The 72,089-nt window shown below is 55.6% G+C and overlaps 1 protein-coding gene across 1 annotated transcript; it reads right to left on the reverse strand.

Moving 5' to 3' along the window:
- Nucleotides 1–31,023: 31,023 nt before the first annotated feature.
- On the reverse strand, nt 31,024–39,386 carry LOC138756655 (uncharacterized). Its single transcript, XM_069923041.1, has 9 exons — nt 39,316–39,386; nt 37,811–38,094; nt 37,092–37,239; nt 36,016–36,299; nt 34,733–34,954; nt 33,977–34,098; nt 33,055–33,282; nt 31,610–31,749; nt 31,024–31,186 (listed from the first exon to the last, which is right to left on the reverse strand). The coding sequence occupies exons 1-9, from the start codon at nt 39,384–39,386 to the stop codon at nt 31,024–31,026; spliced, it is 1,662 nt and encodes a 553-aa protein (XP_069779142.1).
- Between the last annotated feature and the right edge of the window lie 32,703 nt (nt 39,387–72,089).

Here is a 72,089-nt window from a genome sequence, read left to right on the forward strand (position 1 = left end):
AACTTGGAGGGAGACCTGAGAATCGGGACATGGAGTATAGGAGCTTGGAGGGAGCCCTGAGAATCGATACACGGAGTATAGGAGCTTGGAGGGAGCCCTGAGAATCGGGACAAGGAGTATATGAGCTTGGAGGGAGCCCTGAGAACGGGACACGGGGTATATGAGCTTGGAGGGAGCCCTGAGAATCGGGACATGGAGTATATGAGCTTGGAGGGAGCCCTGAGAATCGATACACGGAGTATAGGAGCTTGGAGGGAGCCCTGAGAATCGGAACACGGGGTATATGAGCTTGGAGGGAGCCCTGAGAATGAGGACACGGGGTATATGAGCTTGGAGGGAGCCCTGAGAATAGGGACACGGAGTATAGGAGCTTGGAGGGAGCCCTGAGAATCGGGACACTGGTTATATGAGATTGGAGGGAGCCCTGAGGATCGGAACATGGAGTATCTGAGCTTGGAGGTAGCCCTGAGAATCGGGACACAGGCTATATGAGCTTGGAGGGAGCCCTGAGAATCGGGACACGGAGTATAGGAGCTTGGAGGGAGCCCTGAGAATCGGGACATGGAGTATATGAGCTTGGAGGGAGCCATGAGAATCGGGACATGGAGTATATGAGCTTGGAGGGAGCCCTCAGAATCGGGACACGGAGTAAAGGAGCTTGGAGGGAGCCCTGAGAATCGGGACACGGGGTATATGACCTTGGAGGGAGCCCTGAGAACGGGACACGGAGTTTAGGAGCTTGGAGGGAGCCGTGAAAATCGGGACATGGAGTATATGAGCTTGGAGGGAGCCCTGAGGATCGGAACATGGAGTATATGAGCTTGGAGGGAGCCCTGACAATCGGGACATGGAGTATATGAGCTTGGAGGGAGCCCTGAGAACGGGACCCGGGGTATATGAGCTTGGAGGGAACCCTGAGAATCGGGACATGAAGTATATGAGCTTGGAGGGAGCCCTGAGAATCGATACACGGAGTATAGGAGCTGGGAGGGAGCCCTGAGAATCGGGACACGGGGTATATGAGCCTGGAGGGAGCCCTGAGAATGTGGATACGGGGTATATGAGCTTGGAGGGAGCCCTGAGAATCGGGAACGGAGTATAGGAGGTTGGAGGGAGCCCTGAGAATCGGGATACGGGGTATATGAGCTTGGAGGGAGCCCTGAGAATCGGGACACGTTTTATAGGAGCTTGGAGGGAGACCTGAGAATCGGGACATGGAGTATATGAGCTTGGAGGGAGCCCAGAGAAAAGGACACGGGGTTTATGCGCTTGGAGGGAGCCCTGAGAATCGGGACATGGAGTATATGAGCTTGGAGGGAGCCCTGGGAATCGGGACACGGGGTATATTAGCTTGGAGGGAGCCCTGAGAATCGGGACACGGAGTATAGGAGTTTGGAGGAGCCCTGAGAACGGGACACGGAGTATAGGAGTTTGGAGGGAGCACTGAGTATCGGGACACGGGGTATATTAGATTGGAGGGAGCCCTGAGAATCGGGACACGGAGTATACGAGCTTGGAGGGAGCCCTGAGAATCGGGACATGGAGTAGATGAGCTTTGAGGCAGCCCTGAGAACGGGACACGGGGTATATGAGCTTGGAGGGAGCACTGAGAATCGGGACATGGAGTATATGAGCTTGGAGGGAGCCCTGAGAATCGGGACGCGGGGTATATTAGCTTGGAGGAAGCCCTGAGAATCGGGACACGGAGTATAGGAGCTTGGAGGGAGCCCTGAGAATCGATACACGGAGTATAGGAGCTTGGAGGGAGCCCTGAGAATCGGGACACGGGGTATATGAGCTTGGAGGGAGCCCTGAGAACGGGACACGGGGTATATGAGCTTGGAGGGAGCCCTGAGAATCGGGACACGGAGTATAGGAGCTTGGAGGGAGCCCTGAGAATCGGGACACGGGGTATATGAGCTCGGAGGGAGCCCTGAGAATCGGGGCACGGAGAATAGGAACTTGGAGGGAGACCTGAGAATCGGGACATGGAGTATATGAGCTTGGAGGGAGCCCTGAGAACGGGACATGGGGTTTATCTGCTTGGAGGGAGCCCTGAAAATCGGGACTTGGAGTATATGAGCTTGGAGGGAGCCCTGAGAATCGGGACACGGGGTATATTAGCTTGGAGGGAGCCCTGAGAATCGGGACACGGAGTATAGGAGTTTGGAGGAGCCCTGAGAACGGGACACGGAGTATAGGAGCTTGGAGGGAGCAATGAGAATCGGGACACGGGGTATATTAGATTGGAGGGAGCCCTGAGAATCGGGACATGGAGTATACGAGCTTGGAGGGAGCCCTGAGAATCGGGACATGGAGTATATGAGCTTGGAGGGAGCCCTGAGAACGGGACACGGGGTATATGAGCTTGGAGGGAGCCCTGAGAATCGGGACATGGAGTATATGAGCTTGGAGGGAGCCCTGAGAATCGGGACACGGAGTATAGGAGCTTGGAGGGAGCGCTGAGAATCTGGACATGGAGTATATGAGCTTGGAGGGAGCCCTGAGAACGGGACACGGGGTATATGAGCTTGGAGGGAGCCGTGAGAATCGGGACATTAGCTTGGAGGGAGCCCTGAGAATCGATACACGGAGTATAGAAGCTTGGAGGGAGCCCTGAGAATCGATACACGGAGTATAGGAGCTTGGAGGGAGCCCTGAGAATCGGGACACGGGGTATATGAGCTTGGAGGGAGCCCTGTATGAGCTTGGAGGGAGCCCTGAGAATCGGGACACTGGGTATATTAGCTTGGAGGGAGCCCTGAGAATCGGGACACGGATTATAGGAGTTTGGAGGAGCCCTGAGAACGGGACACGGAGTATAGGAGCTTGGAGGGAGCACTGAGAATCGGGACATGGAGTATATGAGCTTGGAGGGAGCCCTGAGAATCGGGACGCGGGGTATATTAGCTTGGAGGAAGCACTAGGAATCGGGACACGGAGTATAGGAGCTTGGAGGGAGCCCTGAGAACGGGACACTGGGTATATGAGCTTGGAGGGAGCCCTGAGAATCGGGACATGGAGTATATGAGCTTGGAGTGAGTCCTGAGAATCGGGACACGGGGTATATTAGCTTGGAGAGAGCCCTGAGAATCGATACACGGAGTATAGGAGCTTGGAGGGAGCCCTGAGAATCGGGACATGGAGTATATGAGCTTGGAGGGAGCCCTGAGAATCGGGACATGGAGTATATGAGCTTGGAGGGAGCCCTGAAAACGGGACACGGGGTATATGAGCTTGGAGGGAGCCCTGAGAATCGGGACATGGAGATTATGAGCTTGGAGGGAGCCCTGAGAATCGGGACACGGGGTATATTAGCTTGGAGGGAGCCCTGAGAATCGGGACACGGAGTATAGGAGCTTGGAGGGAGCCCTGAGAATCGGGACACGGAGTATAGGAGCTTGGAGGGAGCGCTGAGTATCGGGACATGGAGTATATGAGCTTGGAGGGAGCCCTGAGAACGGGACACGGGGTATATGAGCTTGGAGGGAGCCGTGAGAATCGGGACATGAGCTTGGAGGGAGCCCTGAGAATCGATACACGGAGTATAGAAGCTTGGAGGGAGCCCTGAGAATCGATACACGGAGTATAGGAGCTTAGAGGGAGCCCTGAGAATCGGGACACGGGGTATATGAGCTTGGAGGGAGCCCTGTATGAGCTTGGAGGGAGCCCTGAGAATCGGGACACGGAGTATAGGAGCTTGGAGGGAGCCCTGAGAATCGGGACACGGGGTATATGAGCTCGGAGGGAGCCCTGAGAATCGGGACACGGAGTATAGGAACTTGGAGGGAGACCTGAGAATCGGGACATGGAGTATAGGAGCTTGGAGAGAGCCCTGAGAATCGATACACGGAGTATAGGAGCTTGGAGGGAGCCCTGAGAATCGGGACAAGGAGTATATGAGCTTGGAGGGAGCCCTGAGAACGGGACACGGGGTATATGAGCTTGGAGGGAGCCCTGAGAATCGGGACATGGAGTATATGAGCTTGGAGGGAGCCCTGAGAATCGATACACGGAGTATAGGAGCTTGGAGGGAGCCCTGAGAATCGGAACACGGGGTATATGAGCTTGGAGGGAGCCCTGAGAATGAGGACACGGGGTATATGAGCTTGGAGGGAGCCCTGAGAATAGGGACACGGAGTATAGGAGCTTGGAGGGAGCCCTGAGAATCGGGACACGGAGTATAGGAGCTTGGAGGGAGCCCTGAGAATCGCGACACGGAATATATGAGCTTGGAGGGAGCCCTGAGAACGGGACACGGGGTATATGAGCTTGGAGGGAGCCCTGAGAATCGGGACATGGAGTATATGAGCTTGGAGTGAGTCCTGAGAATCGGGACACGGGGTATATTAGCTTGGAGAGAGCCCTGAGAATCGATACACGGAGTATAGGAGCTTGGAGGGAGCCCTGAGAATCGGGACATGGAGTATATGAGCTTGGAGGGAGCCCTGAGAATCGGGACATGGAGTATATGAGCTTGGAGGGAGCCCTGAAAACGGGACACGGGGTATATGAGCTTGGAGGGAGCCCTGAGAATCGGGACATGGAGATTATGAGCTTGGAGGGAGCCCTGAGAATCGGGACACGGGGTATATTAGCTTGGAGGGAGCCCTGAGAATCGGGACACGGAGTATAGGAGCTTGGAGGGAGCCCTGAGAATCGGGACACGGAGTATAGGAGCTTGGAGGGAGCGCTGAGAATCGGGACATGGAGTATATGAGCTTGGAGGGAGCCCTGAGAACGGGACACGGGGTATATGAGCTTGGAGGGAGCCGTGAGAATCGGGACATGAGCTTGGAGGGAGCCCTGAGAATCGATACACGGAGTATAGAAGCTTGGAGGGAGCCCTGAGAATCGATACACTGAGTATAGGAGCTTGGAGGGAGCCCTGAGAATCGGGACACGGGGTATATGAGCTTGGAGGGAGCCCTGTATGAGCTTGGAGGGAGCCCTGAGAATCGGGACACGGGGTATATTAGCTTGGAGGGAGCCCTGAGAATCGGGACACGGAGTATAGGAGTTTGGAGGAGCCCTGAGAACGGGACACGGAGTATAGGAGCTTGGAGGGAGCACTGAGAATCGGGACACGGGGTATATTAGATTGGAGGGAGCCCTGAGAATCGGGACACGGAGTATACGAGCTTGGAGGCTGCCCTGAGAACGGGACACGGGGTATATGAGCTTGGAGGGAGCCCTGAGAATCGGACATGGAGTATATGAGCTTGGAGGGAGCCCTGAGAATCGGGACGCGGGGTATATTAGCTTGGAGGAAGCACTAGGAATCGGGACACGGAGTATAGGAGCTTGGAGGGAGCCCTGAGAATCGGGACACGGAGTATAGGAGCTTGGAGGGAGCCCTGAGAATCGCGACACGGAATATATGAGCTTGGAGGGAGCCCTGATAACGGGACACGGGGTATATGAGCTTGGAGGGAGCCCTGAGAATCGGGACATGGAGTATATGAGCTTGGAGTGAGTCCTGAGAATCGGGACACGGGGTATATTAGCTTGGAGAGAGCCCTGAGAATCGATACACGGAGTATAGGAGCTTGGAGGGAGCCCTGAGAATCGGGACATGGAGTATATGAGCTTGGAGGGAGCCCTGAGAATCGGGACATGGAGTATATGAGCTTGGAGGGAGCCCTGAAAACGGGACACGGGGTATATGAGCTTGGAGGGAGCCCTGAGAATCGGGACATGGAGATTATGAGCTTGGAGGGAGCCCTGAGAATCGGGACACGGGGTATATTAGCTTGGAGGGAGCCCTGAGAATCGGGACACGGAGTATAGGAGCTTGGAGGGAGCCCTGAGAATCGGGACACGGAGTATAGGAGCTTGGAGGGAGCGCTGAGAATCGGGACATGGAGTATATGAGCTTGGAGGGAGCCCTGAGAACGGGACACGGGGTATATGAGCCTGGAGGGAGCCGTGAGAATCGGGACATGAGCTTGGAGGGAGCCCTGAGAATCGATACACGGAGTATAGAAGCTTGGAGGGAGCCCTGAGAATCGATACACGGAGTATAGGAGCTTGGAGGGAGCCCTGAGAATCGGGACACGGGGTATATGAGCTTGGAGGGAGCCCTGTATGAGCTTGGAGGGAGCCCTGAGAATCGGGACACGGAGTATAGGAGCTTGGAGGGAGCCCTGAGAATCGGGACACGGGGTATATGAGCTCGGAGGGAGCCCTGAGAATCGGGACACGGAGTATAGGAACTTGGAGGGAGACCTGAGAATCGGGACATGGAGTATAGGAGCTTGGAGGGAGCCCTGAGAATTGATACACGGAGTATAGGAGCTTGGAGGGAGCCCTGAGAATCGGGACAAGGAGTATATGAGCTTGGAGGGAGCCCTGAGAACGGGACACGGGGTATATGAGCTTGGAGGGAGCCCTGAGAATCGGGACATGGAGTATATGAGCTTGGAGGGAGCCCTGAGAATCGATACACGGAGTATAGGAGCTTGGAGGGAGCCCTGAGAATCGGAACACGGGGTATATGAGCTTGGAGGGAGCCCTGAGAATGAGGACACGGGGTATATGAGCTTGGAGGGAGCCCTGAGAATAGGGACACGGAGTATAGGAGCTTGGAGGGAGCCCTGAGAATCGGGACACTGGTTATATGAGATTGGAGGGAGCCCTGAGGATCGGAACATGGAGTATATGAGCTTGGAGGTAGCCCTGAGAATCGGGACACAGGCTATATGAGCTTGGAGGGAGCCCTGAGAATCGGGACACGGAGTATAGGAGCTTGGAGGGAGCCCTGAGAATCGGGACATGGAGTATATGAGCTTGGAGGGAGCCATGAGAATCGGGACATGGAGTATATGAGCTTGGAGGGAGCCCTCAGAATCGGGACACGGAGTAAAGGAGCTTGGAGGGAGCCCTGAGAATCGGGACACGGGGTATATGACCTTGGAGGGAGCCCTGAGAACGGGACACGGAGTTTAGGAGCTTGGAGGGAGCCGTGAAAATCGGGACATGGAGTATATGAGCTTGGAGGGAGCCCTGAGGATCGGAACATGGAGTATATGAGCTTGGAGGGAGCCCTGACAATCGGGACATGGAGTATATGAGCTTGGAGGGAGCCCTGAGAACGGGACCCGGGGTATATGAGCTTGGAGGGAACCCTGAGAATCGGGACATGAAGTATATGAGCTTGGAGGGAGCCCTGAGAATCGATACACGGAGTATAGGAGCTGGGAGGGAGCCCTGAGAATCGGGACACGGGGTATATGAGCCTGGAGGGAGCCCTGAGAATGTGGATACGGGGTATATGAGCTTGGAGGGAGCCCTGAGAATCGGGAACGGAGTATAGGAGGTTGGAGGGAGCCCTGAGAATCGGGATACGGGGTATATGAGCTTGGAGGGAGCCCTGAGAATCGGGACACGTTTTATAGGAGCTTGGAGGGAGACCTGAGAATCGGGACATGGAGTATATGAGCTTGGAGGGAGCCCAGAGAAAAGGACACGGGGTTTATGCGCTTGGAGGGAGCCCTGAGAATCGGGACATGGAGTATATGAGCTTGGAGGGAGCCCTGAGAATCGGGACACGGGGTATATTAGCTTGGAGGGAGCCCTGAGAATCGGGACACGGAGTATAGGAGTTTGGAGGAGCCCTGAGAACGGGACACGGAGTATAGGAGTTTGGAGGGAGCACTGAGTATCGGGACACGGGGTATATTAGATTGGAGGGAGCCCTGAGAATCGGGACACGGAGTATACGAGCTTGGAGGGAGCCCTGTGAATCGGGACATGGAGTAGATGAGCTTGGAGGCAGCCCTGAGAACGGGACACGGGGTATATGAGCTTGGAGGGAGCACTGAGAATCGGGACATGGAGTATATGAGCTTGGAGGGAGCCCTGAGAATCGGGACGCGGGGTATATTAGCTTGGAGGAAGCCCTGAGAATCGGGACACGGAGTATAGGATCTTGGAGGGAGCCCTGAGAATCGATACACGGAGTATAGGAGCTTGGAGGGAGCCCTGAGAATCGGGACACGGGGTATATGAGCTTGGAGGGAGCCCTGAGAATGGGGACACGGGGTATATGAGCTTGGAGGGAGCCCTGAGAATCGGGACACGGAGTATAGGAGCTTGGAGGGAGCCCTGAGAATCGGGACACGGGGTATATGAGCTCGGAGGGAGCCCTGAGAATCGGGGCACGGAGAATAGGAACTTGGAGGGAGACCTGAGAATCGGGACATGGAGTATATGAGCTTGGAGGGAGCCCTGAGAACGGGACATGGGGTTTATCTGCTTGGAGGGAGCCCTGAAAATCGGGACTTGGAGTATATGAGCTTGGAGGGAGCCCTGAGAATCGGGACACGGGGTATATTAGCTTGGAGGGAGCCCTGAGAATCGGGACACGGAGTATAGGAGTTTGGAGGAGCTCTGAGAACGGGACACGGAGTATAGGAGCTTGGAGGGAGCAATGAGAATCGGGACACGGGGTATATTAGATTGGAGGGAGCCCTGAGAATCGGGACATGGAGTATACGAGCTTGGAGGGAGCCCTGAGAATCGGGACATGGAGTATATGAGCTTGGAGGGAGCCCTGAGAACGGGACACGGGGTATATGAGCTTGGAGGGAGCCCTGAGAATCGGGACATGGAGTATATGAGCTTGGAGGGAGCCCTGAGAATCGGGACGCGTGGTATATTAGCTTGGAGGAAGACCTGAGAATCGGGACACGGAGTATAGGAGCTCGGAGGGAGCCCTGAGAATCGGGACACGGAGTATAGGACCTTGGAGGGAGCCCTGATAATCGCGACATGGAGTATATGAGCTTGGAGGGAGCCCTGAGAACGGGACACGGGGTATATGAGCTTGGAGGGAGCCCTGATAATCGGGACACGGAGTATAGGAGCTTGGAGGGAGCCCTGAGAATCGGGACATGGAGTATATGAGCTTGGAGGGAGCCCTGAGAATCGGGACATGGAGTACATGAGCTTGGAGGGAGCCCTCTGAATCGGGACACGGAGTAAAGGAGCTTGGAGGGAGCCCTGAAAAGCGAGTCACGGGGTATATGACCTTGGAGGGAGCCCTGAGAACTGGACACGGAGTATAGGAGCTTGGAGGGAGAGGTGAGAATCGGGACATGGAGTACATGAGCTTTGAGGGAGCCCTGAGGATCGGAACATGGAGTATATGAGCTTGGAGGCAGCCCTGAGAACGGGACACGGGGTATATGAGCTTGGAGGGAGCCCTGAGAATCGGGACATGGAGTATATGAGCTTGGAGGGAGCCCTGAGAATCGGGACGCGGGGTATATTAGCTTGGAGGAAGCCCTGAGAATCGGGACACGGAGTATAGGAGCTTGGAGGGAGCCCTGAGAATCGGGACATGGAGTATACGAGCTTGGAGGGAGCCCTGAGAATCGGGACATGGAGTATATGAGCTTGGAGGGAGCCCTGAGAACGGGACACGGGGTATATGAGCTTGGAGGGAGCCCTGAGAATCGGGACATGGAGTATATGAGCTTGGAGGGAGCCCTGAGAACGGGACATGGGGTTTATGTGCTTGGAGGGAGCCCTGAAAATCGGGACTTGGAGTATATGAGCTTGGAGGGAGCCCTGAGAATCGGGACACGGGGTATATTAGCTTGGAGGGAGCCCTGAGAATCGGGACACGGAGTATAGGAGTTTGGAGGAGCCCTGAGAACGGGACACGGAGTATAGGAGCTTGGAGGGAGCAATGAGAATCGGGACACGGGGTATATTAGATTGCAGGGAGCCCTGAGAATCGGGACATGGAGTATACGGGCTTGGAGGGAGCCCTGAGAATCGGGACATGGAGTATATAAGCTTGGAGGGAGCCCTGAGAATCGGGACGCGTGGTATATTAGCTTGGAGGAAGACCTGAGAATCGGGACACGGAGTATAGGAGCTTGGAGGGAGCCCTGAGAATCGGGACACGGAGTATAGGAGCTTGGAGGGAGCCCTGATAATCGCGACATGGAGTATATGAGCTTGGAGGGAGCCCTGAGAACGGGACACGGGGTATATGAGCTTGGTGGGAGCCCTGAGAATCGGGACACGGGGTATATTAGCTTGGAGGGAGCCCTGAGAATCGATACACGGAGCATAGGAGCTTGGAGGGAGCCCTGAGAATAGGGACACGGGGTATATGAGCTTGGAGGGAGTCCTGAGAATCGGGACACGGAGTATATGAGTTTGGAGGGAGCCCTGAGAATCGGGACACGGAGTATAGGAGCTTGGAGGGAGCACTGAGAATCGGGACACGGGGTATATGAGCTTGGAGGGAGCCCTGAGAATCGGGACAAGGAGTATATGAGCCTTGAGGGAGCCCTGATAATCGGGACACGGTGTATATGAGCTTGGAGTGAGCCCTGAGAATCGGGACACGGAGTATAGGAGCTTGGAGGGAGCCCTGAGAATCGGGACACGGGGTATATGAGCTTGGAGGGAGGCCTGAGAACGGGACACGGTGTATATTAGCTTGGATGGAGCCCTGAGAACGGGACACGGAGTATATGAGCGTGGAGGGAGCCCTGAGAATCGGGACATGGAGTATATGAGCTTGGAGGGAGCCCTAAGATTCGGGACACGGGGTATATGACCTTGGAGGGAGCCCTGAGAACGGGACACGGAGTGTAGGAGCTTGGAGGGAGCCGTGAGAATCGGGACATGGAGTATATGAGCTTGGAGCGAGCCCTGAGAATCGGGACATGGAGTATATTAGCTTGGAGGGAGCCCTGAGAACGGGACACGGGGTATATGAGCTTGGAGGGAACCCTGAGAATCGGGACATGGAGTATATGAGCTTGGAGGGAGCCCTGAGAATCGATACACGGAGTATAGGAGCTTGGAGGGAGCCCTGAGAATCGGAACACGGGGTATATGAGCATGGAGGGAGCCCTGAGAATGGGGACACGGGGTATATGAGCTTGGAGGGAGCCCTGAGAATCGGGACACGGAGTATAGGAGCTTGGAGGGAGCCCTGAGAATCGGGACACTGGGTATATGAGATTGGAGGGAGCCCTGAGGATCGGAACATGGAGTATATGAGCTTGGAAGGAGCCGTGAGAATCGGAACACAGGGTATATGTGCTTGCAGGGAGCCCTGAGAATCGGGACACGGAGTATAGGATCTTGGAGGGAGCCCTGAGAATCGGGACATGGAGTATATGAGCTTGGAGGGAGCCCTGAGAATCGGGACATGGAGTATATGAGCTTGGAGGGAGCTCTCAGAATCGGGACACGGAGTAAAGGAGCTTGGAGGGAGCCCTCAGAATCGGGACACGGGGTATATGACCTTGGAGGGAGCCCTGAGAACGGGACACGGAGTATAGGAGCTTGGAGGGAGCCGTGAGAATCGGGACATGGAGTATATGAGCTTGGAGGGAGCCCTGAGTATCGGAACATCGAGTATATGAGCTTGGAGGGAGCCCTGAGAATCGGGACATGGAGTATATGAGCTTGGAGGGAGCCCTGAGAACGGGACACGGGGTATATGAGCTTGGAGGGAACCCTGAGAATCGGGACATGGAGTATATGAGCTTGGAGGGAGCCCTGAGAATCGATACACGGAGTATAGGAGCTTGGAGGGAGCCCTGAGAATCGGGACACGGGGTATATGAGCTTGGAGGGAGCCCTGAGAATGGGTACACGGGGTATATGAGCTTGGAGGGAGCCCTGAGAATCGGGACACGGAGTATAGGAGATTGGAGGGAGCCCTGAGAATCGGGACACGGGGTATATGAGCTTGGAGGGAGCCCTGAGAATCGGGACACGTAGTATAGGAGCTTGGAGGGAGACCTGAGAATCGGGACATGGAGTATATGAGCTTGGAGGGAGCCCTGAGAACGGGACACGGGGTTTATGAGCTTGGAGGGAGCCCTGAGAATCGGGACATGGAGTATATGAGCTTGGAGGGAGCCCTGAGAATCGGGACACGGGGTATATTAGCTTGGAGTGAGCCCTGAGAATCGGGACACGGAGTATAGGAGTTTGGAGGAGCCCTGAGAACGGGACACGGAGTATAGGAGCTTGGAGGGAGCACTGAGAATCGGGACACGGGGTATATTAGATTGGAGGGAGCCCTGAGAATCGGGACACGGAGTATACGAGCTTGGAGGCTGCCCTGAGAACGGGACACGGGGTATATGAGCTTGGAGGGAGCCCTGAGAATCGGGACATGGAGTATATGAGCTTGGAGGGAGCCCTGAGAATCGGGACGCGGGGTATATTAGCTTGGAGGGAGCCCTGAGAATCGCGACACGGAATATATGAGCTTGGAGGGAGCCCTGAGAACGGGACACGGGGTATATGAGCTTGGAGAGAGCCCTGAGAATCGATACACGGAGTATAGGAGCTTGGAGGGAGCCCTGAGAATCGGGACATGGAGTATATGAGCTTGGAGGGAGCCCTGAGAATCGGGACATGGAGTATATGAGCTTGGAGGGAGCCCTGAGAACGGGACACGGGGTATATGAGCTTGGAGAGAGCCCTGAGAATCGATACACGGAGTATAGGAGCTTGGAGGGAGCCCTGAGAATCGGGACATGGAGTATATGAGCTTGGAGGGAGCCCTGAGAATCGGGACATGGAGTATATGAGCTTGGAGGGAGCCCTGAAAACGGGACACGGGGTATATGAGCTTGGAGGGAGCCCTGAGAATCGGGACATGGAGATTATGAGCTTGGAGGGAGCCCTGAGAATCGGGACACGGGGTATATTAGCTTGGAGGGAGCCCTGAGAATCGGGACACGGAGTATAGGAGCTTGGAGGGAGCCCTGAGAATCGGGACACGGAGTATAGGAGCTTGGAGGGAGCGCTGAGAATCGGGACATGGAGTATATGAGCTTGGAGGGAGCCCTGAGAACGGGACACGGGGTATATGAGCTTGGAGGGAGCCGTGAGAATCGGGACATGAGCTTGGAGGGAGCCCTGAGAATCGATACACGGAGTATAGAAGCTTGGAGGGAGCCCTGAGAATCGATACACGGAGTATAGGAGCTTGGAGGGAGCCCTGAGAATCGGGACACGGGGTATATGAGCTTGGAGGGAGCCCTGAGAATGGGGACACGGGGTATATGAGCTTGGAGGGAGCCCTGAGAATCGGGACACGGGGTATATGAGCTCGGAGGGAGCCCTGAGAATCGGGACACGGAGTATAGGAACTTGGAGGGAGACCTGAGAATCCGGACATGGAGTATATGAGCTTGGAGGGAGCCCTGAGAACGGGACATGGGGTTTATGAGCTTGGAGGGAGCCCTGAGAATCGGGACAAGGAGTATATGAGCTTGGAGGGAGCCCTGAGAATCGGGACACGGGGTATATGAGCTTGGAGGGAGCCCTGTATGAGCTTGGAGGGAGCCCTGAGAATCGGGACACGGGGTATATTAGCTTGGAGGGAGCCCTGAGAATCGGGACACGGAGTATAGGAGTTTGGAGGAGCCCTGAGAACGGGACACGGAGTATAGGAGCTTGGAGGGAGCACTGAGAATCGGGACACGGGGTATATTAGATTGGAGGGAGCCCTGAGAATCGGGACACGGAGTATACGAGCTTGGAGGCTGCCCTGAGAACGGGACACGGGGTATATGAGCTTGGAGGGAGCCCTGAGAATCGGACATGGAGTATATGAGCTTGGAGGGAGCCCTGAGAATCGGGACGCGGGGTATATTAGCTTGGAGGAAGCACTAGGAATCGGGACACGGAGTATAGGAGCTTGGAGGGAGCCCTGAGAATCGGGACACGGAGTATAGGAGCTTGGAGGGAGCCCTGAGAATCGCGACACGGAATATATGAGCTTGGAGGGAGCCCTGAGAACGGGACACGGGGTATATGAGCTTGGAGGGAGCCCTGAGAATCGGGACATGGAGTATATGAGCTTGGAGTGAGTCCTGAGAATCGGGACACGGGGTATATTAGCTTGGAGAGAGCCCTGAGAATCGATACACGGAGTATAGGAGCTTGGAGGGAGCCCTGAGAATCGGGACATGGAGTATATGAGCTTGGAGGGAGCCCTGAGAATCGGGACATGGAGTATATGAGCTTGGAGGGAGCCCTGAAAACGGGACACGGGGTATATGAGCTTGGAGGGAGCCCTGAGAATCGGGACATGGAGATTATGAGCTTGGAGGGAGCCCTGAGAATCGGGACACGGGGTATATTAGCTTGGAGGGAGCCCTGAGAATCGGGACACGGAGTATAGGAGCTTGGAGGGAGCCCTGAGAATCGGGACACGGAGTATAGGAGCTTGGAGGGAGCGCTGAGAATCGGGACATGGAGTATATGAGCTTGGAGGGAGCCCTGAGAACGGGACACGGGGTATATGAGCCTGGAGGGAGCCGTGAGAATCGGGACATGAGCTTGGAGGGAGCCCTGAGAATCGATACACGGAGTATAGAAGCTTGGAGGGAGCCCTGAGAATCGATACACGGAGTATAGGAGCTTGGAGGGAGCCCTGAGAATCGGGACACGGGGTATATGAGCTTGGAGGGAGCCCTGTATGAGCTTGGAGGGAGCCCTGAGAATCGGGACACGGAGTATAGGAGCTTGGAGGGAGCCCTGAGAATCGGGACACGGGGTATATGAGCTCGGAGGGAGCCCTGAGAATCGGGACACGGAGTATAGGAACTTGGAGGGAGACCTGAGAATCGGGACATGGAGTATAGGAGCTTGGAGGGAGCCCTGAGAATCGATACACGGAGTATAGGAGCTTGGAGGGAGCCCTGAGAATCGGGACAAGGAGTATATGAGCTTGGAGGGAGCCCTGAGAACGGGACACGGGGTATATGAGCTTGGAGGGAGCCCTGAGAATCGGGACATGGAGTATATGAGCTTGGAGGGAGCCCTGAGAATCGATACACGGAGTATAGGAGCTTGGAGGGAGCCCTGAGAATCGGAACACGGGGTATATGAGCTTGGAGGGAGCCCTGAGAATGAGGACACGGGGTATATGAGCTTGGAGGGAGCCCTGAGAATAGGGACACGGAGTATAGGAGCTTGGAGGGAGCCCTGAGAATCGGGACACTGGTTATATGAGATTGGAGGGAGCCCTGAGGATCGGAACATGGAGTATATGAGCTTGGAGGTAGCCCTGAGAATCGGGACACAGGCTATATGAGCTTGGAGGGAGCCCTGAGAATCGGGACACGGAGTATAGGAGCTTGGAGGGAGCCCTGAGAATCGGGACATGGAGTATATGAGCTTGGAGGGAGCCATGAGAATCGGGACATGGAGTATATGAGCTTGGAGGGAGCCCTCAGAATCGGGACACGGAGTAAAGGAGCTTGGAGGGAGCCCTGAGAATCGGGACACGGGGTATATGACCTTGGAGGGAGCCCTGAGAACGGGACACGGAGTTTAGGAGCTTGGAGGGAGCCGTGAAAATCGGGACATGGAGTATATGAGCTTGGAGGGAGCCCTGAGGATCGGAACATGGAGTATATGAGCTTGGAGGGAGCCCTGACAATCGGGACATGGAGTATATGAGCTTGGAGGGAGCCCTGAGAACGGGACCCGGGGTATATGAGCTTGGAGGGAACCCTGAGAATCGGGACATGGAGTATATGAGCTTGGAGGGAGACCTCAGAATCGGGACACGGAGTAAAGGAGATTGGAGGGAGCCCTCAGAATCGGGACACGGGGTATATGACCTTGGAGGGAGCCCTGAGAACGGGACACGGAGTATAGGAGCTTGGAGGGAGCCGTGAGAATCGGGACATGGAGTATATGAGCTTGGAGGGAGCCCTGAGGATCGGAACATGGAGTATATGAGCTTGGAGGGAGCCCTGAGAATCGGGACATGGAGTATATGAGCTTGGAGGGAGCCCTGAGAACGGGACACGGGGTATATGAGCTTGGAGGGAACCCTGAGAATCGGGACATGGAGTATATGAGCTTGGAGGGAGCCCTGAGAATCGATACACGGAGTATAGGAGCTTGGAGGGAGCCCTAAGAATCGGGACACGGGGTATATGAGCTTGGAGGGAGCCCTGAGAATGGGGACACGGGGTATATGAGCTTGGAGGGAGCCCTGAGAATCGGGACACGGAGTATAGGAGATTGGAGGGAGTCCTGAGAATCGGGACACGGGGTATATGAGCTTGGAGGGAGCCCTGAGAATCGGGACCACGTAGTATAGGAGCTTGGAGGGAGACCTGAGAATCGGGACATGGAGTATATGAGCTTGGAGGGAGCCCTGAGAACGGGACACGGGGTTTATGAGCTTGGAGGGAGCCCTGAGAATCGGGACATGGAGTATATGAGCTTGGAGGGAGCCCTGAGAATCGGGACACGGGGTATATTAGCTTGGAGGGAGCCCTGAGAATCGGGACACGGAGTATAGGAGTTTGGAGGAGCCCAGAGAACGGGACACGGAGTATAGGAGCTTGGAGGGAGCACTGAGAATCGGGACACGGGGTATATTAGATTGGAGGGAGCCCTGAGAATCGGGACACGGAGTATACGAGCTTGGAATCTGCCCTGAGAACGGGACACGGGGTATATGAGCTTGGAGGGAGCCCTGGGAATCGGGACATGGAGTATATGAGCTTCGAGGGAGCCCTGAGAATCGGGACGCGGGGTATATTAGCTTGGAGGAAGCACTAGGAATCGGGACACGGAGTATAGGAGCTTGGAGGGAGCCCTGAGAATCGGGACACGGAGTATAGGAGCTTGGAGGGTGCCCTGAGAATCGCGACACGGAATATATGAGCTTCGAGGGAGCCCTGAGAACGGGACACGGGGTATATGAGCTTGGAGGGAGCCCTGAGAATCGGGACATGGAGTATATGAGCTTGGAGTGAGTCCTGAGAATCGGGACACGGGGTATATTAGCTTGGAGAGAGCCCTGAGAATCGGGACATGGAGTATATGAGCTTGGAGGGAGCCCTGAGAATCGGGACATGGAGTATATGAGCTTGGAGGGAGCCCTGAAAACGGGACACGGGGTATATGAGCTTGGAGGGAGCCCTGAGAATCGGGACATGGAGATTATGAGCTTGGAGGGAGCCCTGAGAATCGGGACACGGGGTATATTAGCTTGGAGGGAGCCCTGAGAATCGGGACACGGAGTATAGGAGCTTGGAGGGAGCCCTGAGAATCGGGACACGGAGTATAGGAGCTTGGAGGGAGCGCTGAGAATCTGGACATGGAGTATATGAGCTTGGAGGGAGCCCTGAGAACGGGACACGGGGTATATGAGCTTGGAGGGAGCCGTGAGAATCGGGACATGAGCTTGGAGGGAGCCCTGAGAATCGATACACGGAGTATAGAAGCTTGGAGGGAGCCCTGAGAATCGATACACGGAGTATAGGAGCTTGGAGGGAGCCCTGAGAATCGGGACACGGGGTATATGAGCTTGGAGGGAGCCCTGTATGAGCTTGGAGGGAGCCCTGAGAATCGGGACACTGGGTATATTAGCTTGGAGGGAGCCCTGAGAATCGGGACACGGATTATAGGAGTTTGGAGGAGCCCTGAGAACGGGACACGGAGTATAGGAGCTTGGAGGGAGCACTGAGAATCGGGACATGGAGTATATGAGCTTGGAGGGAGCCCTGAGAATCGGGACGCGGGGTATATTAGCTTGGAGGAAGCACTAGGAATCGGGACACGGAGTATAGGAGCTTGGAGGGAGCCCTGAGAACGGGACACTGGGTATATGAGCTTGGAGGGAGCCCTGAGAATCGGGACATGGAGTATATGAGCTTGGAGTGAGTCCTGAGAATCGGGACACGGGGTATATTAGCTTGGAGAGAGCCCTGAGAATCGATACACGGAGTATAGGAGCTTGGAGGGAGCCCTGAGAATCGGGACATGGAGTATATGAGCTTGGAGGGAGCCCTGAGAATCGGGACATGGAGTATATGAGCTTGGAGGGAGCCCTGAAAACGGGACACGGGGTATATGAGCTTGGAGGGAGCCCTGAGAATCGGGACATGGAGATTATGAGCTTGGAGGGAGCCCTGAGAATCGGGACACGGGGTATATTAGCTTGGAGGGAGCCCTGAGAATCGGGACACGGAGTATAGGAGCTTGGAGGGAGCCCTGAGAATCGGGACACGGAGTATAGGAGCTTGGAGGGAGCGCTGAGTATCGGGACATGGAGTATATGAGCTTGGAGGGAGCCCTGAGAACGGGACACGGGGTATATGAGCTTGGAGGGAGCCGTGAGAATCGGGACATGAGCTTGGAGGGAGCCCTGAGAATCGATACACGGAGTATAGAAGCTTGGAGGGAGCCCTGAGAATCGATACACGGAGTATAGGAGCTTAGAGGGAGCCCTGAGAATCGGGACACGGGGTATATGAGCTTGGAGGGAGCCCTGTATGAGCTTGGAGGGAGCCCTGAGAATCGGGACACGGAGTATAGGAGCTTGGAGGGAGCCCTGAGAATCGGGACACGGGGTATATGAGCTCGGAGGGAGCCCTGAGAATCGGGACACGGAGTATAGGAACTTGGAGGGAGACCTGAGAATCGGGACATGGAGTATAGGAGCTTGGAGAGAGCCCTGAGAATCGATACACGGAGTATAGGAGCTTGGAGGGAGCCCTGAGAATCGGGACAAGGAGTATATGAGCTTGGAGGGAGCCCTGAGAACGGGACACGGGGTATATGAGCTTGGAGGGAGCCCTGAGAATCGGGACATGGAGTATATGAGCTTGGAGGGAGCCCTGAGAATCGATACACGGAGTATAGGAGCTTGGAGGGAGCCCTGAGAATCGGAACACGGGGTATATGAGCTTGGAGGGAGCCCTGAGAATGAGGACACGGGGTATATGAGCTTGGAGGGAGCCCTGAGAATAGGGACACGGAGTATAGGAGCTTGGAGGGAGCCCTGAGAATCGGGACACGGAGTATAGGAGCTTGGAGGGAGCCCTGAGAATCGCGACACGGAATATATGAGCTTGGAGGGAGCCCTGAGAACGGGACACGGGGTATATGAGCTTGGAGGGAGCCCTGAGAATCGGGACATGGAGTATATGAGCTTGGAGTGAGTCCTGAGAATCGGGACACGGGGTATATTAGCTTGGAGAGAGCCCTGAGAATCGATACACGGAGTATAGGAGCTTGGAGGGAGCCCTGAGAATCGGGACATGGAGTATATGAGCTTGGAGGGAGCCCTGAGAATCGGGACATGGAGTATATGAGCTTGGAGGGAGCCCTGAAAACGGGACACGGGGTATATGAGCTTGGAGGGAGCCCTGAGAATCGGGACATGGAGATTATGAGCTTGGAGGGAGCCCTGAGAATCGGGACACGGGGTATATTAGCTTGGAGGGAGCCCTGAGAATCGGGACACGGAGTATAGGAGCTTGGAGGGAGCCCTGAGAATCGGGACACGGAGTATAGGAGCTTGGAGGGAGCGCTGAGAATCGGGACATGGAGTATATGAGCTTGGAGGGAGCCCTGAGAACGGGACACGGGGTATATGAGCTTGGAGGGAGCCGTGAGAATCGGGACATGAGCTTGGAGGGAGCCCTGAGAATCGATACACGGAGTATAGAAGCTTGGAGGGAGCCCTGAGAATCGATACACTGAGTATAGGAGCTTGGAGGGAGCCCTGAGAATCGGGACACGGGGTATATGAGCTTGGAGGGAGCCCTGTATGAGCTTGGAGGGAGCCCTGAGAATCGGGACACGGGGTATATTAGCTTGGAGGGAGCCCTGAGAATCGGGACACGGAGTATAGGAGTTTGGAGGAGCCCTGAGAACGGGACACGGAGTATAGGAGCTTGGAGGGAGCACTGAGAATCGGGACACGGGGTATATTAGATTGGAGGGAGCCCTGAGAATCGGGACACGGAGTATACGAGCTTGGAGGCTGCCCTGAGAACGGGACACGGGGTATATGAGCTTGGAGGGAGCCCTGAGAATCGGGACATGGAGTATATGAGCTTGGAGGGAGCCCTGAGAATCGGGACGCGGGGTATATTAGCTTGGAGGAAGCACTAGGAATCGGGACACGGAGTATAGGAGCTTGGAGGGAGCCCTTAGAATCGGGACACGGAGTATAGGAGCTTGGAGGGAGCCCTGAGAATCGCGACACGGAATATATGAGCTTGGAGGGAGCCCTGAGAACGGGACACGGGGTATATGAGCTTGGAGGGAGCCCTGAGAATCGGGACATGGAGTATATGAGCTTGGAGTGAGTCCTGAGAATCGGGACACGGGGTATATTAGCTTGGAGAGAGCCCTGAGAATCGATACACGGAGTATAGGAGCTTGGAGGGAGCCCTGAGAATCGGGACATGGAGTATATGAGCTTGGAGGGAGCCCTGAGAATCGGGACATGGAGTATATGAGCTTGGAGGGAGCCCTGAAAACGGGACACGGGGTATATGAGCTTGGAGGGAGCCCTGAGAATCGGGACATGGAGATTATGAGCTTGGAGGGAGCCCTGAGAATCGGGACACGGGGTATATTAGCTTGGAGGGAGCCCTGAGAATCGGGACACGGAGTATAGGAGCTTGGAGGGAGCCCTGAGAATCGGGACACGGAGTATAGGAGCTTGGAGGGAGCGCTGAGAATCGGGACATGGAGTATATGAGCTTGGAGGGAGCCCTGAGAACGGGACACGGGGTATATGAGCCTGGAGGGAGCCGTGAGAATCGGGACATGAGCTTGGAGGGAGCCCTGAGAATCGATACACGGAGTATAGAAGCTTGGAGGGAGCCCTGAGAATCGATACACGGAGTATAGGAGCTTGGAGGGAGCCCTGAGAATCGGGACACGGGGTATATGAGCTTGGAGGGAGCCCTGTATGAGCTTGGAGGGAGCCCTGAGAATCGGGACACGGAGTATAGGAGCTTGGAGGGAGCCCTGAGAATCGGGACACGGGGTATATGAGCTCGGAGGGAGCCCTGAGAATCGGGACACGGAGTATAGGAACTTGGAGGGAGACCTGAGAATCGGGACATGGAGTATAGGAGCTTGGAGGGAGCCCTGAGAATCGATACACGGAGTATAGGAGCTTGGAGGGAGCCCTGAGAATCGGGACAAGGAGTATATGAGCTTGGAGGGAGCCCTGAGAACGGGACACGGGGTATATGAGCTTGGAGGGAGCCCTGAGAATCGGGACATGGAGTATATGAGCTTGGAGGGAGCCCTGAGAATCGATACACGGAGTATAGGAGCTTGGAGGGAGCCCTGAGAATCGGAACACGGGGTATATGAGCTTGGAGGGAGCCCTGAGAATGAGGACACGGGGTATATGAGCTTGGAGGGAGCCCTGAGAATAGGGACACGGAGTATAGGAGCTTGGAGGGAGCCCTGAGAATCGGGACACTGGTTATATGAGATTGGAGGGAGCCCTGAGGATCGGAACATGGAGTATCTGAGCTTGGAGGTAGCCCTGAGAATCGGGACACAGGCTATATGAGCTTGGAGGGAGCCCTGAGAATCGGGACACGGAGTATAGGAGCTTGGAGGGAGCCCTGAGAATCGGGACATGGAGTATATGAGCTTGGAGGGAGCCATGAGAATCGGGACATGGAGTATATGAGCTTGGAGGGAGCCCTCAGAATCGGGACACGGAGTAAAGGAGCTTGGAGGGAGCCCTGAGAATCGGGACACGGGGTATATGACCTTGGAGGGAGCCCTGAGAACGGGACACGGAGTTTAGGAGCTTGGAGGGAGCCGTGAAAATCGGGACATGGAGTATATGAGCTTGGAGGGAGCCCTGAGGATCGGAACATGGAGTATATGAGCTTGGAGGGAGCCCTGACAATCGGGACATGGAGTATATGAGCTTGGAGGGAGCCCTGAGAACGGGACCCGGGGTATATGAGCTTGGAGGGAACCCTGAGAATCGGGACATGAAGTATATGAGCTTGGAGGGAGCCCTGAGAATCGATACACGGAGTATAGGAGCTGGGAGGGAGCCCTGAGAATCGGGACACGGGGTATATGAGCCTGGAGGGAGCCCTGAGAATGTGGATACGGGGTATATGAGCTTGGAGGGAGCCCTGAGAATCGGGAACGGAGTATAGGAGGTTGGAGGGAGCCCTGAGAATCGGGATACGGGGTATATGAGCTTGGAGGGAGCCCTGAGAATCGGGACACGTTTTATAGGAGCTTGGAGGGAGACCTGAGAATCGGGACATGGAGTATATGAGCTTGGAGGGAGCCCAGAGAAAAGGACACGGGGTTTATGCGCTTGGAGGGAGCCCTGAGAATCGGGACATGGAGTATATGAGCTTGGAGGGAGCCCTGAGAATCGGGACACGGGGTATATTAGCTTGGAGGGAGCCCTGAGAATCGGGACACGGAGTATAGGAGTTTGGAGGAGCCCTGAGAACGGGACACGGAGTATAGGAGTTTGGAGGGAGCACTGAGTATCGGGACACGGGGTATATTAGATTGGAGGGAGCCCTGAGAATCGGGACACGGAGTATACGAGCTTGGAGGGAGCCCTGAGAATCGGGACATGGAGTAGATGAGCTTTGAGGCAGCCCTGAGAACGGGACACGGGGTATATGAGCTTGGAGGGAGCACTGAGAATCGGGACATGGAGTATATGAGCTTGGAGGGAGCCCTGAGAATCGGGACGCGGGGTATATTAGCTTGGAGGAAGCCCTGAGAATCGGGACACGGAGTATAGGAGCTTGGAGGGAGCCCTGAGAATCGATACACGGAGTATAGGAGCTTGGAGGGAGCCCTGAGAATCGGGACACGGGGTATATGAGCTTGGAGGGAGCCCTGAGAACGGGACACGGGGTATATGAGCTTGGAGGGAGCCCTGAGAATCGGGACACGGAGTATAGGAGCTTGGAGGGAGCCCTGAGAATCGGGACACGGGGTATATGAGCTCGGAGGGAGCCCTGAGAATCGGGGCACGGAGAATAGGAACTTGGAGGGAGACCTGAGAATCGGGACATGGAGTATATGAGCTTGGAGGGAGCCCTGAGAACGGGACATGGGGTTTATCTGCTTGGAGGGAGCCCTGAAAATCGGGACTTGGAGTATATGAGCTTGGAGGGAGCCCTGAGAATCGGGACACGGGGTATATTAGCTTGGAGGGAGCCCTGAGAATCGGGACACGGAGTATAGGAGTTTGGAGGAGCCCTGAGAACGGGACACGGAGTATAGGAGCTTGGAGGGAGCAATGAGAATCGGGACACGGGGTATATTAGATTGGAGGGAGCCCTGAGAATCGGGACATGGAGTATACGAGCTTGGAGGGAGCCCTGAGAATCGGGACATGGAGTATATGAGCTTGGAGGGAGCCCTGAGAACGGGACACGGGGTATATGAGCTTGGAGGGAGCCCTGAGAATCGGGACATGGAGTATATGAGCTTGGAGGGAGCCCTGAGAATCGGGACACGGAGTATAGGAGCTTGGAGGGAGCGCTGAGAATCTGGACATGGAGTATATGAGCTTGGAGGGAGCCCTGAGAACGGGACACGGGGTATATGAGCTTGGAGGGAGCCGTGAGAATCGGGACATTAGCTTGGAGGGAGCCCTGAGAATCGATACACGGAGTATAGAAGCTTGGAGGGAGCCCTGAGAATCGATACACGGAGTATAGGAGCTTGGAGGGAGCCCTGAGAATCGGGACACGGGGTATATGAGCTTGGAGGGAGCCCTGTATGAGCTTGGAGGGAGCCCTGAGAATCGGGACACTGGGTATATTAGCTTGGAGGGAGCCCTGAGAATCGGGACACGGATTATAGGAGTTTGGAGGAGCCCTGAGAACGGGACACGGAGTATAGGAGCTTGGAGGGAGCACTGAGAATCGGGACATGGAGTATATGAGCTTGGAGGGAGCCCTGAGAATCGGGACGCGGGGTATATTAGCTTGGAGGAAGCACTAGGAATCGGGACACGGAGTATAGGAGCTTGGAGGGAGCCCTGAGAACGGGACACTGGGTATATGAGCTTGGAGGGAGCCCTGAGAATCGGGACATGGAGTATATGAGCTTGGAGTGAGTCCTGAGAATCGGGACACGGGGTATATTAGCTTGGAGAGAGCCCTGAGAATCGATACACGGAGTATAGGAGCTTGGAGGGAGCCCTGAGAATCGGGACATGGAGTATATGAGCTTGGAGGGAGCCCTGAGAATCGGGACATGGAGTATATGAGCTTGGAGGGAGCCCTGAAAACGGGACACGGGGTATATGAGCTTGGAGGGAGCCCTGAGAATCGGGACATGGAGATTATGAGCTTGGAGGGAGCCCTGAGAATCGGGACACGGGGTATATTAGCTTGGAGGGAGCCCTGAGAATCGGGACACGGAGTATAGGAGCTTGGAGGGAGCCCTGAGAATCGGGACACGGAGTATAGGAGCTTGGAGGGAGCGCTGAGTATCGGGACATGGAGTATATGAGCTTGGAGGGAGCCCTGAGAACGGGACACGGGGTATATGAGCTTGGAGGGAGCCGTGAGAATCGGGACATGAGCTTGGAGGGAGCCCTGAGATTCGATACACGGAGTATAGAAGCTTGGAGGGAGCTCTGAGAATCGATACACGGAGTATAGGAGCTTAGAGGAAGCCCTGAGAATCGGGACACGGGGTATATGAGCTTGGAGGGAGCCCTGTATGAGCTTGGAGGGAGCCCTGAGAATCGGGACACGGAGTATAGGAGCTTGGAGGGAGCCCTGAGAATCGGGACACGGGGTATATGAGCTCGGAGGGAGCCCTGAGAATCGGGACACGGAGTATAGGAACTTGGAGGGAGACCTGAGAATCGGGACATGGAGTATAGGAGCTTGGAGAGAGCCCTGAGAATCGATACACGGAGTATAGGAGCTTGGAGGGAGCCCTGAGAATCGGGACAAGGAGTATATGAGCTTGGAGGGAGCCCTGAGAACGGGACACGGGGTATATGAGCTTGGAGGGAGCCCTGAGAATCGGGACATGGAGTATATGAGCTTGGAGGGAGCCCTGAGAATCGATACACGGAGTATAGGAGCTTGGAGGGAGCCCTGAGAATCGGAACACGGGGTATATGAGCTTGGAGGGAGCCCTGAGAATGAGGACACGGGGTATATGAGCTTGGAGGGAGCCCTGAGAATAGGGACACGGAGTATAGGAGCTTGGAGGGAGCCCTGAGAATCGGGACACGGAGTATAGGAGCTTGGAGGGAGACCTGAGAATCGGGACATGGAGTATATGAGCTTGGAGGGAGCCCAGAGAAAAGGACACGGGGTTTATGCGCTTGGAGGGAGCCCTGAGAATCGGGACATGGAGTATATGAGCTTGGAGGGAGCCCTGAGAATCGATACACGGAGTATAGGAGATTGGAGGGAGCCCTGAGAATCGGGACATGGAGTATATGAGCTTGGAGGGAGCCCTGAGAATCGGGACATGGAGATTATGAGCTTGGAGGGAGCCCTGAGAATCGGGACACGGGGTATATTAGCTTGGAGGGAGCCCTGAGAATCGGGACACGGAGTATAGGAGCTTGGAGGGAGCCCTGAGAATCGGGACACGGAGTATAGGAGCTTGGAGGGAGCGCTGAGAATCGGGACATGGAGTATATGAGCTTGGAGGGAGCCCTGAGAACGGGACACGGGGTATATGAGCCTGGAGGGAGCCGTGAGAATCGATACACGGAGTATAGAAGCTTGGAGGGAGCCCTGAGAATCGATACACGGAGTATAGGAGCTTGGAGGGAGCCCTGAGAATCGGGACACGGGGTATATGAGCTTGGAGGGAGCCCTGTATGAGCTTGGAGGGAGCCCTGAGAACGGGACACGGGGTATATGAGCTTGGAGGGAGCCCTGAGAATCGATACACGGAGTATAGAAGCTTGGAGGGATCCCTGAGAATCGATACACGGAGTATAGGAGCTTGGAGGGAGCCCTGAGAATCGGGACACGGGGTATATGAGCTTGGAGGGAGCCCTGTATGAGCTTGGAGGGAGCCCTGAGAATCGGGACACGGAGTATAGGAGCTTGGAGGGAGCTCTGAGAATCGGGACACGGGGTATATGAGCTCGGAGGGAGCCCTGAGAATCGGGACACGGAGTATAGGAACTTGGAGGGAGACCTGAGAATCGGGACATGGAGTATAGGAGCTTGGAGGGAGCCCTGAGAATCGATACACGGAGTATAGGAGCTTGGAGGGAGCCCTGAGAATCGGGACAAGGAGTATATGAGCTTGGAGGGAGCCCTGAGAACGGGACACGGGGTATATGAGCTTGGAGGGAGCCCTGAGAATCGGGACATGGAGTATATGAGCTTGGAGGGAGCCCTGAGAATCGATACACGGAGTATAGGAGCTTGGAGGGAGCCCTGAGAATCGGAACACGGGGTATATGAGCTTGGAGGGAGCCCTGAGAATGAGGACACGGGGTATATGAGCTTGGAGGGAGCCCTGAGAATAGGGACACGGAGTATAGGAGCTTGGAGGGAGCCCTGAGAATCGGGACACTGGTTATATGAGATTGGAGGGAGCCCTGAGGATCGGAACATGGAGTATCTGAGCTTGGAGGTAGCCCTGAGAATCGGGACACAGGCTATATGAGCTTGGAGGGAGCCCTGAGAATCGGGACACGGAGTATAGGAGCTTGGAGGGAGCCCTGAGTATCGGGACATGGAGTATATGAGCTTGGAGGGAGCCATGAGAATCGGGACATGGAGTATATGAGCTTGGAGGGAGCCCTCAGAATCGGGACACGGAGTAAAGGAGCTTGGAGGGAGCCCTGAGAATCGGGACACGGGGTATATGACCTTGGAGGGAGCCCTGAGAACGGGACACGGAGTTTAGGAGCTTGGAGGGAGCCGTGAAAATCGGGACATGGAGTATATGAGCTTGGAGGGAGCCCTGAGGATCGGAACATGGAGTATATGAGCTTGGAGGGAGCCCTGACAATCGGGACATGGAGTATATGAGCTTGGAGGGAGCCCTGAGAACGGGACCCGGGGTATATGAGCTTGGAGGGAACCCTGAGAATCGGGACATGAAGTATATGAGCTTGGAGGGAGCCCTGAGAATCGATACACGGAGTATAGGAGCTGGGAGGGAGCCCTGAGAATCGGGACACGGGGTATATGAGCCTGGAGGGAGCCCTGAGAATGTGGATACGGGGTATATGAGCTTGGAGGGAGCCCTGAGAATCGGGAACGGAGTATAGGAGGTTGGAGGGAGCCCTGAGAATCGGGATACGGGGTATATGAGCTTGGAGGGAGCCCTGAGAATCGGGACACGTTTTATAGGAGCTTGGAGGGAGACCTGAGAATCGGGACATGGAGTATATGAGCTTGGAGGGAGCCCAGAGAAAAGGACACGGGGTTTATGCGCTTGGAGGGAGCCCTGAGAATCGGGACATGGAGTATATGAGCTTGGAGGGAGCCCTGGGAATCGGGACACGGGGTATATTAGCTTGGAGGGAGCCCTGAGAATCGGGACACGGAGTATAGGAGTTTGGAGGAGCCCTGAGAACGGGACACGGAGTATAGGAGTTTGGAGGGAGCACTGAGTATCGGGACACGGGGTATATTAGATTGGAGGGAGCCCTGAGAATCGGGACACGGAGTATACGAGCTTGGAGGGAGCCCTGAGAATCGGGACATGGAGTAGATGAGCTTTGAGGCAGCCCTGAGAACGGGACACGGGGTATATGAGCTTGGAGGGAGCACTGAGAATCGGGACATGGAGTATATGAGCTTGGAGGGAGCCCTGAGAATCGGGACGCGGGGTATATTAGCTTGGAGGAAGCCCTGAGAATCGGGACACGGAGTATAGGAGCTTGGAGGGAGCCCTGAGAATCGATACACGGAGTATAGGAGCTTGGAGGGAGCCCTGAGAATCGGGACACGGGGTATATGAGCTTGGAGGGAGCCCTGAGAACGGGACACGGGGTATATGAGCTTGGAGGGAGCCCTGAGAATCGGGACACGGAGTATAGGAGCTTGGAGGGAGCCCTGAGAATCGGGACACGGGGTATATGAGCTCGGAGGGAGCCCTGAGAATCGGGGCACGGAGAATAGGAACTTGGAGGGAGACCTGAGAATCGGGACATGGAGTATATGAGCTTGGAGGGAGCCCTGAGAACGGGACATGGGGTTTATCTGCTTGGAGGGAGCCCTGAAAATCGGGACTTGGAGTATATGAGCTTGGAGGGAGCCCTGAGAATCGGGACACGGGGTATATTAGCTTGGAGGGAGCCCTGAGAATCGGGACACGGAGTATAGGAGTTTGGAGGAGCCCTGAGAACGGGACACGGAGTATAGGAGCTTGGAGGGAGCAATGAGAATCGGGACACGGGGTATATTAGATTGGAGGGAGCCCTGAGAATCGGGACATGGAGTATACGAGCTTGGAGGGAGCCCTGAGAATCGGGACATGGAGTATATGAGCTTGGAGGGAGCCCTGAGAACGGGACACGGGGTATATGAGCTTGGAGGGAGCCCTGAGAATCGGGACATGGAGTATATGAGCTTGGAGGGAGCCCTGAGAATCGGGACACGGAGTATAGGAGCTTGGAGGGAGCGCTGAGAATCTGGACATGGAGTATATGAGCTTGGAGGGAGCCCTGAGAACGGGACACGGGGTATATGAGCTTGGAGGGAGCCGTGAGAATCGGGACATTAGCTTGGAGGGAGCCCTGAGAATCGATACACGGAGTATAGAAGCTTGGAGGGAGCCCTGAGAATCGATACACGGAGTATAGGAGCTTGGAGGGAGCCCTGAGAATCGGGACACGGGGTATATGAGCTTGGAGGGAGCCCTGTATGAGCTTGGAGGGAGCCCTGAGAATCGGGACACTGGGTATATTAGCTTGGAGGGAGCCCTGAGAATCGGGACACGGATTATAGGAGTTTGGAGGAGCCCTGAGAACGGGACACGGAGTATAGGAGCTTGGAGGGAGCACTGAGAATCGGGACATGGAGTATATGAGCTTGGAGGGAGCCCTGAGAATCGGGACGCGGGGTATATTAGCTTGGAGGAAGCACTAGGAATCGGGACACGGAGTATAGGAGCTTGGAGGGAGCCCTGAGAACGGGACACTGGGTATATGAGCTTGGAGGGAGCCCTGAGAATCGGGACATGGAGTATATGAGCTTGGAGTGAGTCCTGAGAATCGGGACACGGGGTATATTAGCTTGGAGAGAGCCCTGAGAATCGATACACGGAGTATAGGAGCTTGGAGGGAGCCCTGAGAATCGGGACATGGAGTATATGAGCTTGGAGGGAGCCCTGAGAATCGGGACATGGAGTATATGAGCTTGGAGGGAGCCCTGAAAACGGGACACGGGGTATATGAGCTTGGAGGGAGCCCTGAGAATCGGGACATGGAGATTATGAGCTTGGAGGGAGCCCTGAGAATCGGGACACGGGGTATATTAGCTTGGAGGGAGCCCTGAGAATCGGGACACGGAGTATAGGAGCTTGGAGGGAGCCCTGAGAATCGGGACACGGAGTATAGGAGCTTGGAGGGAGCGCTGAGTATCGGGACATGGAGTATATGAGCTTGGAGGGAGCCCTGAGAACGGGACACGGGGTATATGAGCTTGGAGGGAGCCGTGAGAATCGGGACATGAGCTTGGAGGGAGCCCTGAGAATCGATACACGGAGTATAGAAGCTTGGAGGGAGCCCTGAGAATCGATACACGGAGTATAGGAGCTTAGAGGGAGCCCTGAGAATCGGGACACGGGGTATATGAGCTTGGAGGGAGCCCTGTATGAGCTTGGAGGGAGCCCTGAGAATCGGGACACGGAGTATAGGAGCTTGGAGGGAGCCCTGAGAATCGGGACACGGGGTATATGAGCTCGGAGGGAGCCCTGAGAATCGGGACACGGAGTATAGGAACTTGGAGGGAGACCTGAGAATCGGGACATGGAGTATAGGAGCTTGGAGAGAGCCCTGAGAATCGATACACGGAGTATAGGAGCTTGGAGGGAGCCCTGAGAATCGGGACAAGGAGTATATGAGCTTGGAGGGAGCCCTGAGAATCGATACACGGAGTATAGGAGCTTGGAGGGAGCCCTGAGAATCGGAACACGGGGTATATGAGCTTGGAGGGAGCCCTGAGAATGAGGACACGGGGTATATGAGCTTGGAGGGAGCCCTGAGAATAGGGACACGGAGTATAGGAGCTTGGAGGGAGCCCTGAGAATCGGGACACGGAGTATAGGAGCTTGGAGGGAGCCCTGAGAATCGCGACACGGAATATATGAGCTTGGAGGGAGCCCTGAGAACGGGACACGGGGTATATGAGCTTGGAGGGAGCCCTGAGAATCGGGACATGGAGTATATGAGCTTGGAGTGAGTCCTGAGAATCGGGACACGGGGTATATTAGCTTGGAGAGAGCCCTGAGAATCGATACACGGAGTATAGGAGCTTGGAGGGAGCCCTGAGAATCGGGACATGGAGTATATGAGCTTGGAGGGAGCCCTGAGAATCGGGACATGGAGTATATGAGCTTGGAGGGAGCCCTGAAAACGGGACACGGGGTATATGAGCTTGGAGGGAGCCCTGAGAATCGGGACATGGAGATTATGAGCTTGGAGGGAGCCCTGAGAATCGGGACACGGGGTATATTAGCTTGGAGGGAGCCCTGAGAATCGGGACACGGAGTATAGGAGCTTGGAGGGAGCCCTGAGAATCGGGACACGGAGTATAGGAGCTTGGAGGGAGCGCTGAGAATCGGGACATGGAGTATATGAGCTTGGAGGGAGCCCTGAGAACGGGACACGGGGTATATGAGCTTGGAGGGAGCCGTGAGAATCGGGACATGAGCTTGGAGGGAGCCCTGAGAATCGATACACGGAGTATAGAAGCTTGGAGGGAGCCCTGAGAATCGATACACTGAGTATAGGAGCTTGGAGGGAGCCCTGAGAATCGGGACACGGGGTATATGAGCTTGGAGGGAGCCCTGTATGAGCTTGGAGGGAGCCCTGAGAATCGGGACACGGGGTATATTAGATTGGAGGGAGCCCTGAGAATCGGGACACGGAGTATACGAGCTTGGAGGCTGCCCTGAGAACGGGACACGGGGTATATGAGCTTGGAGGGAGCCCTGAGAATCGGACATGGAGTATATGAGCTTGGAGGGAGCCCTGAGAATCGGGACGCGGGGTATATTAGCTTGGAGGAAGCACTAGGAATCGGGACACGGAGTATAGGAGCTTGGAGGGAGCCCTGAGAATCGGGACACGGAGTATAGGAGCTTGGAGGGAGCCCTGAGAATCGCGACACGGAATATATGAGCTTGGAGGGAGCCCTGATAACGGGACACGGGGTATATGAGCTTGGAGGGAGCCCTGAGAATCGGGACATGGAGTATATGAGCTTGGAGTGAGTCCTGAGAATCGGGACACGGGGTATATTAGCTTGGAGAGAGCCCTGAGAATCGATACACGGAGTATAGGAGCTTGGAGGGAGCCCTGAGAATCGGGACATGGAGTATATGAGCTTGGAGGGAGCCCTGAGAATCGGGACATGGAGTATATGAGCTTGGAGGGAGCCCTGAAAACGGGACACGGGGTATATGAGCTTGGAGGGAGCCCTGAGAATCGGGACATGGAGATTATGAGCTTGGAGGGAGCCCTGAGAATCGGGACACGGGGTATATTAGCTTGGAGGGAGCCCTGAGAATCGGGACACGGAGTATAGGAGCTTGGAGGGAGCCCTGAGAATCGGGACACGGAGTATAGGAGCTTGGAGGGAGCGCTGAGAATCGGGACATGGAGTATATGAGCTTGGAGGGAGCCCTGAGAACGGGACACGGGGTATATGAGCCTGGAGGGAGCCGTGAGAATCGGGACATGAGCTTGGAGGGAGCCCTGAGAATCGATACACGGAGTATAGAAGCTTGGAGGGAGCCCTGAGAATCGATACACGGAGTATAGGAGCTTGGAGGGAGCCCTGAGAATCGGGACACGGGGTATATGAGCTTGGAGGGAGCCCTGTATGAGCTTGGAGGGAGCCCTGAGAATCGGGACACGGAGTATAGGAGCTTGGAGGGAGCCCTGAGAATCGGGACACGGGGTATATGAGCTCGGAGGGAGCCCTGAGAATCGGGACACGGAGTATAGGAACTTGGAGGGAGACCTGAGAATCGGGACATGGAGTATAGGAGCTTGGAGGGAGCCCTGAGAATTGATACACGGAGTATAGGAGCTTGGAGGGAGCCCTGAGAATCGGGACAAGGAGTATATGAGCTTGGAGGGAGCCCTGAGAACGGGACACGGGGTATATGAGCTTGGAGGGAGCCCTGAGAATCGGGACATGGAGTATATGAGCTTGGAGGGAGCCCTGAGAATCGATACACGGAGTATAGGAGCTTGGAGGGAGCCCTGAGAATCGGAACACGGGGTATATGAGCTTGGAGGGAGCCCTGAGAATGAGGACACGGGGTATATGAGCTTGGAGGGAGCCCTGAGAATAGGGACACGGAGTATAGGAGCTTGGAGGGAGCCCTGAGAATCGGGACACTGGTTATATGAGATTGGAGGGAGCCCTGAGGATCGGAACATGGAGTATATGAGCTTGGAGGTAGCCCTGAGAATCGGGACACAGGCTATATGAGCTTGGAGGGAGCCCTGAGAATCGGGACACGGAGTATAGGAGCTTGGAGGGAGCCCTGAGAACGGGACACGGGGTATATGAGCTTGGAGGGAGCCCTGAGAATCGGGACATGGAGTATATGAGCTTGGAGGGAGCCATGAGAATCGGGACATGGAGTATATGAGCTTGGAGGGAGCCCTCAGAATCGGGACACGGAGTAAAGGAGCTTGGAGGGAGCCCTGAGAATCGGGACACGGGGTATATGACCTTGGAGGGAGCCCTGAGAACGGGACACGGAGTTTAGGAGCTTGGAGGGAGCCGTGAAAATCGGGACATGGAGTATATGAGCTTGGAGGGAGCCCTGAGGATCGGAACATGGAGTATATGAGCTTGGAGGGAGCCCTGACAATCGGGACATGGAGTATATGAGCTTGGAGGGAGCCCTGAGAACGGGACCCGGGGTATATGAGCTTGGAGGGAACCCTGAGAATCGGGACATGAAGTATATGAGCTTGGAGGGAGCCCTGAGAATCGATACACGGAGTATAGGAGCTGGGAGGGAGCCCTGAGAATCGGGACACGGGGTATATGAGCCTGGAGGGAGCCCTGAGAATGTGGATACGGGGTATATGAGCTTGGAGGGAGCCCTGAGAATCGGGAACGGAGTATAGGAGGTTGGAGGGAGCCCTGAGAATCGGGATACGGGGTATATGAGCTTGGAGGGAGCCCTGAGAATCGGGACACGTTTTATAGGAGCTTGGAGGGAGACCTGAGAATCGGGACATGGAGTATATGAGCTTGGAGGGAGCCCAGAGAAAAGGACACTGGGTTTATGCGCTTGGAGGGAGCCCTGAGAATCGGGACATGGAGTATATGAGCTTGGAGGGAGCCCTGAGAATCGGGACACGGGGTATATTAGCTTGGAGGGAGCCCTGAGAATCGGGACACGGAGTATAGGAGTTTGGAGGAGCCCTGAGAACGGGACACGGAGTATAGGAGTTTGGAGGGAGCACTGAGTATCGGGACACGGGGTATATTAGATTGGAGGGAGCCCTGAGAATCGGGACACGGAGTATACGAGCTTGGAGGGAGCCCTGTGAATCGGGACATGGAGTAGATGAGCTTGGAGGCAGCCCTGAGAACGGGACACGGGGTATATGAGCTTGGAGGGAGCACTGAGAATCGGGACATGGAGTATATGAGCTTGGAGGGAGCCCTGAGAATCGGGACGCGGGGTATATTAGCTTGGAGGAAGCCCTGAGAATCGGGACACGGAGTATAGGATCTTGGAGGGAGCCCTGAGAATCGATACACGGAGTATAGGAGCTTGGAGGGAGCCCTGAGAATCGGGACACGGGGTATATGAGCTTGGAGGGAGCCCTGAGAATGGGGACACGGGGTATATGAGCTTGGAGGGAGCCCTGAGAATCGGGACACGGAGTATAGGAGCTTGGAGGGAGCCCTGAGAATCGGGACACGGGGTATATGAGCTCGGAGGGAGCCCTGAGAATCGGGGCACGGAGAATAGGAACTTGGAGGGAGACCTGAGAATCGGGACATGGAGTATATGAGCTTGGAGGGAGCCCTGAGAACGGGACATGGGGTTTATCTGCTTGGAGGGAGCCCTGAAAATCGGGACTTGGAGTATATGAGCTTGGAGGGAGCCCTGAGAATCGGGACACGGGGTATATTAGCTTGGAGGGAGCCCTGAGAATCGGGACACGGAGTATAGGAGTTTGGAGGAGCTCTGAGAACGGGACACGGAGTATAGGAGCTTGGAGGGAGCAATGAGAATCGGGACACGGGGTATATTAGATTGGAGGGAGCCCTGAGAATCGGGACATGGAGTATACGAGCTTGGAGGGAGCCCTGAGAATCGGGACATGGAGTATATGAGCTTGGAGGGAGCCCTGAGAACGGGACACGGGGTATATGAGCTTGGAGGGAGCCCTGAGAATCGGGACATGGAGTATATGAGCTTGGAGGGAGCCCTGAGAATCGGGACGCGTGGTATATTAGCTTGGAGGAAGACCTGAGAATCGGGACACGGAGTATAGGAGCTCGGAGGGAGCCCTGAGAATCGGGACACGGAGTATAGGACCTTGGAGGGAGCCCTGATAATCGCGACATGGAGTATATGAGCTTGGAGGGAGCCCTGAGAACGGGACACGGGGTATATGAGCTTGGAGGGAGCCCTGATAATCGGGACACGGAGTATAGGAGCTTGGAGGGAGCCCTGAGAATCGGGACATGGAGTATATGAGCTTGGAGGGAGCCCTGAGAATCGGGACATGGAGTACATGAGCTTGGAGGGAGCCCTCTGAATCGGGACACGGAGTAAAGGAGCTTGGAGGGAGCCCTGAAAAGCGAGTCACGGGGTATATGACCTTGGAGGGAGCCCTGAGAACTGGACACGGAGTATAGGAGCTTGGAGGGAGAGGTGAGAATCGGGACATGGAGTACATGAGCTTTGAGGGAGCCCTGAGGATCGGAACATGGAGTATATGAGCTTGGAGGCAGCCCTGAGAACGGGACACGGGGTATATGAGCTTGGAGGGAGCCCTGAGAATCGGGACATGGAGTATATGAGCTTGGAGGGAGCCCTGAGAATCGGGACGCGGGGTATATTAGCTTGGAGGAAGCCCTGAGAATCGGGACACGGAGTATAGGAGCTTGGAGGGAGCCCTGAGAATCGGGACATGGAGTATACGAGCTTGGAGGGAGCCCTGAGAATCGGGACATGGAGTATATGAGCTTGGAGGGAGCCCTGAGAACGGGACACGGGGTATATGAGCTTGGAGGGAGCCCTGAGAATCGGGACATGGAGTATATGAGCTTGGAGGGAGCCCTGAGAACGGGACATGGGGTTTATGTGCTTGGAGGGAGCCCTGAAAATCGGGACTTGGAGTATATGAGCTTGGAGGGAGCCCTGAGAATCGGGACACGGGGTATATTAGCTTGGAGGGAGCCCTGAGAATCGGGACACGGAGTATAGGAGTTTGGAGGAGCCCTGAGAACGGGACACGGAGTATAGGAGCTTGGAGGGAGCAATGAGAATCGGGACACGGGGTATATTAGATTGCAGGGAGCCCTGAGAATCGGGACATGGAGTATACGGGCTTGGAGGGAGCCCTGAGAATCGGGACATGGAGTATATAAGCTTGGAGGGAGCCCTGAGAATCGGGACGCGTGGTATATTAGCTTGGAGGAAGACCTGAGAATCGGGACACGGAGTATAGGAGCTTGGAGGGAGCCCTGAGAATCGGGACACGGAGTATAGGAGCTTGGAGGGAGCCCTGATAATCGCGACATGGAGTATATGAGCTTGGAGGGAGCCCTGAGAACGGGACACGGGGTATATGAGCTTGGTGGGAGCCCTGAGAATCGGGACACGGGGTATATTAGCTTGGAGGGAGCCCTGAGAATCGATACACGGAGCATAGGAGCTTGGAGGGAGCCCTGAGAATAGGGACACGGGGTATATGAGCTTGGAGGGAGTCCTGAGAATCGGGACACGGAGTATATGAGTTTGGAGGGAGCCCTGAGAATCGGGACACGGAGTATAGGAGCTTGGAGGGAGCACTGAGAATCGGGACACGGGGTATATGAGCTTGGAGGGAGCCCTGAGAATCGGGACAAGGAGTATATGAGCCTTGAGGGAGCCCTGATAATCGGGACACGGTGTATATGAGCTTGGAGTGAGCCCTGAGAATCGGGACACGGAGTATAGGAGCTTGGAGGGAGCCCTGAGAATCGGGACACGGGGTATATGAGCTTGGAGGGAGGCCTGAGAACGGGACACGGTGTATATTAGCTTGGATGGAGCCCTGAGAACGGGACACGGAGTATATGAGCGTGGAGGGAGCCCTGAGAATCGGGACATGGAGTATATGAGCTTGGAGGGAGCCCTAAGATTCGGGACACGGGGTATATGACCTTGGAGGGAGCCCTGAGAACGGGACACGGAGTGTAGGAGCTTGGAGGGAGCCGTGAGAATCGGGACATGGAGTATATGAGCTTGGAGCGAGCCCTGAGAATCGGGACATGGAGTATATTAGCTTGGAGGGAGCCCTGAGAACGGGACACGGGGTATATGAGCTTGGAGGGAACCCTGAGAATCGGGACATGGAGTATATGAGCTTGGAGGGAGCCCTGAGAATCGATACACGGAGTATAGGAGCTTGGAGGGAGCCCTGAGAATCGGAACACGGGGTATATGAGCATGGAGGGAGCCCTGAGAATGGGGACACGGGGTATATGAGCTTGGAGGGAGCCCTGAGAATCGGGACACGGAGTATAGGAGCTTGGAGGGAGCCCTGAGAATCGGGACACTGGGTATATGAGATTGGAGGGAGCCCTGAGGATCGGAACATGGAGTATATGAGCTTGGAAGGAGCCGTGAGAATCGGAACACAGGGTATATGTGCTTGCAGGGAGCCCTGAGAATCGGGACACGGAGTATAGGATCTTGGAGGGAGCCCTGAGAATCGGGACATGGAGTATATGAGCTTGGAGGGAGCCCTGAGAATCGGGACATGGAGTATATGAGCTTGGAGGGAGCTCTCAGAATCGGGACACGGAGTAAAGGAGCTTGGAGGGAGCCCTCAGAATCGGGACACGGGGTATATGACCTTGGAGGGAGCCCTGAGAACGGGACACGGAGTATAGGAGCTTGGAGGGAGCCGTGAGAATCGGGACATGGAGTATATGAGCTTGGAGGGAGCCCTGAGTATCGGAACATCGAGTATATGAGCTTGGAGGGAGCCCTGAGAATCGGGACATGGAGTATATGAGCTTGGAGGGAGCCCTGAGAACGGGACACGGGGTATATGAGCTTGGAGGGAACCCTGAGAATCGGGACATGGAGTATATGAGCTTGGAGGGAGCCCTGAGAATCGATACACGGAGTATAGGAGCTTGGAGGGAGCCCTGAGAATCGGGACACGGGGTATATGAGCTTGGAGGGAGCCCTGAGAATGGGTACACGGGGTATATGAGCTTGGAGGGAGCCCTGAGAATCGGGACACGGAGTATAGGAGATTGGAGGGAGCCCTGAGAATCGGGACACGGGGTATATGAGCTTGGAGGGAGCCCTGAGAATCGGGACACGTAGTATAGGAGCTTGGAGGGAGACCTGAGAATCGGGACATGGAGTATATGAGCTTGGAGGGAGCCCTGAGAACGGGACACGGGGTTTATGAGCTTGGAGGGAGCCCTGAGAATCGGGACATGGAGTATATGAGCTTGGAGGGAGCCCTGAGAATCGGGACACGGGGTATATTAGCTTGGAGGGAGCCCTGAGAATCGGGACACGGAGTATAGGAGTTTGGAGGAGCCCTGAGAACGGGACACGGAGTATAGGAGCTTGGAGGGAGCACTGAGAATCGGGACACGGGGTATATTAGATTGGAGGGAGCCCTGAGAATCGGGACACGGAGTATACGAGCTTGGAGGCTGCCCTGAGAACGGGACACGGGGTATATGAGCTTGGAGGGAGCCCTGAGAATCGGGACATGGAGTATATGAGCTTGGAGGGAGCCCTGAGAATCGGGACGCGGGGTATATTAGCTTGGAGGGAGCCCTGAGAATCGCGACACGGAATATATGAGCTTGGAGGGAGCCCTGAGAACGGGACACGGGGTATATGAGCTTGGAGAGAGCCCTGAGAATCGATACACGGAGTATAGGAGCTTGGAGGGAGCCCTGAGAATCGGGACATGGAGTATATGAGCTTGGAGGGAGCCCTGAGAATCGGGACATGGAGTATATGAGCTTGGAGGGAGCCCTGAGAACGGGACACGGGGTATATGAGCTTGGAGAGAGCCCTGAGAATCGATACACGGAGTATAGGAGCTTGGAGGGAGCCCTGAGAATCGGGACATGGAGTATATGAGCTTGGAGGGAGCCCTGAGAATCGGGACATGGAGTATATGAGCTTGGAGGGAGCCCTGAAAACGGGACACGGGGTATATGAGCTTGGAGGGAGCCCTGAGAATCGGGACATGGAGATTATGAGCTTGGAGGGAGCCCTGAGAATCGGGACACGGGGTATATTAGCTTGGAGGGAGCCCTGAGAATCGGGACACGGAGTATAGGAGCTTGGAGGGAGCCCTGAGAATCGGGACACGGAGTATAGGAGCTTGGAGGGAGCGCTGAGAATCGGGACATGGAGTATATGAGCTTGGAGGGAGCCCTGAGAACGGGACACGGGGTATATGAGCTTGGAGGGAGCCGTGAGAATCGGGACATGAGCTTGGAGGGAGCCCTGAGAATCGATACACGGAGTATAGAAGCTTGGAGGGAGCCCTGAGAATCGATACACGGAGTATAGGAGCTTGGAGGGAGCCCTGAGAATCGGGACACGGGGTATATGAGCTTGGAGGGAGCCCTGAGAATGGGGACACGGGGTATATGAGCTTGGAGGGAGCCCTGAGAATCGGGACACGGGGTATATGAGCTCGGAGGGAGCCCTGAGAATCGGGACACGGAGTATAGGAACTTGGAGGGAGACCTGAGAATCCGGACATGGAGTATATGAGCTTGGAGGGAGCCCTGAGAACGGGACATGGGGTTTATGAGCTTGGAGGGAGCCCTGAGAATCGGGACAAGGAGTATATGAGCTTGGAGGGAGCCCTGAGAATCGGGACACGGGGTATATGAGCTTGGAGGGAGCCCTGTATGAGCTTGGAGGGAGCCCTGAGAATCGGGACACGGGGTATATTAGCTTGGAGGGAGCCCTGAGAATCGGGACACGGAGTATAGGAGTTTGGAGGAGCCCTGAGAACGGGACACGGAGTATAGGAGCTTGGAGGGAGCACTGAGAATCGGGACACGGGGTATATTAGATTGGAGGGAGCCCTGAGAATCGGGACACGGAGTATACGAGCTTGGAGGCTGCCCTGAGAACGGGACACGGGGTATATGAGCTTGGAGGGAGCCCTGAGAATCGGACATGGAGTATATGAGCTTGGAGGGAGCCCTGAGAATCGGGACGCGGGGTATATTAGCTTGGAGGAAGCACTAGGAATCGGGACACGGAGTATAGGAGCTTGGAGGGAGCCCTGAGAATCGGGACACGGAGTATAGGAGCTTGGAGGGAGCCCTGAGAATCGCGACACGGAATATATGAGCTTGGAGGGAGCCCTGAGAACGGGACACGGGGTATATGAGCTTGGAGGGAGCCCTGAGAATCGGGACATGGAGTATATGAGCTTGGAGTGAGTCCTGAGAATCGGGACACGGGGTATATTAGCTTGGAGAGAGCCCTGAGAATCGATACACGGAGTATAGGAGCTTGGAGGGAGCCCTGAGAATCGGGACATGGAGTATATGAGCTTGGAGGGAGCCCTGAGAATCGGGACATGGAGTATATGAGCTTGGAGGGAGCCCTGAAAACGGGACACGGGGTATATGAGCTTGGAGGGAGCCCTGAGAATCGGGACATGGAGATTATGAGCTGGGAGGGAGCCCTGAGAATCGGGACACGGGGTATATTAGCTTGGAGGGAGCCCTGAGAATCGGGACACGGAGTATAGGAGCTTGGAGGGAGCCCTGAGAATCGGGACACGGAGTATAGGAGCTTGGAGGGAGCGCTGAGAATCGGGACATGGAGTATATGAGCTTGGAGGGAGCCCTGAGAACGGGACACGGGGTATATGAGCCTGGAGGGAGCCGTGAGAATCGGGACATGAGCTTGGAGGTAGCCCTGAGAATCGATACACGGAGTATAGAAGCTTGGAGGGAGCCCTGAGAATCGATACACGGAGTATAGGAGCTTGGAGGGAGCCCTGAGAATCGGGACACGGGGTATATGAGCTTGGAGGGAGCCCTGTATGAGCTTGGAGGGAGCCCTGAGAATCGGGACACGGAGTATAGGAGCATGGAGGGAGCCCTGAGAATCGGGACACGGGGTATATGAGCTCGGAGGGAGCCCTGAGAATCGGGACACGGAGTATAGGAACTTGGAGGGAGACCTGAGAATCGGGACATGGAGTATAGGAGCTTGGAGGGAGCCCTGAGAATCGATACACGGAGTATAGGAGCTTGGAGGGAGCCCTGAGAATCGGGACAAGGAGTATATGAGCTTGGAGGGAGCCCTGAGAACGGGACACGGGGTATATGAGCTTGGAGGGAGCCCTGAGAATCGGGACATGGAGTATATGAGCTTGGAGGGAGCCCTGAGAATCGATACACGGAGTATAGGAGCTTGGAGGGAGCCCTGAGAATCGGAACACGGGGTATATGAGCTTGGAGGGAGCCCTGAGAATGAGGACACGGGGTATATGAGCTTGGAGGGAGCCCTGAGAATAGGGACACGGAGTATAGGAGCTTGGAGGGAGCCCTGAGAATCGGGACACTGGTTATATGAGATTGGAGGGAGCCCTGAGGATCGGAACATGGAGTATATGAGCTTGGAGGTAGCCCTGAGAATCGGGACACAGGCTATATGAGCTTGGAGGGAGCCCTGAGAATCGGGACACGGAGTATAGGAGCTTGGAGGGAGCCCTGAGAATCGGGACATGGAGTATATGAGCTTGGAGGGAGCCATGAGAATCGGGACATGGAGTATATGAGCTTGGAGGGAGCCCTCAGAATCGGGACACGGAGTAAAGGAGCTTGGAGGGAGCCCTGAGAATCGGGACACGGGGTATATGACCTTGGAGGGAGCCCTGAGAACGGGACACGGAGTTTAGGAGCTTGGAGGGAGCCGTGAAAATCGGGACATGGAGTATATGAGCTTGGAGGGAGCCCTGAGGATCGGAACATGGAGTATATGAGCTTGGAGGGAGCCCTGACAATCGGGACATGGAGTATATGAGCTTGGAGGGAGCCCTGAGAACGGGACCCGGGGTATATGAGCTTGGAGGGAACCCTGAGAATCGGGACATGAAGTATATGAGCTTGGAGGGAGCCCTGAGAATCGATACACGGAGTATAGGAGCTGGGAGGGAGCCCTGAGAATCGGGACACGGGGTATATGAGCCTGGAGGGAGCCCTGAGAATGTGGATACGGGGTATATGAGCTTGGAGGGAGCCCTGAGAATCGGAAACGGAGTATAGGAGGTTGGAGGGAGCCCTGAGAATCGGGATACGGGGTATATGAGCTTGGAGGGAGCCCTGAGAATCGGGACACGTTTTATAGGAGCTTGGAGGGAGACCTGAGAATCGGGACATGGAGTATATGAGCTTGGAGGGAGCCCAGAGAAAAGGACACGGGGTTTATGCGCTTGGAGGGAGCCCTGAGAATCGGGACATGGAGTATATGAGCTTGGAGGGAGCCCTGAGAATCGGGACACGGGGTATATTAGCTTGGAGGGAGCCCTGAGAATCGGGACACGGAGTATAGGAGTTTGGAGGAGCCCTGAGAACGGGACACGGAGTATAGGAGTTTGGAGGGAGCACTGAGTATCGGGACACGGGGTATATTAGATTGGAGGGAGCCCTGAGAATCGGGACACGGAGTATACGAGCTTGGAGGGAGCCCTGAGAATCGGGACATGGAGTAGATGAGCTTGGAGGCAGCCCTGAGAACGGGACACGGGGTATATGAGCTTGGAGGGAGCACTGAGAATCGGGACATGGAGTATATGAGCTTGGAGGGAGCCCTGAGAATCGGGACGCGGGGTATATTAGCTTGGAGGAAGCCCTGAGAATCGGGACACGGAGTATAGGAGCTTGGAGGGAGCCCTGAGAATCGATACACGGAGTATAGGAGCTTGGAGGGAGCCCTGAGAATCGGGACACGGGGTATATGAGCTTGGAGGGAGCCCTGAGAATGGGGACACGGGGTATATGAGCTTGGAGGGAGCCCTGAGAATCGGGACACGGAGTATAGGAGCTTGGAGGGAGCCCTGAGAATCGGGACACGGGGTATATGAGCTCGGAGGGAGCCCTGAGAATCGGGGCACGGAGAATAGGAACTTGGAGGGAGACCTGAGAATCGGGACATGGAGTATATGAGCTTGGAGGGAGCCCTGAGAACGGGACATGGGGTTTATCTGCTTGGAGGGAGCCCTGAAAATCGGGACTTGGAGGATATGAGCTTGGAGGGAGCCCTGAGAATCGGGACACGGGGTATATTAGCTTGGAGGGAGCCCTGAGAATCGGGACACGGAGTATAGGAGTTTGGAGGAGCTCTGAGAACGGGACACGGAGTATAGGAGCTTGGAGGGAGCAATGAGAATCGGGACACGGGGTATATTAGATTGGAGGGAGCCCTGAGAATCGGGACATGGAGTATACGAGCTTGGAGGGAGCCCTGAGAATCGGGACATGGAGTATATGAGCTTGGAGGGAGCCCTGAGAACGGGACACGGGGTATATGAGCTTGGAGGGAGCCCTGAGAATCGGGACATGGAGTATATGAGCTTGGAGGGAGCCCTGAGAATCGGGACGCGTGGTATATTAGCTTGGAGGAAGACCTGAGAATCGGGACACGGAGTATAGGAGCTTGGAGGGAGCCCTGAGAATCGGGACACGGAGTATAGGACCTTGGAGGGAGCCCTGATAATCGCGACATGGAGTATATGAGCTTGGAGGGAGCCCTGAGAACGGGACACGGGGTATATGAGCTTGGAGGGAGCCCTGATAATCGGGACACGGAGTATAGGAGCTTGGAGGGAGCCCTGAGAATCGGGACATGGAGTATATGAGCTTGGAGGGAGCCCTGAGAATCGGGACATGGAGTACATGAGCTTGGAGGGAGCCCTCTGAATCGGGACACGGAGTAAAGGAGCTTGGAGGGAGCCCTGAAAAGCGAGTCACGGGGTATATGACCTTGGAGGGAGCCCTGAGAACTGGACACGGAGTATAGGAGCTTGGAGGGAGAGGTGAGAATCGGGACATGGAGTACATGAGCTTGGAGGGAGCCCTGAGGATCGGAACATGGTGTATATGAGCTTGGAGGCAGCCCTGAGAACGGGACACGGGGTATATGAGCTTGGAGGGAGCCCTGAGAATCGGGACATGGAGTATATGAGCTTGGAGGGAGCCCTGAGAATCGGGACGCGGGGTATATTAGCTTGGAGGAAGCCCTGAGAATCGGGACACGGAGTATAGGAGCTTGGAGGGAGCCCTGAGTATCGGGACATGGAGTATACGAGCTTGGAGGGAGCCCTGAGAATCGGGACATGGAGTATATGAGCTTGGAGGGAGCCCTGAGAACGGGACACGGGGTATATGAGCTTGGAGGGAGCCCTGAGAATCGGGACATGGAGTATATGAGCTTGGAGGGAGCCCTGAGAACGGGACATGGGGTTTATGTGCTTGGAGGGAGCCCTGAAAATCGGGACTTGGAGTATATGAGCTTGGAGGGAGCCCTGAGAATCGGGACACGGGGTATATTAGCTTGGAGGGAGCCCTGAGAATCGGGACACGGAGTATAGGAGTTTGGAGGAGCCCTGAGAACGGGACACGGAGTATAGGAGCTTGGAGGGAGCAATGAGAATCGGGACACGGGGTATATTAGATTGCAGGGAGCCCTGAGAATCGGGACATGGAGTATACGGGCTTGGAGGGAGCCCTGAGAATCGGGACATTGAGTATATAAGCTTGGAGGGAGCCCTGAGAATCGGGACGCGTGGTATATTAGCTTGGAGGAAGACCTGAGAATCGGGACACGGAGTATAGGAGCTTGGAGGGAGCCCTGAGAATCGGGACACGGAGTATAGGAGCTTGGAGGGAGCCCTGATAATCGCGACATGGAGTATATGAGCTTGGAGGGAGCCCTGAGAACGGGACACGGGGTATATGAGCTTGGAGGGAGCCCTGAGAATCGGGACACGGGGTATATTAGCTTGGAGGGAGCCCTGAGAATCGATACACGGAGCATAGGAGCTTGGAGGGAGCCCTGAGAATAGGGACACGGGGTATATGAGCTTGGAGGGAGTCCTGAGAATCGGTACACGGAGTATATGAGTTTGGAGGGAGCCCTGAGAATCGGGACACGGAGTATAGGAGCTTGGAGGGAGCACTGAGAATCGGGACACGGGGTATATGAGCTTGGAGGGAGCCCTGAGAATCGGGACAAGGAGTATATGAGCCTTGAGGGAGCCCTGATAATCGGGACACGGTGTATATGAGCTTGGAGTGAGCCCTGAGAATCGGGACACGGAGTATAGGAGCTTGGAGGGAGCCCTGAGAATCGGGACACGGGGTATATGAGCTTGGAGGGAGGCCTGAGAACGGGACACGGTGTATATTAGCTTGGATGGAGCCCTGAGAACGGGACACGGAGTATATGAGCGTGGAGGGAGCCCTGAGAATCGGGACATGGAGTATATGAGCTTGGAGGGAGCCCTAAGATTCGGGACACGGGGTATATGACCTTGGAGGGAGCCCTGAGAACGGGACACGGAGTGTAGGAGCTTGGAGGGAGCCGTGAGAATCGGGACATGGAGTATATGAGCTTGGAGCGAGCCCTGAGAATCGGGACATGGAGTATATTAGCTTGGAGGGAGCCCTGAGAACGGGACACGGGGTATATGAGCTTGGAGGGAACCCTGAGAATCGGGACATGGAGTATATGAGCTTGGAGGGAGCCCTGAGAATCGATACACGGAGTATAGGAGCTTGGAGGGAGCCCTGAGAATCGGAACACGGGGTATATGAGCATGGAGGGAGCCCTGAGAATGGGGACACGGGGTATATGAGCTTGGAGGGAGCCCTGAGAATCGGGACACGGAGTATAGGAGCTTGGAGGGAGCCCTGAGAATCGGGACACTGGGTATATGAGATTGGAGGGAGCCCTGAGGATCGGAACATGGAGTATATGAGCTTGGAAGGAGCCGTGAGAATCGGAACACAGGGTATATGTGCTTGCAGGGAGCCCTGAGAATCGGGACACGGAGTATAGGATCTTGGAGGGAGCCCTGAGAATCGGGACATGGAGTATATGAGCTTGGAGGGAGCCCTGAGAATCGGGACATGGAGTATATGTGCTTGGAGAGAGCCCTCAGAATCGGGACACGGTGTAAAGGAGCTTGGAGGGAGCCCTCAGAATCGGGACACGGGGTATATGACCTTGGAGGGAGCCCTGAGAACGGGACACGGAGTATAGGAGCTTGGAGGGAGCCGTGAGAATCGGGACATGGAGTATATGAGCTTGGAGGGAGCCCTGAGGATCGGAACATCGAGTATATGAGCTTGGAGGGAGCCCTGAGAATCGGGACATGGAGTATATGAGCTTGGAGGGAGCCCTGAGAACGGGACACGGGGTATATGAGCTTGGAGGGAACCCTGAGAATCGGGACATGGAGTATATGAGCTTGGAGGGAGCCCTGAGAATCGATACACGGAGTATAGGAGCTTGGAGGGAGCCCTGAGAATCGGGACACGGGGTATATGAGCTTGGAGGGAGCCCTGAGAATGGGTACACGGGGTATATGAGCTTGGAGGGAGCCCTGAGAATCGGGACACGGAGTATAGGAGATTGGAGGGAGCCCTGAGAATCGGGACACGGGGTATATGAGCTTGGAGGGAGCCCTGAGAATCGGGACACGTAGTATAGGAGCTTGGAGGGAGACCTGAGAATCGGGACATGGAGTATATGAGCTTGGAGGGAGCCCTGAGAACGGGACACGGGGTTTATGAGCTTGGAGGGAGCCCTGAGAATCGGGACATGGAGTATATGAGCTTGGAGGGAGCCCTGAGAATCGGGACACGGGGTATATTAGCTTGGAGGGAGCCCTGAGAATCGGGACACGGAGTATAGGAGTTTGGAGGAGCCCTGAGAACGGGACACGGAGTATAGGAGCTTGGAGGGAGCACTGAGAATCGGGACACGGGGTATATTAGATTGGAGGGAGCCCTGAGAATCGGGACACGGAGTATACGAGCTTGGAGGCTGCCCTGAGAACGGGACACGGGGTATATGAGCTTGGAGGGAGCCCTGAGAATCGGGACATGGAGTATATGAGCTTGGAGGGAGCCCTGAGAATCGGGACGCGGGGTATATTAGCTTGGAGGGAGCCCTGAGAATCGCGACACGGAATATATGAGCTTGGAGGGAGCCCTGAGAACGGGACACGGGGTATATGAGCTTGGAGAGAGCCCTGAGAATCGATACACGGAGTATAGGAGCTTGGAGGGAGCCCTGAGAATCGGGACATGGAGTATATGAGCTTGGAGGGAGCCCTGAGAATCGGGACATGGAGTATATGAGCTTGGAGGGAGCCCTGAGAACGGGTCACGGGGTATATGAGCTTGGAGAGAGCCCTGAGAATCGATACACGGAGTATAGGAGCTTGGAGGGAGCCCTGAGAATCGGGACATGGAGTATATGAGCTTGGAGGGAGCCCTGAGAATCGGGACATGGAGTATATGAGCTTGGAGGGAGCCCTGAAAACGGGACACGGGGTATATGAGCTTGGAGGGAGCCCTGAGAATCGGGACATGGAGATTATGAGCTTGGAGGGAGCCCTGAGAATCGGGACACGGGGTATATTAGCTTGGAGGGAGCCCTGAGAATCGGGACACGGAGTATAGGAGCTTGGAGGGAGCCCTGAGAATCGGGACACGGAGTATAGGAGCTTGGAGGGAGCGCTGAGAATCGGGACATGGAGTATATGAGCTTGGAGGGAGCCCTGAGAACGGGACACGGGGTATATGAGCTTGGAGGGAGCCGTGAGAATCGGGACATGAGCTTGGAGGGAGCCCTGAGAATCGATACACGGAGTATAGAAGCTTGGAGGGAGCCCTGAGAATCGATACACGGAGTATAGGAGCTTGGAGGGAGCCCTGAGAATCGGGACACGGGGTATATGAGCTTGGAGGGAGCCCTGAGAATGGGGACACGGGGTATATGAGCTTGGAGGGAGCCCTGAGAATCGGGACACGGGGTATATGAGCTCGGAGGGAGCCCTGAGAATCGGGACACGGAGTATAGGAACTTGGAGGGAGACCTGAGAATCCGGACATGGAGTATATGAGCTTGGAGGGAGCCCTGAGAACGGGACATGGGGTTTATGAGCTTGGAGGGAGCCCTGAGAATCGGGACAAGGAGTATATGAGCTTGGAGGGCGCCCTGAGAACGGGACACGGGGTATATGAGCTTGGAGGGAGCCCTGAGTATCGGGACATGGAGTATATGAGCTTGGAGGGAGCCCTGAGAATCGATACACGGAGTATAGGAGCTTGGAGGGAGCCCTGAGAATCGGAACACGGGGTATATGAGCTTGGAGGGAGCCCTGAGAATGAGGACACGGGGTATATGAGCTTGGAGGGAGCTCTGAGAATAGGGACACGGAGTATAGGAGCTTTGAGGGAGCCCTGAGAATCGGGACACTGGTTATATGAGATTGGAGGGAGCCCTGAGGATCGGAACATGGAGTATATGAGCTTGGAGGTAGCCCTGAGAATCGGGACACAGGCTATATGAGCTTGGAGGGAGCCCTGAGAATCGGGACACGGAGTATATGAGCTTGGAGGGAGCCCTGAGAATCGGGACATGGAGTATATGAGCTTGGAGGGAGCCCTGAGAATCGGGACATGGAGTATATGAGCTTGGAGGGAGCCCTCAGAATCGGGACACGGAGTAAAGGAGCTTGGAGGGAGCCCTGAGAATCGGGACACGGGGTATATGACCTTGGAGGGAGCCCTGAGAACGGGACACGGAGTATAGGAGCTTGGAGGGAGCCGTGAAAATCGGGACATGGAGTATATGAGCTTGGAGGGAGCCCTGAGGATCGGAACATGGAGTATATGAGCTTGGAGGGAGCCCTGACAATCGGGACATGGAGTATATGAGCTTGGAGGGAGCCCTGAGAACGGGACCCGGGGTATATGAGCTTGGAGGGAACCCTGAGAATCGGGACATGAAGTATATGAGCTTGGAGGGAGCCCTGAGAATCGATACACGGAGTATAGGAGCTGGGAGGGAGCCCTGAGAATCGGGACACGGGGTATATGAGCCTGGAGGGAGCCCTGAGAATGTGGACACGGGGTATATGAGCTTGGAGGGAGCCCTGAGAATCGGGAACGGAGTATAGGAGGTTGGAGGGAGCCCTGAGAATCGGGACACGGGGTATATGAGCTGGGAGGGAGCCCTGAGAATCGGGACACGTTTTATAGGAGCTTGGAGGGAGACCTGAGAATCGGGACATGGAGTATATGAGCTTGGAGGGAGCCCAGAGAAAAGGACACGGGGTTTATGCGCTTGGAGGGAGCCCTGAGAATCGGGACATGGAGTATATGAGCTTGGAGGGAGCCCTGAGAATCGGGACACGGAGTATAGGAGTTTGGAGGAGCCCTGAGAACGGGACACGGAGTATAGGAGTTTGGAGGGAGCACTGAGAATCGGGACATGGAGTACATGAGCTTGGAGGGAGCCCTGAGGATCGGAACATGGAGTATATGAGCTTCGAGGCAGCCCTGAGAACGGGACACGGGGTATATGAGCTTGGAGGGAGCCCTGAGAATCGGGACATGGAGTATATGAGCTTGGAGGGAGCCCTGAGAATCGGGACGCGGGGTATATTAGCTTGGAGGAAGCCCTGAGAATCGGGACACGGAGTATAGGAGCTTGGAGGGAGCCCTGAGAATCGATACACGGTGTATAGGAGCTTGGAGGGAGCCCTGAGAATCGGGACACGGGGTATATGAGCTTGGAGGGAGCCCTGAGAATGGGGACACGGGGTATATGAGCTTGGAGGGAGCCCTGAGAATCGGGACACGGAGTATAGGAGCTTGGAGGGAGCCCTGAGAATCGGGACACGGGGTATATGAGCTCGGAGGGAGCCCTGAGAATCGGGACACGGAGTATAGGAACTTGGAGGGAGACCTGAGAATCGGGACATGGAGTATATGAGCTTGGAGGGAGCCCTGAGAACGGGACATGGGGTTTATGAGCTTGGAGGGAACCCTGAAAATCGGGACATGGAGTATATGAGCTTGGAGGGAGCCCTGAGAATCGGGACACGGGGTATATTAGCTTGGAGGGAGCCATGAGAATCGGGACACGGAGTATAGGAGTTTGGAGGAGCCCTGAGAACGGGACACGGAGTATAGGAGCTTCGAGGGAGCAATGAGAATCGGGACATGGGGTATATTAGATTGGAGGGAGCCCTGAGAATCGGGACATGGAGTATACGAGCTTGGAGGGAGCCCTGAGAATCGGGACATGGAGTATATGAGCTTGGAGGGAGCCCTGAGAACGGGACACGGGGTATATGAGCTTGGAGGGAGCCCTGAGAATCGGGACATGGAGTATATGAGCTTGGAGGTAGCCCTGAGAACGGGACATGGGGTTTATGTGCTTGGAGGGAGCCCTGAAAATCGGGACTTGGAGTATATGAGCTTGGAGGGAGCCCTGAGAATCGGGACACGGGGTATATTAGCTTGGAGGGAGCCCTGAGAATCGGGACACGGAGTATAGGAGTTTGGAGGAGCCCTGAGAACGGGACACGGAGTATAGGAGCTTGGAGGGAGCAATGAGAATCGGGACACGGGGTATATTAGATTGGAGGGAGCCCTGAGAATCGGGACATGGAGTATACGGGCTTGGAGGGAGCCCTGAGAATCGGGACATGGAGTATATGAGCTTGGAGGGAGCCCTGAGAACGGGACACGGGGTATATGAGCTTGGAGGGAGCCCTGAGAATCGGGAAATGGAGTATATGAGCTTGGAGGGAGCCCTGAGAATCGGGACGCGTGGTATATTAGCTTGGAGGAAGACCTGAGAATCGGGACACGGAGTATAGGAGCTTGGAGGGAGCCCTGAGAATCGGGACACGGAGTATAGGAGCTTGGAGGGAGCCCTGATAATCGCGACATGGAGTATATGAGCTTGGAGGGAGCCCTGAGAACGGGACACGGGGTATATGAGCTTGGAGGGAGCCCTGAGAATCGGGACATGGAGTATATGAGCTTGGAGGGAGCCCTGAGAACGGGTCACGTGGTATATGAGCTTGGAGAGAGCCCTGAGAATCGATACACGGAGTATAGGAGCTTGGAGGGAGCCCTGAGAATCGGGACATGGAGTATATGAGCTTGGAGGGAGCCCTGAGAATCGGGACATGGAGTATATGAGCTTGGAGGGAGCCCTGAAAACGGGACACGGGGTATATGAGCTTGGAGGGAGCCCTGAGAATCGGGACATGGAGATTATGAGCTTGGAGGGAGCCCTGAGAATCGGGACACGGGGTATATTAGCTTGGAGGGAGCCCTGAGAATCGGGACACGGAGTATAGGAGCTTGGAGGGAGCCCTGAGAATCGGGACACGGAGTATAGGAGCTTGGAGGGAGCGCTGAGAATCGGGACATGGAGTATATGAGCTTGGAGGGAGCCCTGAGAACGGGACACGGGGTATATGAGCTTGGAGGGAGCCGTGAGAATCGGGACATGAGCTTGGAGGGAGCCCTGAGAATCGATACACGGAGTATAGAAGCTTGGAGGGAGCCCTGAGAATCGATACACGGAGTATAGGAGCTTGGAGGGAGCCCTGAGAATCGGGACACGGGGTATATGAGCTTGGAGGGAGCCCTGAGAATGGGGACACGGGGTATATGAGCTTGGAGGGAGCCCTGAGAATCGGGACACGGGGTATATGAGCTCGGAGGGAGCCCTGAGAATCGGGACACGGAGTATAGGAACTTGGAGGGAGACCTGAGAATCCGGACATGGAGTATATGAGCTTGGAGGGAGCCCTGAGAACGGGACATGGGGTTTATGAGCTTGGAGGGAGCCCTGAGAATCGGGACAAGGAGTATATGAGCTTGGAGGGCGCCCTGAGAACGGGACACGGGGTATATGAGCTTGGAGGGAGCCCTGAGTATCGGGACATGGAGTATATGAGCTTGGAGGGAGCCCTGAGAATCGATACACGGAGTATAGGAGCTTGGAGGGAGCCCTGAGAATCGGAACACGGGGTATATGAGCTTGGAGGGAGCCCTGAGAATGAGGACACGGGGTATATGAGCTTGGAGGGAGCTCTGAGAATAGGGACACGGAGTATAGGAGCTTTGAGGGAGCCCTGAGAATCGGGACACTGGTTATATGAGATTGGAGGGAGCCCTGAGGATCGGAACATGGAGTATATGAGCTTGGAGGTAGCCCTGAGAATCGGGACACAGGCTATATGAGCTTGGAGGGAGCCCTGAGAATCGGGACACGGAGTATATGAGCTTGGAGGGAGCCCTGAGAATCGGGACATGGAGTATATGAGCTTGGAGGGAGCCCTGAGAATCGGGACATGGAGTATATGAGCTTGGAGGGAGCCCTCAGAATCGGGACACGGAGTAAAGGAGCTTGGAGGGAGCCCTGAGAATCGGGACACGGGGTATATGACCTTGGAGGGAGCCCTGAGAACGGGACACGGAGTATAGGAGCTTGGAGGGAGCCGTGAAAATCGGGACATGGAGTATATGAGCTTGGAGGGAGCCCTGAGGATCGGAACATGGAGTATATGAGCTTGGAGGGAGCCCTGACAATCGGGACATGGAGTATATGAGCTTGGAGGGAGCCCTGAGAACGGGACCCGGGGTATATGAGCTTGGAGGGAACCCTGAGAATCGGGACATGAAGTATATGAGCTTGGAGGGAGCCCTGAGAATCGATACACGGAGTATAGGAGCTGGGAGGGAGCCCTGAGAATCGGGACACGGGGTATATGAGCCTGGAGGGAGCCCTGAGAATGTGGACACGGGGTATATGAGCTTGGAGGGAGCCCTGAGAATCGGGAACGGAGTATAGGAGGTTGGAGGGAGCCCTGAGAATCGGGACACGGGGTATATGAGCTGGGAGGGAGCCCTGAGAATCGGGACACGTTTTATAGGAGCTTGGAGGGAGACCTGAGAATCGGGACATGGAGTATATGAGCTTGGAGGGAGCCCAGAGAAAAGGACACGGGGTTTATGCGCTTGGAGGGAGCCCTGAGAATCGGGACATGGAGTATATGAGCTTGGAGGGAGCCCTGAGAATCGGGACACGGAGTATAGGAGTTTGGAGGAGCCCTGAGAACGGGACACGGAGTATAGGAGTTTGGAGGGAGCACTGAGAATCGGGACATGGAGTACATGAGCTTGGAGGGAGCCCTGAGGATCGGAACATGGAGTATATGAGCTTCGAGGCAGCCCTGAGAACGGGACACGGGGTATATGAGCTTGGAGGGAGCCCTGAGAATCGGGACATGGAGTATATGAGCTTGGAGGGAGCCCTGAGAATCGGGACGCGGGGTATATTAGCTTGGAGGAAGCCCTGAGAATCGGGACACGGAGTATAGGAGCTTGGAGGGAGCCCTGAGAATCGATACACGGTGTATAGGAGCTTGGAGGGAGCCCTGAGAATCGGGACACGGGGTATATGAGCTTGGAGGGAGCCCTGAGAATGGGGACACGGGGTATATGAGCTTGGAGGGAGCCCTGAGAATCGGGACACGGAGTATAGGAGCTTGGAGGGAGCCCTGAGAATCGGGACACGGGGTATATGAGCTCGGAGGGAGCCCTGAGAATCGGGACACGGAGTATAGGAACTTGGAGGGAGACCTGAGAATCGGGACATGGAGTATATGAGCTTGGAGGGAGCCCTGAGAACGGGACATGGGGTTTATGAGCTTGGAGGGAACCCTGAAAATCGGGACATGGAGTATATGAGCTTGGAGGGAGCCCTGAGAATCGGGACACGGGGTATATTAGCTTGGAGGGAGCCATGAGAATCGGGACACGGAGTATAGGAGTTTGGAGGAGCCCTGAGAACGGGACACGGAGTATAGGAGCTTCGAGGGAGCAATGAGAATCGGGACATGGGGTATATTAGATTGGAGGGAGCCCTGAGAATCGGGACATGGAGTATACGAGCTTGGAGGGAGCCCTGAGAATCGGGACATGGAGTATATGAGCTTGGAGGGAGCCCTGAGAACGGGACACGGGGTATATGAGCTTGGAGGGAGCCCTGAGAATCGGGACATGGAGTATATGAGCTTGGAGGTAGCCCTGAGAACGGGACATGGGGTTTATGTGCTTGGAGGGAGCCCTGAAAATCGGGACTTGGAGTATATGAGCTTGGAGGGAGCCCTGAGAATCGGGACACGGGGTATATTAGCTTGGAGGGAGCCCTGAGAATCGGGACACGGAGTATAGGAGTTTGGAGGAGCCCTGAGAACGGGACACGGAGTATAGGAGCTTGGAGGGAGCAATGAGAATCGGGACACGGGGTATATTAGATTGGAGGGAGCCCTGAGAATCGGGACATGGAGTATACGGGCTTGGAGGGAGCCCTGAGAATCGGGACATGGAGTATATGAGCTTGGAGGGAGCCCTGAGAACGGGACACGGGGTATATGAGCTTGGAGGGAGCCCTGAGAATCGGGAAATGGAGTATATGAGCTTGGAGGGAGCCCTGAGAATCGGGACGCGTGGTATATTAGCTTGGAGGAAGACCTGAGAATCGGGACACGGAGTATAGGAGCTTGGAGGGAGCCCTGAGAATCGGGACACGGAGTATAGGAGCTTGGAGGGAGCCCTGATAATCGCGACATGGAGTATATGAGCTTGGAGGGAGCCCTGAGAACGGGACACGGGGTATATGAGCTTGGAGGGAGCCCTGAGAATCGGGACACGGGGTATATTAGCTTGGAGGGAGCCCTGAGAATCGATACACGGAGCATAGGAGCTTGGAGGGAGCCCTGAGAATAGGGACACGGGGTATATGAGCTTGGAGGGAGCCCTGAGAATCGGGACACGGAGTATATGAGTTTGGAGGGAGCCCTGAGAATCGGGACACGGAGTATAGGAGCTTGGAGGGAGCACTGAGAATCGGGACACGGGGTATATGAGCTTGGAGGGAGCCCTGAGAATCGGGACAAGGAGTATATGAGCCTTGAGGGAGCCCTGATAATCGGGACACGGTGTATATGAGCTTGGAGTGAGCCCTGAGAATCGGGACACGGAGTATAGGAGCTTGGAGGGAGCCCTGAGAATCGGGACACGGGGTATATGAGCTTGGAGGGAGCCCTGAGAACGGGACACGGTGTATATTAGCTTGGAGGGAGACCTGAGAATCGGGACATGGAGTATATGAGCTTGGTGGGAGCCCTGAGAATGGGACACGGGGTATATGAGCTTGGAGGGAGCCCTGAGAATCGGGATATGGAGTATATGAGCTTGGAGGGAGCCCTGAGAATCGGGACATGGAGTATATGAGCTTGGAGGGAGCCCTGAGAACGGGACACGGAGTATATGAGCTTGGAGGGAGCCCTGAGAATCGGGACATGGAGTATATGAGCTTGGAGGGAGCCCTGAGAATCGGGACACGGGGTATATTAGCTTGGAGGGAGCCCTGAGAATAGGGACACGGAGTATAGGAGCCTGGAGGGAGCCCTGAGAATCGGGACATGGAGTATATGAGCTTGGAGGGAGCCCTGAGAACGGGTCACGGGGTATATGAGCTTGGAGGTAGCCCTGAGAATCGGGACATGGAGTATATGAGCTTGGAGGGAGCCCTGAGAATCGATACACCGAGTATAGTAGCTTGGAGGGAGCCCTGAGAATCGGGACACGGGGTATATGAGCTTGGAGGGAGCACTGAGAATCGGGAAACGGGGTATATGAGCTTGGAGGGAGCCCTGAGAACGGGACACGCTGTATATGAGCTTGGAGGGAGCCCTGAGAATCGGGACACGGAGAATATGAGCTTGGAGGGAGCCCTGAGAATCGGGACACGGAGTATATGACATTACAGGGATTCCTCAGAATCGGGACACGGAGTATATGAGCTTCGACGGAGCCCTGAGAACGGGACAGGGATTCTATGAGCTTGGAGGAAGCCCTGAAAATTGGGTCATGGAGTATATGAGCGTGGAGGGAGCCCTGAGAATCGGGACACGGAGTATATGAGCTTGGAGGGAGCCCTGAGAATCGGGACACGGAGTATAGGAGCTTGGAGGGAGCCCTGAGAATCGGGACACGGGGTATATGAGCTTGGAGGGAGCCCTGAGAATCGGGACACGGAGTTTAGGAGCTTGGAGGGAGCCCTGAGAACGGGACACGGGGTATATGAGCTTGGAGGGAGCCCTGAGAATCGGGACATGGAGTATATGAGCTTGGAGGGAGCCCTGAGAATCGGGACGCGGGGTATATTAGCTTGGAGGAAGCCCTGAGAATCGGGACACGGAGTATAGGAGCTTGGAGGGAGCCCTGAGAATCGGGACACGAGGTATATGAGCTTGGAGGGAGCCCTGAGAATGGGGACACGGGGTATATGAGCTTGGAGGGAGCCCTGAGAATCGGGACATGGAGTATATGAGCTTGGAGGCAGCCCTGAGAACGGGACACGGGGTATAGGAGCTTGGAGGGAGCCCTGAGAATCGGGACACGGGGTATATGAGCTTGGAGGGAGCCCTGAGAATCGGGACATGGAGCATATGAGCTTGGAGGGAGCCCTGAGAACGGGACACGGGGTATATGAGCTTGGAGGAAGCCCTGAGAATCGGGACATGGAGTATATGAGCTTGGAGGGAGCCCTGAGAATCGATACACGGAGTATAGGAGCTTGGAGGGAGCCCTGAGAATCGGAACACGGGGTATATGAGCTTGGAGGGAGCCCTGAGAATGGGGACACGGGGTATATGAGCTTGGAGGGAGCCCTGAAAATCGGGTCACGGAGTATAGGAGCTTGGAGGGAGCCCTGAGAATCGGGACACTGGGTATATGAGATTGGATGGAGCCCTGAGGATCGGAACATGGAGTATATGAGCTTGGAGGTAGCCCTGAGAATCGGGACACAGGGTATATGAGCTTGGAGGGAGCCCTGAGAATCGGGACACGGAGTATAGGAGCTTGGAGGGAGCCCTGAGAATCGGGACATGGAGTATATGAGCTTGGAGGGAGCCCTGAGAATCGGGACATGGAGTATATGAGCTTGGAGGGAGCCCTCTGAATCGGGACACGGAGTAAAGGAGCTTGGAGGGAGCCCGGAGAAGCGAGTCACGGGGTATATGTCCTTGGAGGGAGCCCTGAGAACTGGACACGGAGTATAGGAGCTTGGAGGGAGCCGTGAGAATCGGGACATGGAGTATATGAGCTTGGAGGGAGCCCTGAGGATCGGAACATGGAGTATATGAGCTTGGAGGCAGCCGTGAGAACGGGACACGGGGTATATGAGCTTGGAGGGAGCCCTGAGAATCGGGACATGGAGTATATGAGCTTGGAGGGAGCCCTGAGAATCGGGACGCGGGGTATATTAGCTTGGAGGAAGCCCTGAGAATCGGGACACGGAGTATAGGAGCTTGGAGGGAGCCCTGAGAATCGATACACGGTGTATAGGAGCTTGGAGGGAGCCCTGAGAATCGGGACACGGGGTATATGAGCTTGGAGGGAGCCCTGAGAATGGGGACACGGGGTATATGAGCTTGGAGGGAGCCCTGAGAATCGGGACACGGAATATAGGAGCTTGGAGGGAGCCCTGAGAATCGGGACACGGGGTATATGAGCTCGGAGGGAGCCCTGAGAATCGGGACACGGAGTCTAGGAACTTGGAGGGAGACCTGAGAATCGGGACATGGAGTATATGAGCTTGGAGGGAGCCCTGAGAACTGGACATGGGGTTTATGAGCTTGGAGGGAGCCCTGAAAATCGGGACATGGAGTATATGAGCTTGGAGGGAGCCCTGAGAATCGGGACACGGGGTATATTAGCTTGTAGGGAGCCCTGAGAATCGGGACACGGAGTATAGGAGTTTGGAGGAGCCCTGAGAACGGGACACGGAGTATAGGAGCTTGGAGGGAGCAATGAGAATCGGGACACGGGGTATATTAGATTGGAGGGAGCCCTGAGAATCGGGACATAGAGTATACGAGCTTGGAGGGAGCCCTGAGAATCGGGACATGGAGTATATGAGCTTGGAGGGAGCCCTGAGAACGGGACACGGGGTATATGAGCTTGGAGGGAGCCCTGAGAATCGGGACATGGAGTATATGAGCTTGGAGGGAGCCCTGAGAATCGGGACGCGTGGTATATTAGCTTGGAGGAAACCCTGAGAATCGGGACACGGAGTATAGGAGCTTGGAGGGAGCCCTGAGAATCGGGACACGAAGTATAGGAGCTTGGAGGGAGCCCTGATAATCGCGACATGGAGTATATGAGCTTGGAGGGAGCCCTGAGAACGGGACACGGGGTATATGAGCTTGGAGGGAGCCCTGAGAATCGGGACATGGAGTATATGAGCTTGGAGGGAGTCCTGAGAATCGGGACACGGGGTATATTAGCTTGGAGGGAGCCCTGAGAATCGATACACGGAGCATAGGAGCTTGGAGGGAGCCCTGAGAATAGGGACACGGGGTATATGAGCTTGGAGGGAGCCCTGAGAATCGGGACACGGAGTATATGAGCTTGGAGGGAGCCCTGAGAATCGGGACACGGAGTATAGGAGCTTGGAGGGAGCACTGAGAATCGGGACACGGGGTATATGAGCTTGGAGGGAGCCCTGAGAATCGGGACAAGGAGTATATGAGCCTTGAGGGAGCCCTGATAATCGGGACACGGAGTATATGAGCTTGGAGTGAGCCCTGAGAATCGGGACACGGAGTATAGGAGCTTGGAGGGAGCCCTGAGAATCGGGACACGGGGTATATGAGCTTGGAGGGAGCCCTGAGAATCGGGACAAGGAGTATATGAGCCTTGAGGGAGCCCTGATAATCGGGACACGGAGTATATGAGCTTGGAGTGAGCCCTGAGAATCGGGACACGGAGTATAGGAGCTTGGAGGGAGCCCTGAGAACGGGACACGGGTTATATGAGCTTGGAGGGAGCCCTGAGAACGGGACACGGAGTATATGAGCTTGGAGGGAGCCCTGAGAATCGGGACATGGAGTATATGAGCTTGGAGGGAGCCCTGAGAATAGGGACACGGAGTATAGGAGCCTGGAGGGAGCCCTGAGAATCGGGACACGGAGTATAGGAGCTTGGAGGGAGCCCTGAGAATCGGGACATGGAGTATATGAACTTGGAGGGAGCCCTGAGAACGGGTCACGGGGTATATGAGCTTGGAGGTAGCCCTGAGAATCGGGACATGGAGTATATGAGCTTGGAGGGAGCCCTGAGAATCGATACACGGAGTATAGGAGCTTGGAGGGAGCCCTGAGAATCGGGACACGGGGTATATGAGCTTGGAGGGAGCACTGAGAATCGGGACACGGAGTATATGAGCTTGGAGGGAGCCCTGAGAATCGGGACACGGAGAATATGAGCTTGGAGGGAGCCCTGAGAATCGGGACACGGAGTATATGACATTACAGGGATTCCTCAGAATCGGGATACGGAGTATATGAGCTTTGACGGAGCCCTGAGAACGGGACAGGGATTCTATGAGCTTGGAGGAAGCCCTGAAAATTGGGTCATGGAGTATATGAGCGTGGAGGGAGCCCTGAGAATCGGGACACGGAGTATATGAGCTTGGAGGGAGCCCTGAGAATCGGGACACGGAGTATAGGAGCTTGGAGGGAGCCCTGAGAATCGGGACACGGGGTATATGAGCTTGGAGGGAGCCCTGAGAATCGGGACACGGAGTATAGGCGCTTGGAGGGAGCCCTGAGAACGGGACACGGGGTATATGAGCTTGGAGGGAGCCCTGAGAATCGGGACATGGAGTGTATGAGCTTGGAGGGAGCCCTGAGAATCGGGACGCGGGGTATATTAGCTTGAAGGAAGCCCTGAGAATCGGGACACGGAGTATAGGAGCTTGGAGGGAGCCCTGAGAATCGATACACGGAGTATAGGAGCTTGGAGGGAGCCCTGAGAATCGGGACACGAGGTATATGAGCTTGGAGGGAGCCCTGAGAATGGGGACACGGGGTATATGAGCTTGGAGGGAGCCCTGAGAATCGGGACATGGAGTATATGAGCTTGGAGGCAGCCCTGAGAACGGGACACGGGGTATATGAGCTTGGAGGGAGCCCTGAGAACGGGACACGGAGTATATGAGCTTGGAGGGAGCCCTGAGAATCGGGACATGGAGTATAGGAGCTTGGAGGGAGCCCTCAGAATCGCGACACGGAGTATAGGAGCTTGGAGGGAGCCCTGAGAATCGGGACACGGGGTATATGAGCTTGGAGGGAGCCCTGAGAATCGGGACATGGAGTATATGAGCTTGGAGGCAGCCCTGAGAACGGGACACGGGGTATATGAGCTTGGAGGGAGCCCTGAGAACGGGACACGGAGTATATGAGCTTGGAGGGAGCCCTGAGAATCGGGACATGGAGTATAGGAGCTTGGAGGGAGCCCTCAGAATCGCGACACGGAGTATAGGAGCTTGGAGGTAGCCCTGAGAATCGGGACACGGGGTATATGAGCTTGGAGGGAGCCCTGAGAATCGGGACATGGAGTATATGAGCTTGGAGTAAGCCCTGAGAACGGGACACGGGGTATATGAGCTTGGAGGGAGCCCTGAGAATCGGGACATGGAGTATATGAGCTTGGAGGGAGCCCTGAGAATCGATACACGGAGTATAGGAGCTTGGAGGGAGCCCTGAGAATCGGAACACGGGGTATATGAGCTTGGAGGGAGCCCTGAGAATGGGGACACGGGGTATATGAGCTTGGAGGGAGCCCTGAGGATCGGGACACGGAGTATAGGAGCTTGGAGGGAGCCCTGAGAATCGGGAAACTGGGTATATGAGATTGGAGGGAGCCCTGAGGATCGGAACATGGAGTATATGAGCTTGGAGGTAGCCCTGAGAATCGGGACACAGGGTATATGAGCTTGGAGGGAGCCCTGAGAATCGGGACACGGAGTATAGGAGCTTGGAGGGAGCCCTGAGAATCGGGACATGGAGTATATGAGCTTGGAAGGAGCCCTGAGAATCGGGACATGGAGTATATGAGCTTGGAGGGAGCCCTCTGAATCGGGACACGGAGTAAAGGAGCTTGGAGGGTGCCCTGAGAAGCAGGTCACGGGGTATATGACCTTGGAGGGAGCCCTGAGAACTGGACACGGCGTATAGGAGCTTGGAGGGAGCCGTGAGAATCGGGACATGGAGTATATGAGCTTGGAGGGAGCCCTGAGGATCGGAACATGGAGTATATGAGCTTGGAGGGAGCCCTGAGAATCGGGACATGGAGTATATTAGCTTGGAGGGAGTCCTGAGAACGGGACACGGGGTATATGAGCTTGGAGGGAACCCTGAGAATCGGGAAATGAAGTATATGAGCTTGGAGGGAGCCCTGAGAATCGATACACGGAGTATAGGAGCTGGGAGGGAGCCCTGAGTGTCGGGACACCGGGTATATGAGCTTGGAGGGAGCCCTGAGAATGTGGACACGGGGTATATGAGCTTGGAGGGAGCCCTGAGAATCGGGACACGGAGTATAGGAGGTTGGAGGGAGCCCTGAGAATCGGGACACGGGGTATATGAGCTTGGAGGGAGCCCTGAGAATCGGGACACGGAGTATAGGAGCTTGGAGGGAGACCTGAGAATCGGGACATGGAGTATATGAGCTTGGAGGGAGACCTGAGAAAAGGACACGGGGTTTATGAGCTTGGAGGGAGCCCTGAGAATCGAGACATGGAGTATATGAGCTTGGAGGGAGCCCTGAGAATCGGGACACGGGGTATATTAGCTTGGAGGGAGCCCTGAGAATCGGGACACGGAGTATAGGAGTTTGGAGGAGCCCTGAGAACGGGACACGGAGTATAGGAGCTTGGAGGGAGCACTGAGAATCGGGACACGGGGTATATTAGATTGGAAGGAGCCCTGAGAATCGGGACACGGAGTATACGAGCTTGGAGGGAGCCCTGAGAATCGGGACATGGAGTATATGTGCTTGAAGGCAGCCCTGAGAACGGGACACGGGGTATATGAGCTTGGAGGGAGCCCTGAGAATCGGGACATGGAGTATATGAGCTTGGAGGGAGCCCTGAGAATCGGGACGCGGGGTATATTAGCTTGGAGGAAGCCCTGAGAATCGGGACACGGAGTATAGGAGCTTGGAGGGAGCCCTGAGAATCGGGACACGGAGTATAGGAGCTTGGAGGGAGCCCCGAGAATCGCGACATGGAATATATGAGCTTGGAGGGAGCCCTGAGAACGGGACACGGGGTATATGAGCTTGGAGGGAGCCCTGAGAATCGGGACATGGAGTATATGAGCTTGGATGGAGTCCTGAGAATCGGGACACGGGGTATATTAGCTTGGAGGGAGCCCTGAGAATCGATACACGGAGTATAGGAGCTTGGAGGGAGCCCTGAGAATAGGGACACGGGGTATATGAGCTTGGAGGGAGCCCTGAGAATCGGGACACGGAGTATATGAGCTTGGAGGGAGCCCTGAGAATCGGGACACGGAGTATAGGAGCTTGGAGGGAGCACTGAGTATCGGGACACGGGGTATATGAGCTTGGAGGGAGCCCTGAGAATCGGGACAAGGAGTATATGAGCCTGGAGGGAGCCCTGATAAACGGGACACGGAGTATATGAGCTTGGAGGTAGCCCTGAGAATCGGGACACGGAGTATAGGAGCTTGGAGGGAGCCCTGAGAAACGGGACACGGGGTATATGAGCTTGGAGGGAGCCCTGAGAACGGGACACGGGGTATATTAGCTTGGAGGGAGCCCTGAGAATCGGGACATGGAGTATATGAGCTTGGAGGGAGCCCTGAGAACGGGACACGGGGTATATGAGCTTGGAGGGAGCCCTGAGAATCGGGACATGGAGTATATGACCTTGGAGGGAGCCCTGAGAATCGGGACATGGAGTATATGAGCTTGGAGGGAGCCCTGAAAACGGGACACGGGGTATATGAGCTTGGAGGGAACCCTGAGAATCGGGACATGGAGATTATGAGCTTGGAGGGAGCCCTGAGAATCGGGACACGGGATATATTAGCTTGGAGGGAGCCCTGAGAATCGGGACACGGAGTATAGGAGCTTGGAGGGAGCCCTGAGAATCGGGACACGGAGTATAGGAGCTTGGAGGGAGCGCTGAGAATCGGGACATGGAGTATATGAGCTTGGAGGGAGCCCTGAGAACGGGACACGGGGTATATGAGCTTGGAGGGAGCCCTGAGAATCGGGACATGGAGTATATGAGCTTGGAGGGAGCCCTGAGAATCGGGACACGGGGTATATTAGCTTGGAGGGAGCCCTGAGAATCGGGACACGGAGTATAGGAGTTTGGAGGAGCCCTGAGAACGGGACACGGAGTATAGGAGCTTGGAGGGAGCACTGAGAATCGGGACACGGGGTATATTAGATTGGAGGGAGCCCTGAGAATCGGGACACGGAGTATACGAGCTTGGAGGCTGCCCTGAGAACGGGACACGGGGTATATGAGCTTGGAGGGAGCCCTGAGAATCGGGACATGGAGTATATGAGCTTGGAGGGAGCCCTGAGAATCGGGACGCGGGGTATATTAGCTTGGAGGGAGCCCTGAGAATCGCGACACGGAATATATGAGCTTGGAGGGAGCCCTGAGAACGGGACACGGGGTATATGAGCTTGGAGAGAGCCCTGAGAATCGATACACGGAGTATAGGAGCTTGGAGGGAGCCCTGAGAATCGGGACATGGAGTATATGAGCTTGGAGGGAGCCCTGAGAATCGGGACATGGTGTATATGAGCTTGGAGGGAGCCCTGAGAACGGGACACGGGGTATATGAGCTTGGAGAGAGCCCTGAGAATCGATACACGGAGTATAGGAGCTTGGAGGGAGCCCTGAGAATCGGGACATGGAGTATAGGAGCTTGGAGGGAGCCCTGAGAATCGGGACACGGGGTATATGAGCTCGGAGGGAGCCCTGAGAATCGGGACACGGAGTCTAGGAACTTGGAGGGAGACCTGAGAATCGGGACATGGAGTATATGAGCTTGGAGGGAGCCCTGAGAACTGGACATGGGGTTTATGAGCTTGGAGGGAGCCCTGAAAATCGGGACATGGAGTATATGAGCTTGGAGGGAGCCCTGAGAATCGGGACACGGGGTATATTAGCTTGTAGGGAGCCCTGAGAATCGGGACACGGAGTATAGGAGTTTGGAGGAGCCCTGAGAACGGGACACGGAGTATAGGAGCTTGGAGGGAGCAATGAGAATCGGGACACGGGGTATATTAGATTGGAGGGAGCCCTGAGAATCGGGACATAGAGTATACGAGCTTGGAGGGAGCCCTGAGAATCGGGACATGGAGTATATGAGCTTGGAGGGAGCCCTGAGAACGGGACACGGGGTATATGAGCTTGGAGGGAGCCCTGAGAATCGGGACATGGAGTATATGAGCTTGGAGGGAGCCCTGAGAATCGGGACGCGTGGTATATTAGCTTGGAGGAAACCCTGAGAATCGGGACACGGAGTATAGGAGCTTGGAGGGAGCCCTGAGAATCGGGACACGAAGTATAGGAGCTTGGAGGGAGCCCTGATAATCGCGACATGGAGTATATGAGCTTGGAGGGAGCCCTGAGAACGGGACACGGGGTATATGAGCTTGGAGGGAGCCCTGAGAATCGGGACATGGAGTATATGAGCTTGGAGGGAGTCCTGAGAATCGGGACACGGGGTATATTAGCTTGGAGGGAGCCCTGAGAATCGATACACGGAGCATAGGAGCTTGGAGGGAGCCCTGAGAATAGGGACACGGGGTATATGAGCTTGGAGGGAGCCCTGAGAATCGGGACACGGAGTATATGAGCTTGGAGGGAGCCCTGAGAATCGGGACACGGAGTATAGGAGCTTGGAGGGAGCACTGAGAATCGGGACACGGGGTATATGAGCTTGGAGGGAGCCCTGAGAATCGGGACAAGGAGTATATGAGCCTTGAGGGAGCCCTGATAATCGGGACACGGAGTATATGAGCTTGGAGTGAGCCCTGAGAATCGGGACACGGAGTATAGGAGCTTGGAGGGAGCCCTGAGAATCGGGACACGGGGTATATGAGCTTGGAGGGAGCCCTGAGAATCGGGACAAGGAGTATATGAGCCTTGAGGGAGCCCTGATAATCGGGACACGGAGTATATGAACTTGGAGGGAGCCCTGAGAACGGGTCACGGGGTATATGAGCTTGGAGGTAGCCCTGAGAATCGGGACATGGAGTATATGAGCTTGGAGGGAGCCCTGAGAATCGATACACGGAGTATAGGAGCTTGGAGGGAGCCCTGAGAATCGGGACACGGGGTATATGAGCTTGGAGGGAGCACTGAGAATCGGGACACGGAGTATATGAGCTTGGAGGGAGCCCTGAGAATCGGGACACGGAGAATATGAGCTTGGAGGGAGCCCTGAGAATCGGGACACGGAGTATATGACATTACAGGGATTCCTCAGAATCGGGATACGGAGTATATGAGCTTTGACGGAGCCCTGAGAACGGGACAGGGATTCTATGAGCTTGGAGGAAGCCCTGAAAATTGGGTCATGGAGTATATGAGCGTGGAGGGAGCCCTGAGAATCGGGACACGGAGTATATGAGCTTGGAGGGAGCCCTGAGAATCGGGACACGGAGTATAGGAGCTTGGAGGGAGCCCTGAGAATCGGGACACGGGGTATATGAGCTTGGAGGGAGCCCTGAGAATCGGGACACGGAGTATAGGCGCTTGGAGGGAGCCCTGAGAACGGGACACGGGGTATATGAGCTTGGAGGGAGCCCTGAGAATCGGGACATGGAGTGTATGAGCTTGGAGGGAGCCCTGAGAATCGGGACGCGGGGTATATTAGCTTGAAGGAAGCCCTGAGAATCGGGACACGGAGTATAGGAGCTTGGAGGGAGCCCTGAGAATCGATACACGGAGTATAGGAGCTTGGAGGGAGCCCTGAGAATCGGGACACGAGGTATATGAGCTTGGAGGGAGCCCTGAGAATGGGGACACGGGGTATATGAGCTTGGAGGGAGCCCTGAGAATCGGGACATGGAGTATATGAGCTTGGAGGCAGCCCTGAGAACGGGACACGGGGTATATGAGCTTGGAGGGAGCCCTGAGAACGGGACACGGAGTATATGAGCTTGGAGGGAGCCCTGAGAATCGGGACATGGAGTATAGGAGCTTGGAGGGAGCCCTCAGAATCGCGACACGGAGTATAGGAGCTTGGAGGGAGCCCTGAGAATCGGGACACGGGGTATATGAGCTTGGAGGGAGCCCTGAGAATCGGGACATGGAGTATATGAGCTTGGAGGCAGCCCTGAGAACGGGACACGGGGTATATGAGCTTGGAGGGAGCCCTGAGAACGGGACACGGAGTATATGAGCTTGGAGGGAGCCCTGAGAATCGGGACATGGAGTATAGGAGCTTGGAGGGAGCCCTCAGAATCGGGACATGGAGTATAGGAGCTTGGAGGGAGCCCTGAGAATCGCGACACGGAATATATGAGCTTGGAGGGAGCCCTGAGAACGGGACACGGGGTATATGAGCTTGGAGAGAGCCCTGAGAATCGATACACGGAGTATAGGAGCTTGGAGGGAGCCCTGAGAATCGGGACATGGAGTATATGAGCTTGGAGGGAGCCCTGAGAATCGGGACATGGTGTATATGAGCTTGGAGGGAGCCCTGAGAACGGGACACGGGGTATATGAGCTTGGAGAGAGCCCTGAGAATCGATACACGGAGTATAGGAGCTTGGAGGGAGCCCTGAGAATCGGGACATGGAGTATAGGAGCTTGGAGGGAGCCCTGAGAATCGGGACACGGGGTATATGAGCTCGGAGGGAGCCCTGAGAATCGGGACACGGAGTCTAGGAACTTGGAGGGAGACCTGAGAATCGGGACATGGAGTATATGAGCTTGGAGGGAGCCCTGAGAACTGGACATGGGGTTTATGAGCTTGGAGGGAGCCCTGAAAATCGGGACATGGAGTATATGAGCTTGGAGGGAGCCCTGAGAATCGGGACACGGGGTATATTAGCTTGTAGGGAGCCCTGAGAATCGGGACACGGAGTATAGGAGTTTGGAGGAGCCCTGAGAACGGGACACGGGGTATATGAGCTTGGAGGGAGCCCTGAGAATCGGGACATGGAGTGTATGAGCTTGGAGGGAGCCCTGAGAATCGGGACGCGGGGTATATTAGCTTGAAGGAAGCCCTGAGAATCGGGACACGGAGTATAGGAGCTTGGAGGGAGCCCTGAGAATCGATACACGGAGTATAGGAGCTTGGAGGGAGCCCTGAGAATCGGGACACGAGGTATATGAGCTTGGAGGGAGCCCTGAGAATGGGGACACGGGGTATATGAGCTTGGAGGGAGCCCTGAGAATCGGGACATGGAGTATATGAGCTTGGAGGCAGCCCTGAGAACGGGACACGGGGTATATGAGCTTGGAGGGAGCCCTGAGAACGGGACACGGAGTATATGAGCTTGGAGGGAGCCCTGAGAATCGGGACATGGAGTATAGGAGCTTGGAGGGAGCCCTCAGAATCGCGACACGGAGTATAGGAGCTTGGAGGGAGCCCTGAGAATCGGGACACGGGGTATATGAGCTTGGAGGGAGCCCTGAGAATCGGGACATGGAGTATATGAGCTTGGAGGCAGCCCTGAGAACGGGACACGGGGTATATGAGCTTGGAGGGAGCCCTGAGAACGGGACACGGAGTATATGAGCTTGGAGGGAGCCCTGAGAATCGGGACATGGAGTATAGGAGCTTGGAGGGAGCCCTCAGAATCGGGACATGGAGTATAGGAGCTTGGAGGGAGCCCTGAGAATCGCGACACGGAATATATGAGCTTGGAGGGAGCCCTGAGAACGGGACACGGGGTATATGAGCTTGGAGAGAGCCCTGAGAATCGATACACGGAGTATAGGAGCTTGGAGGGAGCCCTGAGAATCGGGACATGGAGTATATGAGCTTGGAGGGAGCCCTGAGAATCGGGACATGGTGTATATGAGCTTGGAGGGAGCCCTGAGAACGGGACACGGGGTATATGAGCTTGGAGAGAGCCCTGAGAATCGATACACGGAGTATAGGAGCTTGGAGGGAGCCCTGAGAATCGGGACATGGAGTATAGGAGCTTGGAGGGAGCCCTGAGAATCGGGACACGGGGTATATGAGCTCGGAGGGAGCCCTGAGAATCGGGACACGGAGTCTAGGAACTTGGAGGGAGACCTGAGAATCGGGACATGGAGTATATGAGCTTGGAGGGAGCCCTGAGAACTGGACATGGGGTTTATGAGCTTGGAGGGAGCCCTGAAAATCGGGACATGGAGTATATGAGCTTGGAGGGAGCCCTGAGAATCGGGACACGGGGTATATTAGCTTGTAGGGAGCCCTGAGAATCGGGACACGGAGTATAGGAGTTTGGAGGAGCCCTGAGAACGGGACACGGAGTATAGGAGCTTGGAGGGAGCAATGAGAATCGGGACACGGGGTATATTAGATTGGAGGGAGCCCTGAGAATCGGGACATAGAGTATACGAGCTTGGAGGGAGCCCTGAGAATCGGGACATGGAGTATATGAGCTTGGAGGGAGCCCTGAGAACGGGACACGGGGTATATGAGCTTGGAGGGAGCCCTGAGAATCGGGACATGGAGTATATGAGCTTGGAGGGAGCCCTGAGAATCGGGACGCGTGGTATATTAGCTTGGAGGAAACCCTGAGAATCGGGACACGGAGTATAGGAGCTTGGAGGGAGCCCTGAGAATCGGGACACGAAGTATAGGAGCTTGGAGGGAGCCCTGATAATCGCGACATGGAGTATATGAGCTTGGAGGGAGCCCTGAGAACGGGACACGGGGTATATGAGCTTGGAGGGAGCCCTGAGAATCGGGACATGGAGTATATGAGCTTGGAGGGAGTCCTGAGAATCGGGACACGGGGTATATTAGCTTGGAGGGAGCCCTGAGAATCGATACACGGAGCATAGGAGCTTGGAGGGAGCCCTGAGAATAGGGACACGGGGTATATGAGCTTGGAGGGAGCCCTGAGAATCGGGACACGGAGTATATGAGCTTGGAGGGAGCCCTGAGAATCGGGACACGGAGTATAGGAGCTTGGAGGGAGCACTGAGAATCGGGACACGGGGTATATGAGCTTGGAGGGAGCCCTGAGAATCGGGACAAGGAGTATATGAGCCTTGAGGGAGCCCTGATAATCGGGACACGGAGTATATGAGCTTGGAGTGAGCCCTGAGAATCGGGACACGGAGTATAGGAGCTTGGAGGGAGCCCTGAGAATCGGGACACGGGGTATATGAGCTTGGAGGGAGCCCTGAGAATCGGGACAAGGAGTATATGAGCCTTGAGGGAGCCCTGATAATCGGGACACGGAGTATATGAGCTTGGAGTGAGCCCTGAGAATCGGGACACGGAGTATAGGAGCTTGGAGGGAGCCCTGAGAACGGGACACGGGTTATATGAGCTTGGAGGGAGCCCTGAGAACGGGACACGGAGTATATGAGCTTGGAGGGAGCCCTGAGAATCGGGACATGGAGTATATGAGCTTGGAGGGAGCCCTGAGAATAGGGACACGGAGTATAGGAGCCTGGAGGGAGCCCTGAGAATCGGGACACGGAGTATAGGAGCTTGGAGGGAGCCCTGAGAATCGGGACATGGAGTATATGAACTTGGAGGGAGCCCTGAGAACGGGTCACGGGGTATATGAGCTTGGAGGTAGCCCTGAGAATCGGGACATGGAGTATATGAGCTTGGAGGGAGCCCTGAGAATCGATACACGGAGTATAGGAGCTTGGAGGGAGCCCTGAGAATCGGGACACGGGGTATATGAGCTTGGAGGGAGCACTGAGAATCGGGACACGGAGTATATGAGCTTGGAGGGAGCCCTGAGAATCGGGACACGGAGAATATGAGCTTGGAGGGAGCCCTGAGAATCGGGACACGGAGTATATGACATTACAGGGATTCCTCAGAATCGGGATACGGAGTATATGAGCTTTGACGGAGCCCTGAGAACGGGACAGGGATTCTATGAGCTTGGAGGAAGCCCTGAAAATTGGGTCATGGAGTATATGAGCGTGGAGGGAGCCCTGAGAATCGGGACACGGAGTATATGAGCTTGGAGGGAGCCCTGAGAATCGGGACACGGAGTATAGGAGCTTGGAGGGAGCCCTGAGAATCGGGACACGGGGTATATGAGCTTGGAGGGAGCCCTGAGAATCGGGACACGGAGTATAGGCGCTTGGAGGGAGCCCTGAGAACGGGACACGGGGTATATGAGCTTGGAGGGAGCCCTGAGAATCGGGACATGGAGTGTATGAGCTTGGAGGGAGCCCTGAGAATCGGGACGCGGGGTATATTAGCTTGAAGGAAGCCCTGAGAATCGGGACACGGAGTATAGGAGCTTGGAGGGAGCCCTGAGAATCGATACACGGAGTATAGGAGCTTGGAGGGAGCCCTGAGAATCGGGACACGAGGTATATGAGCTTGGAGGGAGCCCTGAGAATGGGGACACGGGGTATATGAGCTTGGAGGGAGCCCTGAGAATCGGGACATGGAGTATATGAGCTTGGAGGCAGCCCTGAGAACGGGACACGGGGTATATGAGCTTGGAGGGAGCCCTGAGAACGGGACACGGAGTATATGAGCTTGGAGGGAGCCCTGAGAATCGGGACATGGAGTATAGGAGCTTGGAGGGAGCCCTCAGAATCGCGACACGGAGTATAGGAGCTTGGAGGGAGCCCTGAGAATCGGGACACGGGGTATATGAGCTTGGAGGGAGCCCTGAGAATCGGGACATGGAGTATATGAGCTTGGAGGCAGCCCTGAGAACGGGACACGGGGTATATGAGCTTGGAGGGAGCCCTGAGAACGGGACACGGAGTATATGAGCTTGGAGGGAGCCCTGAGAATCGGGACATGGAGTATAGGAGCTTGGAGGGAGCCCTCAGAATCGCGACACGGAGTATAGGAGCTTGGAGGTAGCCCTGAGAATCGGGACACGGGGTATATGAGCTTGGAGGGAGCCCTGAGAACCGGGACATGGAGTATATGAGCTTGGAGTAAGCCCTGAGAACGGGACACGGGGTATATGAGCTTGGAGGGAGCCCTGAGAATCGGGACATGGAGTATATGAGCTTGGAGGGAGCCCTGAGAATCGATACACGGAGTATAGGAGCTTGGAGGGAGCCCTGAGAATCGGAACACGGGGTATATGAGCTTGGAGGGAGCCCTGAGAATGGGGACACGGGGTATATGAGCTTGGAGGGAGCCCTGAGGATCGGGACACGGAGTATAGGAGCTTGGAGGGAGCCCTGAGAATCGGGAAACTGGGTATATGAGATTGGAGGGAGCCCTGAGGATCGGAACATGGAGTATATGAGCTTGGAGGTAGCCCTGAGAATCGGGACACAGGGTATATGAGCTTGGAGGGAGCCCTGAGAATCGGGACACGGAGTATAGGAGCTTGGAGGGAGCCCTGAGAATCGGGACATGGAGTATATGAGCTTGGAAGGAGCCCTGAGAATCGGGACATGGAGTATATGAGCTTGGAGGGAGCCCTCTGAATCGGGACACGGAGTAAAGGAGCTTGGAGGGTGCCCTGAGAAGCAGGTCACGGGGTATATGACCTTGGAGGGAGCCCTGAGAACTGGACACGGCGTATAGGAGCTTGGAGGGAGCCGTGAGAATCGGGACATGGAGTATATGAGCTTGGAGGGAGCCCTGAGGATCGGAACATGGAGTATATGAGCTTGGAGGGAGCCCTGAGAATCGGGACATGGAGTATATTAGCTTGGAGGGAGTCCTGAGAACGGGACACGGGGTATATGAGCTTGGAGGGAACCCTGAGAATCGGGAAATGAAGTATATGAGCTTGGAGGGAGCCCTGAGAATCGATACACGGAGTATAGGAGCTGGGAGGGAGCCCTGAGTGTCGGGACACCGGGTATATGAGCTTGGAGGGAGCCCTGAGAATGTGGACACGGGGTATATGAGCTTGGAGGGAGCCCTGAGAATCGGGACACGGAGTATAGGAGGTTGGAGGGAGCCCTGAGAATCGGGACACGGGGTATATGAGCTTGGAGGGAGCCCTGAGAATCGGGACACGGAGTATAGGAGCTTGGAGGGAGACCTGAGAATCGGGACATGGAGTATATGAGCTTGGAGGGAGACCTGAGAAAAGGACACGGGGTTTATGAGCTTGGAGGGAGCCCTGAGAATCGAGACATGGAGTATATGAGCTTGGAGGGAGCCCTGAGAATCGGGACACGGGGTATATTAGCTTGGAGGGAGCCCTGAGAATCGGGACACGGAGTATAGGAGTTTGGAGGAGCCCTGAGAACGGGACACGGAGTATAGGAGCTTGGAGGGAGCACTGAGAATCGGGACACGGGGTATATTAGATTGGAAGGAGCCCTGAGAATCGGGACACGGAGTATACGAGCTTGGAGGGAGCCCTGAGAATCGGGACATGGAGTATATGTGCTTGAAGGCAGCCCTGAGAACGGGACACGGGGTATATGAGCTTGGAGGGAGCCCTGAGAATCGGGACATGGAGTATATGAGCTTGGAGGGAGCCCTGAGAATCGGGACGCGGGGTATATTAGCTTGGAGGAAGCCCTGAGAATCGGGACACGGAGTATAGGAGCTTGGAGGGAGCCCTGAGAATCGGGACACGGAGTATAGGAGCTTGGAGGGAGCCCCGAGAATCGCGACATGGAATATATGAGCTTGGAGGGAGCCCTGAGAACGGGACACGGGGTATATGAGCTTGGAGGGAGCCCTGAGAATCGGGACATGGAGTATATGAGCTTGGATGGAGTCCTGAGAATCGGGACACGGGGTATATTAGCTTGGAGGGAGCCCTGAG

This window comes from Narcine bancroftii, chromosome 3 (assembly GCF_036971445.1).
Source record: "Narcine bancroftii isolate sNarBan1 chromosome 3, sNarBan1.hap1, whole genome shotgun sequence".
Lineage (NCBI taxonomy): Eukaryota > Metazoa > Chordata > Chondrichthyes > Torpediniformes > Narcinidae > Narcine > Narcine bancroftii.

Excerpts from the sequence above, each read along its gene's own strand:
- LOC138756655 (XM_069923041.1), bottom strand. The coding sequence starts at position 39,386 with ATGTCCGATTCTCAGGGCTCCCTCCAAGCTCATATACCCCGTGTCCCG. Across the intron at positions 37,240-37,810 it reads ACCCCGTGTCCCGATTCTCA|GGCTCCCTCCAAGCTCATAT; the intron begins GTGCTCCCTCCA and ends TCCCGTTCTCAG. Across the intron at positions 34,955-36,015 it reads ACCCCGTGTCCCGATTCTCA|GGCTGCCTCCAAGCTCATAT; the intron begins GTGCTCCCTCCA and ends TCCCGTTCTCAG.